This window comes from Syzygium oleosum, unplaced genomic scaffold, assembly GCF_021117445.2.
Source record: "Syzygium oleosum isolate NSW1041296 unplaced genomic scaffold, Sole_v2.1 Sole_v2.10, whole genome shotgun sequence".
NCBI classification, from domain to species: Eukaryota; Viridiplantae; Streptophyta; class Magnoliopsida; order Myrtales; family Myrtaceae; genus Syzygium; species Syzygium oleosum.
In genome coordinates, this window is record NW_026607494.1 from 4,029,332 (window position 1) to 4,090,279 (window position 60,948).

General features: G+C 43.2%; 4 protein-coding genes across 4 annotated transcripts; 1 reads left to right on the forward strand and 3 right to left on the reverse strand.

Moving 5' to 3' along the window:
* Positions 1–3,617: 3,617 nt before the first annotated feature.
* LOC115678684 (BRASSINOSTEROID INSENSITIVE 1-associated receptor kinase 1-like) lies at positions 3,618–4,854 on the reverse strand. The gene has a single exon (XM_056315546.1). It carries the CDS (start codon positions 4,744–4,746, stop codon positions 3,733–3,735), a length of 1,014 nt encoding a protein of 337 aa, XP_056171521.1. The 5' UTR covers positions 4,747–4,854; the 3' UTR covers positions 3,618–3,732.
* A 4,911-nt stretch (positions 4,855–9,765) lies between these two features.
* LOC115678539 (LRR receptor kinase BAK1-like) lies at positions 9,766–11,266 on the reverse strand. The gene has a single exon (XM_030601932.2). It carries the CDS (start codon positions 11,161–11,163, stop codon positions 10,057–10,059), a length of 1,107 nt encoding a protein of 368 aa, XP_030457792.2. The 5' UTR covers positions 11,164–11,266; the 3' UTR covers positions 9,766–10,056.
* Positions 11,267–27,972: 16,706 nt separating this feature from the next.
* LOC115678537 (receptor like protein kinase S.2-like) lies at positions 27,973–31,994 on the reverse strand. Its single transcript, XM_030601927.2, has 3 exons — positions 30,744–31,994; positions 30,119–30,269; positions 27,973–29,365 (listed from the first exon to the last, which is right to left on the reverse strand). Exons 1-3 carry the CDS (start codon positions 31,849–31,851, stop codon positions 28,456–28,458), a joined length of 2,169 nt encoding a protein of 722 aa, XP_030457787.2. The 5' UTR covers positions 31,852–31,994; the 3' UTR covers positions 27,973–28,455.
* Positions 31,995–47,306: 15,312 nt separating this feature from the next.
* LOC130139126 (BRASSINOSTEROID INSENSITIVE 1-associated receptor kinase 1-like) lies at positions 47,307–48,623 on the forward strand. Its single transcript, XM_056315503.1, has one exon. The coding sequence runs from the start codon at positions 47,445–47,447 to the stop codon at positions 48,621–48,623; it is 1,179 nt and encodes a 392-aa protein (XP_056171478.1). The 5' UTR covers positions 47,307–47,444.
* The last annotated feature ends 12,325 nt before the right edge of the window (positions 48,624–60,948 follow it).

Below are 60,948 nucleotides of genomic sequence, written 5' to 3' on the forward strand. Positions count from 1 at the left end.
CAATAACTCACGTAGTGTTTAGCCTCATAATTCCTCACGAAATAATCTCTCAATCTCGCAAAGGAATTATACATAAATCTTAACACAAGATTTAATCTTGAACACTAATTCTTCTTGGATGTAATTCACGAACGAGAATCCATGAAAACACCCACCGCCAAGCACTCACGAATGCGGCGCTTCCTTCTTCGTGCACAATAGCTTATGGTTCACTTGTACGGCATACCAAGCACTCGCATTAGGCGCTTCAAGACAGCATCTGCCACTACGTTCCTTGCAATATATATTACGTAGCAAAAGAACACACGGAGGCCGACTCAATGTAGAGAAGATAATTCACGATTCGGTCAACAAGTCCAAGTTTGGACTTTCCTATTTCGTTGCGTTGGCTGACTCCAGAAGGAATTTTATTTCCTTCTGTGTCTGACATATGTTGATCCCAGTCAAAGTCAACGATCAACTTTCCTATTCCAGTAGCCAAATTTTCCAACGCGCTTTCGGACTATTCGGAAGTTGATTTTTGTATTTCCATCTTTTGTTCGATTTTGGATAGCCGCATAATATCCAATTCAAAATATTCAGATTTTCGTTTCGGGCTCAAACTCGAGACATATTTTTAACACTACGAGTCCCCACTTCTAGCCTTTCCTGAGAAGGTGGGGAATCGAACTCCGGCAAATGGTAAATGAATCAATTGGTTTTTACAATTAATATATCGGGATCTATTTTTCTTTATGTAGATATATATTCAACCCGAACCCAAATTCACAATATAACACATTTAAACTTCGTAGTATTATATTATCTAAATAAAGCACCACATTATAAAGGAGCAATTAACTAATGAGGATGGTTTTAGTAAAAAATTAAGAAAAAAACAATTTGAATAAGTATTTTAGCTTTTAGAACGAAGAAATGTCAGTTCCAAATCTACATGTACTCTTGCGACCACTGGAGAGCACGATCGACATCGAAAATGCCTGCCTCCTGTGATTGTTGCAATGTGGCCGTTCGGATCGCCGCCGGAGGTGGCGGCAAGTGTTGCCACTCTCCTTTTATTTTCTTTTTTAAAATTTCGCTTTCTTTTTCTATGGCATCACTATTCTTTTTTCTGCATTTTGATCAATCTAGATCATAAATAAGGTAGATCCAAACCCATTGAGGTTATATTCTAGTTGGGCCTTATTGTTAGACCCATTTTAACCTATTTCATTAACAAAATCTAAATGACAAAATTCGATCAAATACAGTAATATACAAGTCAAAACATATGTTCTAACATCATTTTGCCACCTCTAAAAGTAGCGCTAACACTTCCCAGTCAGCCGTAGTTTAATACAGTATGCTCAAACTAAACAGTATGCTAAAGTACTTGGAAAGTGATAGTTTGTCAACCATCCTCCAAGCCTTGGGCCAGGCCGAGACAACATGGATAGCCCAGATAATTGTTTAGGAATGTTGTCAGCTCATGGCCCTATTACAGGGAGTGATTATAGCCCATTGCTCAAGGGATGCTAATCAGGTTGCGGATTGGGTGGTCAAAACTCATCGGAATGATTCTTTTAGCTTGAATTGGCTCACTAAGCCCCCTATCCTCTATGTTCTTTCTTATGTTTCGATTTTGAACCCTTTTGTGGTTTAAGTTCTGGTCATTAATGAAGTAATGCGCTTTGGCGACAAATAAAAAAAAACCCACATATTACATTTTTCGTCAATGCAAAGGGACGGTATATGCGTGATAATTTCCTAGAATTCCTTTTATGCATCTTAATAACAAAACACAATGTTAGAATTTTAGAAAAATGTATTTTAGGTCAGATTTGAAATGGTCCGTCAAAGATAGAGAACGAGTCCAACATAAGTTTGACACAAAGGAATGCTGGAGAAATGAATGACAATCATAATGAGATTTCTATATCAAAGTTGTATAACATTTGCAGAGTTAATTGTGAGACTCATGTAAACTACGTCGTGAACTTTTATATCAGGACAATTTTGGCCTCACTTTTTCTTTTTAAAACGATATATCTAGTAATTCTATAACAAGGAGAAAGCTCTGTTTTTATTGAAAAAAGTACTAGATTTTGCTGGACAAGAAAGTGTTGCGAAGTCATTATGGAACTAAAATGTTAAATCGGATTAAGTAACCTTTAGGATCAGCATAGTTAATTCCGGCTCGGGAGAATTTCAACTCAGGAATTGATGGTCAACTGTTTAAAACTTCACAAATTGTGTGCTAATTTTTCTAGCTCAAGGCCCCTGCTTTAGATAAAGGACACATATCTAGGTTAAATGCCCATACTTAACCGGTTTACTAGACTTTTGCACTCGTGCCCCTAAGTTATAAAGGAAACGGATCGGGAAAATGACATAAATAGCCTTGAACTTTGGTCCAGTATGCAAAGTCGTCCCTAAACTTTTCATTTGTTCAACGTGGTTCATGAACTTTTGTTCAATGTGCAATGTTGTCCCTGAATTTTTAATTTATTTAATGTAGCTCCTAAACTTTGCTCCGATGTTTAATATGTTCCATTAACTTTTAAACATTTTCATATAGTTCATGGACTACATTGAATATCTACCAATAGTTCATGTACCACATTGAACAAATTAAAAGTTTAGGGAAGATATTGCACATTGGGTCAAACTTTAGGGACCACATTGGACGGAGTAAAAGTTTAGGGATGACATTGCAAGTTGGATCAAAATTTAGTGATCAATTGTGCTATTGTCCCATTAAGAGACGAACTTACGGCTGAGTAGACGTATAGATTGAGTTGATGGCATAAGATCTGGAAACAAAAATGTCATCCATTGAGGGCCACTACGGAGGTCCTCTGCAAATACTAATTTCAAAGTCTCGTAAGGTGAAAGATCCAAGCGTTCGTACTGTTTTATGAAAATCGTAGACAACCTCAACTCACTGCCACTGGAATAACCATTAACTAGCAAGTGAGGTGAAGATGGGCTTGTTTACTAGCATCATTGTATGATTTGCTTCCCCCCTTCCTGCTTGATCCCCTCCTTGCATTTTTTCATCCACAAATACAGTCATGTCCAGTCACAAACTTAAACAACTTGAGAGCCGAGTCTCTCGAATTCGCCCCTCCGCTAAGTGTGTACATTGTCCCTCGACATTAACAACACTGACAAGTCTCGCTCTCGGTCGAGTTATCCTCCCTCGTTGTCAATCACGACGGATTCGCAAAAGTCGTGTTGTGGTCAAACTTGCATTGCCGGAAGTAAATGGAGAATAATTCAGTCATCATCGATGGAAAACAACAGAAGAACTAGTTGTCCAGGAGTACAGAGCACAAGGATCTAGTCAATTTATCCCCAAATTCACCAAAAAGTGGTTAAGTTTCGCTTAGATCCCTCACAACCATATGACATCGGGTAAAAATTTACTTGACATATCGATATACAAGTTGAGGACCCTGCGCTTTGCAGAATTTGAGAATTGACTTACTGATATTTGGTGATACTTGGTGATACTTACAAGCTTAATTTTTATGAGTAGCTCAAAGTTTCTGCAGCAAAGTTTGACATTCATTCGCAGATACTCGATAGATTAAAACGTCGCCTTTTTTTATGTCTCTTGAATCATTACTATCGATTTGGCTCGGAAGATAGCAATCCTTACATGAAACACATAATACATGTTACAACAGATTAGCAGAGACAGTGGAAGCAGAAGATGATGTTATATGAAAGAAGGTTGATCAAGATGTATTATCCCCGTGCCTGTCGTAGAGCAATTTCGGATGAAGGAGAAGAAGGGAAAGAGTAGTAAGTGGTGGAATCACTGCTTCGACTCCGACTGTGCCAACCGCTAGGATCCTGCTCCTGCACAAGCAATTCGTTTCCGAGCATTCTAACCACTTGAGACAGATGGGGTTGGACCGATGGATTAGTATCCGTACACAACAATGCCAATCGGACTAGTTGCTTTGCTTCTTCTTCCACATAGTTCCCCCACAAATTGGGATCAATCACTCTTTCGAACTTGTTCTCACTCATCATTCGGTTAATCCATTTTTCCAAACTGAGATTTTCGTCTTCTAACAGACCAAACTCCTTACTCTTCTGTCCACAGATAAGGTGGAGAAGAGTTTTGCCAAAGGCGAAAACATCGCTCTTTAGCGCGTGCCACTCAATAGTTCCCTTATCTGAATTCCTCTCGTCCTCAGTGTCCAAATTTCCCGTCTCAGCCTTAGATAGAAAATTTAGCCATATACTTGGCAGACTAAAGCGGCGATGGATGACGCTAACATTACTTTGATTGTGCAGCTGGTGCGCAAGACCTCTTGCCGCTCCCAAGGCTATACGCTTGCGAGTCATCCAATCGAGAGGTCGGGGCGACCAGTCTGGTCTCTCTCTACGACAATAAGCACGGCTATAATGGATCATCAAGGGATAGACCAGGAAAAGCTCCTTTTTGGTCCTGCAAAAGCCCCACAGACGTGGCACGTTCGGGTGTGTCGGAACCGAGCTTGCGACTTGCACTTCTCTTTTGAAAGCCTCTTCCCTCTCATGACCAATGGTGATTGCCCTTTTCACTGCCACCAGAGAACTGTCCGCTAAGCGTCCCCAGTAAACCATGCCGAATCCACCTCCCACGAAGTAGTTGTCGCGGCTAAAGTTCTGTGTCGCGGCTCGCAGCTCTTTTAGGGAGAAGCTCCTAGGACGTGTTCGATCATCTTCATCGGAATCGGTGAAACTGAAGCTTCGTAGATTGAACACCATGTTCGAAAACTTCAGTTCTTCTTCAACACAAATGAGTCGTATGAGCCTGATGATTTCTCGTGGTAGTTGCTGATTGATTCTGGAGTTCCCTTTTACGGACCACCATAGAAAGACAGTCTTCGGATACTTCAGAAGTGGTTTTTGTTTTTTGGGCCAAATTGTCAAACATGGAGAAAAGTCCACGTTGAACTCTGATAATCTAACTTGGTTTAACATGGAAAATGAGCGAACCTGATCCAGAAGACTTGGTCTCTAGAGGGAAAGTCCACGTTGAACTCTGACAATCTAACTCGGTGTTCGACTGAAGTTGGGACTTTTGTGTGGATGTCGGAATATCGTGCAAGAATCGCGAACAAACTTGTTTCCTAGTTGAGGTTGGCCACTTTCACGTTTTGTTGACACACTTACGTTCAATCTTTCCATCGGCATATGTTTCTGTCGTGTAGGGACCTTTTGTGCAGTGGTGTGCCTGCTGCGGCTTCTAGATTGTGGCCGGCAACATTCGCGAATTACCTCCCGAAGAAATCGTAAGTGTTTTGAAGAGGAATAAATCTTACGGACGAAAAGCTACAAATCTTCCCCGAAAACAGAAGGTCATGCCCCTTTTTCTGATTTATGTCTATCAAAAATCATAAAGGGTTGATTCCCGCCACGTTACACTTTCAATTGAAAGAGGTTCACTAATTCCAACGAATAGGATTCGAGAATCTATTTATTAGATTGAGAGATTGTTTTCACTATTTAGTGTAATTGGGGACTAGAAAACACTAGCAGTGTTTGGGTGACTCTAATGTGTTTGTAATACTTATTGTATCGCTCGATCTATAATGGAATCTATGTTGCTCTCTCTGTAGGTTATGTCATATCGATCGAATCACGTAAATCCGGTGGCCGAATTATTTCCTTGTTCCGTTTAGTATATTGTTACAAAGTTAGAAGAGATCTTACAAACAGAAAAGGAAGAGAGTATATAAAGTTTTCTTAAATGAGGTATCAATAGAAGGAGAAAGCCCTTAGTTGGACGAAAAACGTAAAAAAAAAAAGTGTCCATACCATTAAAAATTCCAAACCGATATCTCACGATGCATTAATAAAAAATTTAATTTTTGTCTCATTAAAAATCCCAATTGCATTAAAAAAAAAAAGGGAGAAAGTCCTTATGATACTTGGAGACTATATTCTGAGTCTCTGGTGCTGACCTTGAATAAGTAAAGGAAAGAAAGACATCCATTTTTATCTAATGTGAAGTGAAGGTATCCAAGTCAGAACTATATTCTTCAAAAAAATGGAAAGCATCATATCCTGGTCTAACAAAACGGAAATGTTTATTACAGTTGCATGGTCTTGAAAATTGACGTATTGGAATTTTCTTTGGTGACATAGTGTTCATACATTACAAGTTGTATAAAACATACATATGTCAATATACATAATAATAACAATCAGACATAAAAGCAAGTAATATTGATCTATCAAACTATGTCTTGTTTATTTCAATGTTTTTGTTGTTTAGTTTTCAATAAATACACAAATAGCAATATTCCGAATTGAAATCCTTTCATTTTGTTTCAATAGTATGTAGCTAATTGTCTGGTATGATTAAGATATGTTTCGTGCTTTGATGTAATAACGATTTTCTCAAGGCTTTTGAGTGTCCGAATAATTGAGATAGTGCAAGTAATAATTGGATCGATAAGGATTTCTAAATAATTCTTTTTATGAGGAAAAATGATGGAGACGTAACTATTTCGCGATATAAAAATTTCGATGTGACAACATAAATACATAACCACATTAATTATATACTTTGGCTACAAATTCTGTTACTTTTGCATTTCTTATTAATCATATGGCTAAAGAAGCATGACTTTATTCAATTATTTGGAAATATACAATTTCTTTGTGGTGAAATCATGCTTGTGCGTGATGGGATTTACCTTAAATAGAATCGGAACAATCACACAGATAATAGAAAAATTGACAAACGAGTTTATCTAGGTTCACCCCAAAATAGGGCTTCGTCCTGCAAAGGGATTCCACTATGATATTTAGGTTTTACAACCACAAACACTTGTTACAATGATATCTCATACGAGTACAATATATATATGACTTAAAATGGGCCTAAAGTCCAAGCCTATCCGAATCCCTTTGATCCCACAATAAACGGTTCAGCAAATCCGATGTTGTTTCGGAGGCGTTGCCCTCGAGCCCCCGTCCACTCACCAGGAAGCAAAACCCCGCCTGCTGTCCGGGCAGCGGGACTCCCGACATTCTGTGCGTAAGGGTCATATGTCGTCGGTTCATATTTCGGTTTTCTTAAACTCACGTGGGCATGCCTGCTATGAGAAACAAGGGTCCTCGAAGTATTCGCCAACTCCAACAGTGCATATATACAGTAATAGATAAATTCATGACTAGAAGAGGTAGATGTAATCCTACGCAATTTATATAACTCTGATTTCATCATTGGTAGCAATACTAGTACATATGACCAGTCCTTAAGTACGCGTTACGATTGGCGCCTTCTTTTTATTTCTTATGCAACATGATCAATTAATGACAAAATTTATACCATCAATTGGTTGTAGAAATAAAATATTGGACATTGTTTCCTTTTTTTTTTACAACTATCATGCACACCTTTCTAGAGAGCAAGCATTAAATAAACAATTTTCTAATATTTGAATGCCAGAAGAAGAAGAAGAAGAAGACCTATCCAAAATTGAGAAAGAAAATAAAGAAAAAGCATTTTAAATTTCCTCACATATAGATATAATACAAGGTTTAGAGCACGATATCCATACAAAAGTGTATCTCCACACCAGCTAGCTCCGAAGAACAACTATACCAAAAACATGTACAACATTTTATGAAAGGAAAGAAGTGGCATACCATGGCTGAGTGAGCGATACTCATCTCACTATGGGGTCGAACACCAAGTATACACATTTTATAAACATCGCTTTCGCTAAAACTATTTAAGAAACTTATAGAGCCAAACACATTTGTAGCAATAAATCCATATAGTTCACAACATTGCAGTTCAACATAAAGTACAAAAGAGGATGTCAACGTTCAAGTCCATCGACTAATCTCTCATCCATTGTCACACCCTATTACCATGTGTTATCCCCGTGGCAAGGCTCACAACCAAGTCTCCCCTGGTGGAGGTCATCCCTATGTGTAGTCTGTGCACTTTAATTAGACTTCATTTGTTTCGCCGGAAACGAGTGATTTGAAAAATATTTTCCTCAAAATGATGACTTATATCGCTTGAAATAATTAGTTAATAGAAAATATTTCCATTATTGACAATAATTTATGTCTCAATATTTTCGCGGACAATAAAAAAAATTATCGTTCATTCATTTTTATGAACGATATAAGTAGTTATTTTTGGAAAAAACATTTTCAAATCATTTATTTTTCTCGAAATAAATGGAGCCTTAATGTCCAAATCAACTTTGCTCGATCTCTCCAGAACATTTCTATTGGCAGTCAATAAGTGAGAGGAAAGGCTCGATCGCATCTCTGGTTTTGAACCCTTGGTCAAAGTGATCGGCCTTGTCCTTTTCTTATACAAGAATACTCTTTGCAAATCTGCTTAGCCGATTAAAACGAGCCGGATACTCAATAAAAAAACAGGCTCTCTTATTTTTAATTTTTCTCATCTTTGGGCGTCTCGTTTTACACGTTGAATCGCAAGCTTTACTAGATTCCGTGTTAATTCACAACAAAGTGAATCACGAGACAAACTTGTGGCTTAATAATCCGACAAGTATTGTTAACCGGATAGGGTCTAGGCGCGAAAGTTTTGTCCATAAAGGGCGACGACAGAGGTCTTCTGCCAACGTTAACGACAGATAACAAGAGGGAAGACCGAGGAAAAAGATGGATTTGAACGAGTCCATCACCTAGAAGAATTCAACATTGTGCTATTCCAGAAGAAGTAGATGATCGACAGTTATCTTTGAAACTAACCTCCATATACAATTGTCAAAGTTCAACATTCATTCACCATTAGCCACTGGAGAAAACGTGACTTCTTCGATCATTCTTTTTCGTTTGGTGGACTTTTTTTATGCTCTATTCGTTTCGCGAAAAATGTTACGTTTTTTAATAATCTTTTCCTGAAAGCCATTTACTTTGGAAAATGACATAATTTTCCGATATTCGGCTGAAATCTGAAAATGTCTCGAAAAACATTTTCCGTTGTTCGGTATGGAAAATATTTTACTCCTTGCAATACTTTTAATAAATTTTTATTTTTATTTTTATTTTCTTCTTTTTCCTTCTTCTTCTTCTCTGGCTGGTCGCCGGCCACAGGCGAGCTCGAGCCTCGCATGATTCGGCGAGGCCGAGCTCCCCCAAGGTAGCCAGATGTCGGCGAGACTTTGGCGACCTCGGGCGAGGCTCGAGCCTCGCCTAGCTCGCCGGATCTGGTGAGGCCCGAGCTCGTCGGTGAGGCGAAGCCTCCCCACAAGCCGGCGCTCGACCTCACCAACCTCGCCGGCCTGTGGCGAGGCTCGAGCTCGCCTGTGGCCGGCAACCGACCGGAGAAGAAGATAGAAAAGAGAAAGAAGAAGAAAAAATAAAAAATAAAGAAAAAATAAAGAATATAAATATAAATATAGAGGATAATTAAAAAATAAAAAATAGAATTTTTAAAAAAGAAAATAAAAATAATTATAATGAATGATGAAAGAATGAGGAGGGAAAATGCTTTCCTCTTTTCAAAAAGCGAAAAAACAGTTTCCTTACTTTTGAAGGTGTTTTGTTCGTTGAGGGAAAATGTTTTTGGCGGTTAGTTTATTTTCCGCCCTCCGAATACCGGAAGACCCAGAAAACCTGGCAAACATTTTTCGCGAAATGAATGGAGCCTTAATCTCTCTTTGATTTCTAGCTATCGCTCCCGTGATAAACTAGGACAAGTGATCCTTACACGAAGCACACGATATGTGGAAGACCTTTGGGTACTCTAGCTGTGATATGAACCATGCAAACTTTGCATAGATCCTAATGAGCTCCAATATTGCCTTTTTCTGAAATGGATGGACTGAAAAATTTGCTCCAAGAGGATCCAGTATTGGCTCAACTGAGATGTACTAAAGAAGGATCTTATAAATGGAAATGGAAATGAACATATATGAACTTAGGCACAAGAGGTAGAAGACGAACTTCATGTTGAAAGTAAAAAAGCAGACACTGATCAAGATGTAGTATCGCGAGTGCCGGTCATTGAGCAATTTCCAATGAAGGAGAAGGAGGGAAAGAGTGGTAAGGAGTCGAATCACACTCGCTTCGGCTTCAAGTACTCCCACTGCTGTGATCGTGCCCAAGCAATTGGCTTTCGAGCATTCTAACCACTTCAGACATCTCCGGTCGGACAGTTGGATCGCCATTTGCGCACAACAATGCCAGTCGGACAACCTGCTCTGCTTCTTCTTCCACATAGTTCCTCTGCAAATTGGGATCGATCAATCTTCCCAACTCGTTCTTGTTCATTAATCCACCAATCCATTCCTCCAAACTGAGATTTTCATCATACGCCAACGCATTAAGTTTTGCAGATGGCTGTCCAGAGATGAGCTCAAGAAGCACTTTCCCAAAGGCGTGAACATCATTCCTCAGTGTACACTTTCCTGTGTGCAGGTACTCGGGGGCAATAAGCTCAACTCTGCCGGCGCGATAGGTGGTGTCAACATAAACATCTTCGTAGAGATTGTCGGTTGGAGAAGCGGAATCAGAATCAGCTGAATCTTCTCCTTGGGATGAGGATGAGACACCAACGGGGTGCTTGAGTCTGGGCCATTGAATAGACCCTTCCTTCGCATTTCCGTCGTGCATGATAAGGGCACGCCAAAAGTTTCCTATCACGGCCTCAAATTGGTCATTCAGGTATATACTTGACGTGCAAATGTCGCGGTGCATGATCTTGACATTGCCTTGATTATGTAAGTGTGCAAGACCTCTAGCTGCTCCCAGGGCTATGCGCATGCGAGTCGTCCAACCGAGAGGTTGGGTGGACCCATCCGGTCTATGTTGAAGATGATATCTTAGGCTCTTGTTGATCATAAAGGGATAGACCAGAAAAAGCTCTTCCTTGGTCCTGCAAAAGCCCCTCAGGCGTAGCACATTCGAGTGCGCTGAAACTGAGCTTCCCACTTGAACTTCTGTTTCGAACTGCTCTTTGCTAAATTCAAAGACAGCGCGTGCTCTTTTTACCGCCACTGGAGAACCATCGGCTAAGTGGCCCCGGTAAAGCGTGCCGAATACACATTGGCAGAAGAAGTTGTCTCGGCTAAAGTTGCGTGTGGCGACTCGGAGCTCCTTTAGAGAGAAGCTTTTAGGAGGTGGTGGGGGACCATCCTCAGCGGAATCGGCGAAACTGAAGGATCGGAGATCGAACACCATGTTCAAGAAATCCCAATTCCTCTTTAACACTAATCGGAGGGTACCGATTGATTCCCGAAGCCGCTCGAAGGAACGCTTAGGAGTGAAAACATAGCTCTGTGATCGATTGGCATAACAACTCGTCCACCATCTTAGCCTTTTTATACACACGCCGGAAGCGATCACCGTGTGAGAAATAGACGATTTCAAATTGGAGAGAGAGTGACGGATCAAAAGAAGACTTGATCAAACCAGAGGAAGATTTCTTTTCTTTTGATTTTTCCCTTTTTGACGGATCAAAACAGAGGAACCTTCTAATGAAATTGCAATTAGCACGATTGGTCTTTCCTTGTTCGTTGATTCCTCTGATGATGAGCGCGAGAGTAATGCTCTATCTCTGCGCATTGAAAATTTCATGGAAGAGACCTAACTAGTCTTTTCTTTTATTAAAAATTGGGAGCATAATAATTATGAAGAAATATGCTCTAAATCCGTTAGATAGTCCGTCAATAATCTTTTTTTGGGCAACTATGGCGGTTGAGCTTCGCACCATCACAAGAAGATGGGGTTCAATTAGTGTGATAGATTAAGAATAAAACGCGCAAAAAATATTCTTTGAAAATTTGCTTAACTGATTAAAACGAGCTGCATACTCACTAACAACAAGCTCTCTTACTTTTAGTTTCTCTCTTTAAGCATCTTATTTTATATAATTGGATTGCAAGATTTATTAGATTCCACATTAATTCACAACAAATTGTATGGTAATACAAGCATATGGATTAATAATCCTACATACATAGTTGACTGGAGAGGGTCTAGACACAAAAATTTCATACATAAAGGGCCACGACAGCAGTCTTCTGCCAATATTAAGGACAAACAGCTAAAAGGAAGACCGAGGAAGAAGATGGATTTGAACGAGTCCATCACCAAGAAGGATTGCACATCGAGTGATTGAAGAAGAACCAGATGATGGACAGTTTCCTTGAAACTTACTTCCCTAGAAAATGGTGCGTCCTGTGAGGATATTGCGGAGTCCATCACGTACTAACTTATTAAAAGAGAATAAAAAAGTCAACTCATCCTGTAATTGAGGTCGTTGACTCACGAATGATAATTATGTCCCTAGAGTGATAAGAGGACCTCCTACTTGTTTATGAACCAAGGAATTGAGGAGAAAAATTCAAATGGTTTTCTATTCTGCGACCTACAAATTTGTTAACACTCCACTCTATTCCATGTTCCCGATGAATCATCATCGGGCTTTATCGAGTGCATGTGCATTAGCGCACCTGAACCTGTAGTTAGATGGATTCCGCATGGAAAGAGTATTGAATCGATTAACTTTGCCCAGTGCTCAAGCCACCAATTGGCCCAGCGCTAGCCATTTGAGAGGATTAGTTGCATACACAAGAGCCTTAAAGCTTGAGTTACCCACACCGTGGAATTTCACTCGAGCTATTTCCCCCTGGTAAGTCGAACTATATTCATCATTGTTCCTTGATCCAGGCGCATTGTTTTAAGGATTTGGACTTATTCCTAGACTTTGAATGGGAATACCGACATTAAACCTCCCAGGATCTTCAACTGTGGGTGAAGTTTCTAAAGCATTCGCTCTAATGTTGGATGTGTTATCATTCACAACTAGGCGGTACATGCCAGGAGATAAATCGCTTCGCTTGGAGTTAGGATCAAGAGCATAAACTCCTCTGTCATTTCAGGAACTGCTCAAGAAATTGAGTGATCTTATGAAATTGCTGTCGGGAGGTCCATCTTGTACACACTGTTTCTGTTTACTGGTGCTGCGATCGCTTTTGGGTGGTGTGAACGAAATGAGAATCGGCATATACTATGGGCCGATGCCTATTGTGGGGCTCACTCTAAAGTCTTCCCTTGATTTTTTTGAATAGCTTTGTGGAGAGAGAACGAGGGTTTTGATTGCCTTGAAGCTTCCATATTTTTTCCGCGAGAAATAAGTTATGCCCCCGTTCTACTAACCTTTTAAAGCTGCTTGCAATGTTCCAAAGGGATGATATGTGCCGAAGTATCGCTAGAACATCAATCAAGTGCCTTAAACATGAAGGGAATGCACAATCGCACAATTGAGCAGGTCATTAAAACCTCTCATGACTGCACGATCCGTTTGCATGGCACTACATTCAGCACTAAGTCTCCTCATTCCCCAACTCGCTGACATTTAGTGAGAGCTTAAGAGAGGTAGATTTGATGAGGAATCGAACTACACACTTCTTGATCGTCCGAATGAGGTTAAAGTTACAAATGTCATTGCTCTTGTCGTTGCCTCCCCACGAAACGGTGCTAATCAAGTTAATTTAGAAGGAAAGGAGATTCCTTGGGTTGAAAGTATCAGAGTCGACTCCCGACCGTGTGTGGGGCCACAGCGAGGACGCTGTGCTCGAAGGAGGGAAGAATGTAATGACCCGGTCCGACGAGGGCAGGGAGTGGTCGCCGGGGCCAAAAGGGCCTGGACAAGGAGCGGCTTCCGGCAGGCTTCTAGGATGACAAGAGGAGACATGTCTCCTGTCCCACATCGCCTAGGGAGGGAGCCTTGGGCTTGCTTATAAAGGTTTTGGAAACCTTAACTTACAAGAGGCCTTTTCTATGGGTAGTATGGGCTGCCCTCGGAGGAATAAAACCGTAAGGACTTAGTGTCCAAAGCGGACAATATCTTGCGAGTGGGACCCAGGTCATTACAGAAAGTTTGCCCAGAAGTAGTTGAATTCCACCAGGTAGGTGTGAAGTGTGGAGAGGAAGATGTGCAATCTTGTCTACCGAAAAACTTCTAGAAAGCTTCATGAGTTTACCTCACAGGAAAGAAAGTCAAAACCAACTAGTCCAACCATATCCTCCTCTGGAAGCAGAGAAACAGATATGTGGAAAATGCAGGCAGAGAATGAAAGTGCCAACAACTGGAATTTTCTTTTTATACGTTAGGATTGATGTGCCATGCCTTTGAAGAAGCGCATAATTTTCGCAAGAACAATAGAACTTTCTTAACAAACTTAAACCGTAAAATATGAGATTTGACTAAGTCAAGGGTGGAAAAGCAAAAAAAGAAAAGAAAAGAGGAGGGAAAAGCATTGAAAAGTCAACAAAACAGGGAAAGGGACGCTCGGCAGAATAAAGCAGAGAGACTGAGTGTTGGAAAAAATATGCTCATTCGAATTGTAGAAGAAAAGAAACTTCAACTTAAAACGGGATCAACAACGAATTTAGACTTTGAGGTATGATATCACTTTTTTTAAGGAATTATTTGCCCTACGAAGTTGGTAATGGTCACCGGCAAATTTCCTCCACGATACAATAAAGTCTCGATTGAGAATACCGAATAATAATTTCGGTATATCTCCAGGGTCTCTCTAGAAAAATAATTAGAAAAAATGGCTGCAGTTTTTTGAAATGAAAAAGTATCTAAAAATCCGAATGAAGAGACTTAATATTCAACCATGTAAAAACTGACTTACTAATCATACATTTTCGAACAAAGGCGTCCCTTCGTCAAAAAGATGTATAGTGAATTGATACGAAATTAAAACTTACGTTGAAAACAACGATATATGAAAATTCAGAATAAAATAATAATAAAATAAAAGAATAATATTTTTTTAATCATATTTATTTTTTAATAATTTTTATTAATCCGAATTTTATAAATTCTGAAAAATAATCTTTGAACAAATACAACCTTTCAACGTTGAAGGAGTTATGTCCGAAAAGACATAACTTTCTAAAGTTGAAGTAGTTATGTCCGAAGGGACACAATTTTTCTAAAGGTTGTAAGAACGCCTAATAACTGTTAGGCTAAATAATAAATTTCGAAATTAATTAATAAAAAAATAACCGCAACTCTATTGCGAACAGTCACATTGTTTCAATAGGATAAAATCGTTGTTTTATAATAATAAATTCGAAATTTAATAAATAAAAATAATAAACGAGGATTAGTGCTAATTATCATCCGCGAGCGTGCTAAGCGCTAAATGCTAAATGCGCCTAATAATCGACACCCCATTGTCTTCACTTTAACAAGAAAGAAGATACTCACGTGTATAAAGTGGTTCACCTTTTCAAAACTTTCCTACGTGGGACAAAGGAAAAAGAACTATTTTGTTTGTTTTACAAACAAACAATCAACACCGAGAGCTCTCGTGCGCACAGAAAAAGAAAGGGAAAGGGGGGAGAAAGAAAGAAAAGAGGAGAAGAAAATTCAAGTATTTGCGCCACCGGCACTTCGCCGAGCCGGATTTATTACGTATCACAATGCTCAGCAAGTGCTCGCGCCCCTTGTTTGTCCAATTGGAGTAGTTTTCGGATTTAGGTCATCTATTTGAAATTTTGTGAAATTCGAACTGCATAGTTCGATTTTTGAGATATTGAGCTACGAGATTTCATGGGAATGGTGGATTATGGAGTTGTGGAGCCGTGGGTTTGACAAGAGTCGTTTTGGAGCAATGATTTAGTTGGGTGAAATTTTACGATTTCGCATTTGAGTTTCATGTTGCCTTTAGGCTTAAGTAATTGTTTCGAGTGAGCAATTTGTTGTTGCGTAGGAGTAGTTTTATTAGCGTTTTAGCGTCGTTTAACCGAGCCGTAGTTGAGGTTGCGTTGTACTTGATTTTGACGTCGATTCACGTTTAATTGTTAGGATTACGAGATCGTCGGTTCAAGTGAGTATCATTGTTTGGTTTTTGGGCATTCCCAGGTGAGTGATACTATCTCTGCTTTGAGATTGTAAACTCATATTTTGAAAATGAAATGTATGAGACATATTACGTGCAAAGTGTCATTTGGCCAAAGAGGAAAAGTGATGTTTATGGCATATTTGATGCATAACTTCGGATCGAGCATTTACTACCCTATTTGTTATTTGAAATGTTTAAGAATTGTTTATGAAATGAATTGCAAAAGGTATTCTAGTGGATGAGTTGAGTTGCGAAAGATTGTATGTTTTGTTTTGTAAATCGATTTGTGATATGGATTATGGATTTTGTTTTGAGAATTGTTAAGGATGTTGTTGTGGATTAGTGCTTATAACAGCCCGAATTTCGATGTAATTTCCGGGATCAATGAAACTGATATTATTTCGCATTTCATTTTAGTAAGTCTCACCCAGAGCTGATCACTCTCGGGATACTAACCAATAGGGTATGGCTAGCTAGAAGATGGTACGTGGACCGGGGACCCTGTCGCGAAAGGGATACCGATCACGAGAGACGTTGAGGAAATATTTTGAGCCAATGTGGGCTGATCTTAGGAAAGAGTAATGGATTGGGTTTGGCCAAGGCCAACGATGTACGATTGGGACGCAGGTGATTCGCAAGACCAAAAGTGCACGTGGTCAACGATCAGGAACTTGAACCTAATGATTGTGACCTCTGGAACTAATGATAATTTCTCATTCTCTCAATGATCGAGACCATCACGATACGAATAGCCCTAGGTCGATACGCGTAATCTCTAAACTGCCGCCCGTTAGTGAGAGACTACGAAATTGAAAGTTTAGCGGGTTTTGTTCACGGAATTGGGCCCGGATTTGGTATCGATTTTCAAAGGCTTAAGAGACTATTTTTGGGAATCGACGTCATATTACGCGGCCACTCACATGTGGAGTTAGTACGAGTAAAAATTGGAATTTCGGTCAGGGGTGAAAAAATTACGATTTTGCCCCGGGATGCCGGCGTCGCTTTCGAGGCCAAATGAGGTTATTTTTCGTGGCCGATGCCATTTTGGGTGGCCACGCTTACAGGAGTCATTTTGGACAAAAATTGGAAAAATAATATTATTTTATTCCCGAAACTTTGACGTGGATTTTCGAGGGCTTGCGCGATGAATTTCGCGATTCCGACGCCATATTATGTTGGCCACGCATATATGGAACGCGTATGTGCGAAAATTGGAATTTGGTTCGGGACCGGAAAAATGACGGTTTTGCCCCTAGGCCATTTTGGTTCGAATTTTGGGAAAATTTTAAGGAAATTAATTAAATTTGGACTTATCTTAATTATGGCAATAAAGGACCTAAGTGCCCATGAATTATTGGATAAGATCTAATGTGAACCATTGGATGAGGGGTAAAATGGTCACATTGGCTTGATTTTTGACACTTGGCACCCCTAGTCTAGATGTTTGACCAAGATAAACTCTCTCTCTCTCTCCTCTCACCTTCATTCGGCCGGAACAGCTCCCTCTCCTCCGTAGCTCACTCCCCTCTTCTTTTCTCTCTTGATTTTGCCTTGCAGGAGCTTGCCGTTGGCTGCGGAGCACGCCGCCGACCGCCGTGCCTCGCCGTCGACCCCCTTGGTCCCCCCGCCACGGCTCGGCCTCGGTCCGTCCATTTCTCTCTCCCTTTCCCCCTCTTTTTCCCTCTTTTCTCTCTTTTTCTCAATTTCGTTCGTGAACGATGCCGGAACTCGATCGCCGTTCGTCGACACCCAGATTCGGCATGTCCATACGTCGCCGTTCGGCCTAGTCCGTACGATAAGCATACGATTCTTGTTCATCGTCCGTACGGTCGCTGTTCATCCATACCGTACGGCCGTCGCCGCGTGGCGGCGCTCGCCGGCCACCGTTTCCCGGCCGTCCGTACGGCGTGTCCGTACAGTGGTGTTATTCACGCCCGTCCGTACGGGGGGGGTACTGTTCACCCGTCCGTACCGCGCCGTCCGCCGGGAATTCCGCCGCCGGTTTCACTGTTCATCGGTGATCGGCCGCCATTCCCGTCGTCGTGACCCTTGTTTTGGTGAGTAAAATTCCTAAACCCGGATTAGGGATGATGTTGCGTTTTTACGGATGGTTTAGGTGTTATCGGTGCATTTTGGTGGCTTAGATAATAGCAGTGTGTAATTGAGACTGGGTTGAGAATTGATTGGTAGAAATTATTATCGGAAAAATTTAGTGGATTAATGAGAATCGTTGGGGAGGATAATAGGGGTTAATGACCAATTTAGGAGTTCATCGGTGAAATTGCCGGGTATGCCGGGTTGTCCGAATTATATTGGTGCTCGTGGTTCATTGCATTGCATAACATGGACACGCATTGCGTATGCCAAGAGTGAGGCATGTGATGAAAATTGTGCGAGAATGCGTGTCTGCCATGAGCATGTGATCACCTAAAATACGCTGAAGCGTTATACGCTGGGTTCAGATAATAATGAGCTGTGTGATCACCTAAGGACCTTCGGGTCGATACTGCGCCTCATGCACTTTGAAGCAGGCTAGACGCACCGGGGCCGTGAAAATTGATGACTCGAGTCGTAATAATAATTAATTGGGCAAGTGTGCCGGTGTGGGCCGATGGGCCAAAGAAATGTGCATGACATGTCAATGACATTTGCATGCATAAACATGCATTGAATGGCATGCGAGTGTGTGAGACTCGGTGTGTGAGCATGTGATTGGCGTACGTGTGATAATGTGTGCCACGTATGTCCGGTGATTATTACATATTGAACTATCTAACTGCGGGGTCGGAGAATTGTATGATGGTTGTGTTATGATTTTAAATGTTTGTTTCCGGTCGAGGAGATTGCATGCTAGCCTAGCCTAGGTTTAGGGGTTGAACTCACGAGATTCGTCTCACGGTTGTGTAAACCGAAACTTTTCAGACCCCCAGCGGTAGGATGCCGAGGTCACCACCTCTTTTTGGGAATACCGCCTTTTATCCAGCGATCGTCGAGCATGCACCCGGTAGGGATGGAGCAGAACGGAGAAGTGGTGTTTGGGTTATTCCCACTGTTGGTGTTTCCTTTTTGGTTGTCGTGAACACGTAAAAGAGTTTTAAAATAGTAATATAAGTATGTACATATTTTCTGCATTGATCGTTGTTTATTGGATGGCTATCCTTGGCTCATATTGTAATTGTATGCGGTTTGTTTATTTTATACTTCGCTTGTGCTTGATCTACGTATGGGCATGGGTCGGCGGCGCTTCGGGGACGTCGCAATTTATCGGCGAAGGTGGGATGCTCCCGCTTCGTGGGGTACGGGGCGTGACATCCCCGTTTGATTTGGTATCAGAGTAAGGTCAGCTCGATTCCTTTGGTCGAGGTTTGGAGTGATAAGGAGCGATGAGACCCTGGGTAGCCAGTAGGGTGACCTCGTGTGCTACATGCATCTCCTGACAGCTTGTGATTGTTTTTGAATTGTGATTGTGTGACTTGTAAGTGCAGGTGCGGCGGGATTCGAGGTGAGTACGCGAATCCCTTGGGTGATGTGTTGGATAATTGTTAGACCGCGTGCTGATTGCTTGATTGTTGTTTAATACCTGCCTAGAACTTAGACTGGGATAGATTGGTTTAAGTCTTTAATTCCTTCGTGGAATTATAGCAGGTAGTCGTAGAATCGAGTAGCCAAGATGAGTAGCAAGGGGAGAGGTATAGGAAGAATTCCCAGAAGGGGTGCAGGAAGAGGAATCCGAGGTAGAGGTCGTGCTCGAGTAGGAGCAGTAGACAATCTGGGAGTTAATGTGGGAGCTGCAGTAGACCCCCAAGTTGATGTTAGACCGGTGGAAGATCCACGTATGGAAGGGGTTCTACGGGTATTGGAAAGGATTGGGAATGTGCTGGATAGGCAGGCTCAAGGGCGAGAAAATGTGGCAGCCCAAGCCGCTGAGAATGCAGCCGCCGCTGCTGTGAATGAGAATCAAGCCAATTTGGGACAGGCTCAGCCAGCAGGGGTTCGACAAATGCCCGAGTTAGTAGAACGGTTTATGAAATTGAAGCCGCCCAAATTTCATGGTCGTGGTGACCCGAGGCTGCGCCAAGATGGATTGAGGAACCTGGAGAAAACTTTTAAAGTTCAGGGTGCACCGATGAAGAGAAAGTGACGCTACGGCTTATCGATTACTGGGACGGTGCCAATGGCGGTGGAATGCCGTGGAGAATAGAGTGTTTCCGGTAGGAACGGCCCGATTTTGTGTTTGTGGAAAACTTTTATGAAAAGTATTTCTCGGAAAATGCGCAAGAGAAGAAGTTGATGGAATTTATGCGCTTGCGTCAGGGACAAATGACCGTTGATCAGTATGAGGCCGAGTTCGCGAGATTAGCTAAGTTTGCACCGACTATGGTGGAGAATCCGAGGGATAGAGCGCGAAGATTCCGGGATGGACTGAAGCCGGATCTTCGAAGTCTGATTTTGTCTCATGATATCAAAGATTATGGAGAGATGCATAGACGGGCTCAGATCATGGAACGAGATCAGCAGGAAAGGGCAGCCGCTTCAGGATCGCGGTTTGCTCAAAATCGAGATAATCACCGTTTGGGAAAGAGGCCTATGACTGGAAATAGGCGATTTGTTCCACCAGCCAGACGGAATATCGGAAAATCGAATCCCCAGTTGGGTAGATATGGGGCGTGTTTTAAGTGCGGGAGTATGGGACATCGGATCCGCGATTGCCCACAGATGCAACCATCAGGACCGTCCAGAGTGCCGCCACCACGAGCTGGAAATCAAGCCGGACCTCCCCCACCGGCTAATCAGGGACGACCGCCAGCTCAAGGAAGAATTTATGCAATGGCGCGCAAGGAAGCTGAGAATGCGCCGGGCGTGGTCACAGGTACGATTTCTTTGTGTGATCATGCCGCGTATGCATTGTTTGATTCGGGGGCAACCCATTCGTTCGTTTCAGAGCAATTTATTGAGTTGGTTGGTATGAAACCAGTGCTGCTTGAGCATGTGCTTTGCGTGTCGACACCTATGAATGATAGGTTGCTAATTTCTTTTGGATGTCCTAACTGTAAGATAATTATTGGAGGTAAAGAAGAGAACATCGACTTGGCAATAATAGCCATGTTCGATTTTGATGTGATTATTGGAATGGATGGTTAGTCCGACGAAAGGCTGTAGTGGATTGCGGCGATAGGACGATCCAATTTAATCCGGATGGACGCCCTAGTTTTGTATTTCGGGAAACCGAGGAGGAACCTCGATCCCTTGGATTTCCTCGCTCGAGGAAAGTAAGCTGTTGGACGAAGGGTGTGAAGGATATTTGGTGAATGTTGTGGATCCAACGGTTGTTGAACCTAAGTTGGAAGATATACCGTAGTAAGCAATTTTCCGATGTGTTTCCCGAGGAATTGTCGGGTTTACCGCTGGCGAGAGGTGGAGTTTGTGATTGAATTGGCGCCGGGAACGAGCCGATTTCGAAAGCGCCATATAGGATGTCCTTATCGAATTGAAAGAATTAAAGGTCCGGATACGGGAATTGCTAGATAAAGGTTTTATTCGCCTAGTGCGTCCCCATGGGGAGCGCCAATCTGTTTGTCAAAAGAAAGATGGAACTCGAGATTGTGTATAGATTATCGCGGTTGAATCAAGTGACGAGTGAAGAATAAGTACCCACTTGCCAGAATTGATGACTGTTTGATCGGTGCAAGGAGCCTCAGTGTTTTCCAAGATAGATTTGAGGACCGGGTACCATCAGCTAAGGATCGAAATGAGGACATTCCCAAGGCCTTTCGGGACTCGGTATGGGCATTATGAATTCTGGTTATGCCCTTTGGATTAATGAATGCCCCGGCCGCTTTCATGGATTTGATGAATCGTGTGTTCAAGGAATTCTGGATCGGTTGTGATAGTTTTCATTGACGATATACTAGTGTATTCCAAGAGCCTTGAGGAACATGAGATACACTTGACCGAAGTGCTACGGACTTTGAGAGAGCATGCATTATATGCTAAGTTCGGCAAGTGTGAGTTTTGGCTCAACGCAGTAGGATTCCTTGGACATATCGTTTCTGGGGATGGGATTTCTGTGGATCCAGCTAAGATTGAAGCAGTTACCAAGTGGCCTAGACCGACATCAGTAACCGAAATCCGAAGTTTTCTAGGATTGGCTGGTTATTACAGGCGATTCGTAGAAGGATTTTCATCAATAGCCATGCCAATGACAAGGCTACTTAAGAAGGAGGTGAGGTTTGAGTGGGATGACAAGTGTGAAAGAAGCTTTCGGAGGCTGAAACAGGTTGACAAGCTCGCTCTGTATTGACCATTCCGTCGGGCCCAGGAGGATTTGAGATTTATAGCGATGCTTCGCTAAGAGGATTGGGCGTGTGCGATGCGGCATGGAAAAGTGGTAGCATATGCGTCGCGTGGTTGAGACCACACGAGATGAATTACCCGACGCATGACTTGGAATTAGCTTGCTATAGTGTTTGCACTTAAGATTTGGAGGCACTACTTATGTGGGGAGAAGTTCCAGATTTATACGGATCATTAAAGCCTCAAGTACCTATTTTCGCAGAAAGAGTTGAACATGAGGCAACGCCGATGGATGGAGCTTCTAAAGGATTATGATTGCGACATCTGTATCATCTGGGAAAGCCAATCGAGTGGCAGATGCCTTGAGTCGAAAGTCTAGTTTGGCGCATCTAATGGTCAAGGAATGGACCTTATTGGAAAGACTCAGGGATTCAGAGTTTAAGCTGGAGATGAGTCACGTATCGAATTTACTAGCCGCCTTGAGGATTGAGCCAGAGATTCAGATCAAGATTAGGGAACTACGGTCTACGGACCCAGAAATCCAAAAGATTATTGAGATGGATGCGGCTAAAGGAAACCGGACTTTCAAGTGTCGAGGATGGAGTTCCGAAGTTTAGAGGGCGACTCTGTGTACCGGATGATGTGAAACTTAAGGAAGAAATCTTGTCGGAAGCTCATAGGAGCAATTACAGTATCCACCCGGGAAGTACGAAAATGTATCAGAATTTAAGACAACACTACTGGTGGAATGGAATGAAGGTGGATGTGGCTAGGCACGTAGCTAAGTGTTTGACGTGCCAACAAGTGAAGGCACTGCATTGTAAGCCTGGAGGACTATTGAGACCGTTAGAAATCCCGAGTGGAAATGGGAACATATTACAATGGATTTCGTGTCGGATCGCTGAGAAGCCGGAGAGGACATGACTCAATTTGGGTGATAGTGGATAGGGCGGACTAAATCGGCGCACTTTCGGTGTGCGAAAGGACTTTGAGTTGGAAAGATATGCGGACTTGTATGTGAGGCGGATCGTGAGGTTGCATGGAGTACCGAACGATCACTTCGGACCGTGATCCGAGATTTACGGCCAACTTTTGGAAAAGTTTGCAAACGGCCTTAGGAACGAAGTTACTGGTTCGGCCACGGCATACCATCCACAAACAGATGGCCGGTCGAAAGGACCATTCAAACCTGGAAGATATCTTTGAGAGCTTGTGTGATAGATTTCAAGGCAAATGGGAGGAACAGTTACACTTGGTGGAGTTTGCCTATAACAATAGCTATCGCGGAGCATTCAGATGGCACCGTTTGAAGCCTTATATGGTAGGGCGTGCAGGACGCCAGTATGTTGGGATGAAGTGGATGAACGGAGTATCACGGGTCCGAATTGATCCAACAAACCGTTGAGGCGGTTGAGGTTATTCGAGACGGACTCGGGGCAGCCGTAGTCGTCGAGAAAAGTTATGCCGACGAAGACGACGACCCTTGGAGTTTCGGGTTGGAGATCACGTGTTCCTTAAGGTGTCGCCTATGAAGGGACTATCTAGATTCGGCAAGAAGGGAAAACTGAGTCCTAGGTATGTCGGGCCATTTGAGATTTTGGAAAGGATTGGAGAGATGGCCTATCGACTTGCCTTGCCGCCCAATTTGTCCCAAGTACACAATGTTTTCCACGTGTCGATGATAAGAAAGTATGAACCGGACCCGACCCATGTCTTGCGGTACGAGGAGATAGAAGTGGACGATAGAGTATCGTACGTGGAAAGACCAGTCAGGATCGAGGATAGAAAAGAACGGGTGCTGAGGAACAAAACGATCCCGATGGTCAAAGTTGTCTGGGAGCACCACGGAATAGAAGGTGCCACGTGGGAAAGCGAAGAAGCGATGAGACGTCAACACCCCCAGTTATTTGAGTAGATAAGGATAGATTGCAAATTTCGAGGACGAAATTTTGTAAGGGGGAAGATTGTAACAGCCCGAATTTCGATGTAATTTCGGGATCAATGAAAGCGATATTATTTCGCATTTCATTTTAGTAAGTCTCACCCGGAGCGATCACTCTCGGGATACTAACCAATAGGGTATGGCTAGCTAGAAGATGGTACGTGGACCGGGGACCTGTCGCGAAAGGGATACCGATCACGAGAGACGTTGAGGAAATATTTTGAGCCAATGTGGGCTGATCTTAGGAAAGAGTAATGGATTGGGTTTGGCCAAGGCCAACGATGTACGATTGGGACGCGAGGTGATTCTGCAAGACCAAAGTGCGCGTGGTCAACCGGTCCGGAACTTGAACCTAATGATTGTGACCTCGGAACTAATGATAATTTCTCATTCTCTCAATGATCGAGACCATCACGATACGAATAGCCCTAGGTCGATACGCGTAATCTCTAAGCGCCGCCCGTTAGTGAGAGACTCGAAATTGAAAGTTTAGCGGGTTTTGTTCACGGAATTGGGCCGGATTTCGGTATCGATTTTCAAAGGCTTAAGAGACTATTTTTGGGAATCGACGTCATATTACGCTGGCCACTCACATGTGGAGTTAGTACGAGTAAAATTGGAATTTCGGTCCGGGGTGAAAAATTACGATTTTGCCCCGGGATGCCAGCGTCGCTTTTGAGGCCAAATGAGGTTATTTTTCGTGGCCGATGCCATTTTTGGGTGGCCACGCTTACAGGAGTCATTTTGGACAAAATTGGAATTCGACAAAAATTGGAAAAATAATATTATTTTATTCCCGAAACTTTGACGTGGATTTTCGAGGGCTTGCGCGATGAATTTCGCGATTCCGACGCCATATTATGTTGGCCACGCATATATGGAACGCGTATGTGCGAAAATTGGAATTTCGGTTCGGGACCGGAAAAATGACGGTTTTGCCCTAGGCCATTTTTGGTTCCGAATTTTGGGAAAATTTTAAGGAAATTAATTAAATTTGGACTTATCTTAATTATGGCAATAAAGGACCTAAGTGCCCATGAATTATTGGATAAGATCTAATGTGAACCATTGGATGAGGGGTAAAATGGTCGCATTGGCTTGATTTTTGACACTTGGCACCCCTAGTCTAGATGTTTGACCAAGATAAACTCTCTCTCTCTCTCCTCTCACCCTCATTCTGGCCAGAACAGCTCCCTCTCCTCCGTAGCTCACTCCCCCTCTTCTTTTTTCTCTCTTGATTTTGCCTTGGGAGCTTGCCGTTGGCTACGGAGCACGCCGCCGACCGCCGTGCCTCGCCGTCGACCCCCTTGGTCCCCCGCCACAGCTGCTCGGCCTCGGTTCCGTCCATTTCTCTCTCCCTTTCCCCCTCTTTTTCCCTCTTTTTATCTCTTTTTCTCAATTTACGTTACGTGAACAGTACCGCCGGAACTTCGCCGGAGCTCCGATCGCCGTTCCGTCGGCACCGGCTACATTCAAAGCATGTCCATACGTCGCCGTTCAGCCCAGTCCCGTACGGTGACCGTACAGATTCTTTTGTTCATCGTCCGTACGGTCGTTGTTCATCCATACCAGTATGGCCGTCGCCGTCGTGACCGCGCCTCGCCGGCCACCGTTTCGGCCGTCCGTACGGCGTGTCCGTACGATGGTGCTGTTCACGCCGTCCGTGCGGGGGGTCTGTTCACCCCGTCCGTACAGCAGCCCGCCGTCGGCCCAGAATTCCGCCGCGGTTTCTTGTTCATCGGTGATGGCCGCCATTCCCGTCGTCGTGACCCTTGTTTTGGTGAGTAAAATTCCTAAACCCGGATTAGGAGCGATGTTGCGTTTTACGGAATTTGGTTTAGGTGTTATCGGTGCATTTTGGACTGGCTTAGATAATAGCAGTGTGTAATTGAGACCGGGTTGAGAATTGATTGGTAGAAATTATTATCGGAAAAATTTAGTGGATTAATGAAAATCGTTGGGGAGGATAATAGGGTTTAATGACCAATTTAGGAGTTCATCGGTGAAATTGCCGGGTATGCCCGGGTTGTCTCTCGAATTATATTGGTGCTCGTGGTTCATTGCATTGCATAACATGGACACGCATTGCGTATGCCAAGAGTGAGGCATGTGATGAAAATTGTGCGAGAATGCGTGTCGCCATGAGCATGTGATCACCTAAATACGCGGCGTTATACGCTGGGTTCGATAATAATGAGCTGTGTGATCACCTAAGGACCTTCGGGTCGATACCGTCCTCATGCACTTTGAAGCGGGACGATGCCCGGTACGTCCGAGGGCGATCATCCTCATGCACTTTGAAGCGGCCGGTTCGCAAGGAGAATAGTGTTGCGCCTCATGCACTTTGAAGCAGAGGCTGAGACACCGGGCCGGATCGGATCTTGCGCCTCATGCACTTTGAAGGTGCTAGACGCACCGGGCCGTGAAAAATTGATGACTCGAGTCGTAATAATAATTAATTGGGCAAGTGTGCCGGTGTGGGCCGAGTGGGCCAAAGAAATGTGCATGACATGTCAATGACATTTGCATGCATAAACATGCATTGAATGGCATGCGAGTGTGTGAGACTCGGTGTGTGAGCATGTGATTGGCGTACGTGTGATAATGTGTGCCACGTATGTCCCGTGATTATTACATATTGAACTATCTAACTGCGGCGGTCGAGAATTGTATGATGGTTGTGTTATGATTTTAAATGTTTGTTTCCGGTCGGGAGATTGCATGCTAGCCTAGCCTAGGTTTAGGGGTTGAACTCTTGAGATTCGTCTTACGGTTGTGTAAACCGAAACTTTCAGACCCCGGCAGTAGGATGCCGAGGTCACCACCTCTTTTTGGGAATACCGCCTTTTATCCAGCAGCGTCGTCGAGCATGCACCCCGGTAGGGATGGAGCAGAACGGAGAAGTGGCTGTTTGGGTTATTCCGGCTGTTGGTGTTTCCTTTTGGTTGTCGTGAACACTTTGTAAAAGAGTTTTAAAATAGTAATATAAGTATGTACATATTTTCTGCATTGATCGTTGTTTATTGGATGGCTATCCTTGGCTCATATTGTAATTGTCTGGGTTTGTTTATTTTATACTTCCGCTTGTGCTTGATCTCGTATGGGCGTGGGTCGGCGACGCTTCCTGGGACGTCGCAATTTATCGACCGAAGGTGGGATGCTCCCGCTTCGTGGGGTACGGGGCGTGACAGTGCTGATCCTTAATGTCACTGTGAGCCCATTGAGGGACTTGTGGGTATACATACCGGTTAGGTGGAGACCTTGCCAAGGGGAGAATTTTGATCGCTTTGTCACAAGGTGTTGTGTTGTGACCATGATTGATATTGAGTAATAGATTGATCAATGGATGGACCATCGACATGTGATTTTGATGAGATTGGTCAATGGACTCCACTATTGACGTTTATGATGATTTAAATGAGTATTTTCTAAATTGTATAAACTTGAAATATATATATATATATATATATATATATATATATATATATATATTCATTAAAGAATTGGATGATGAGTTTTCGGTATTGCTTTATACTTATATATATAGTGGCTGCTTGATTTGCTCAAAAAAAGATATGTACTACTCAATGAGCTATGGTTGCTCACCCATCTCTTTCCAAAATCTTTTTAAATTCCTTGATTAGTAGTCAATAGAAAGCGAGCAATATCGTAGGGACTTTTGGGAGTTGGTTTTTTTTGTTGTGTTTGAAGCTGCGTCATTCGAGTGGAAGGGAAAGACTGCCATGTCATTCCCCTATTCGGATAGGTTTTGGGGTGTGACATAAACATTCATCCACAATTAATTTTATAGATTAAAAGGTGACATTTTGAATCTATTTCTCTGTTTTTAGTTTTCAATTTGACGACAAATGTAGAAGATAGCAGTCATTGCGTAAAGGACGTGCTATATGTCTCCAAATATCGGAGAATAGAATTACAAAAAGATCATACGAATGAAACTGGAGGAATATACAGAGTTTAGGAAGAGATAAACATAGCAGCTGAATTTGTTATTGAAGGTAAAAAAAAGGCAATGGTGATGATGTAGCATTGACATGCCCGTCATGGGCTGATCCCCAAAGGAGACGAAGGAGAAGGAGGGAAAGAGTAGTATGGAGTCGAGTCACACTCACTCAGACTCCAACTACACCTTGTACTAGGATACCACCGAAAATACTGGCTTTCGAGCATTTGAACCACTTCAGACATCTCTGGTCGAACAGATGCATCCTCGTGTGCACACAACAATGCCAATCGGACTAATCGCTCTGCTTCTTCTTCCACATAGTTCCCCTGCAAATTGGGATCGATCACCCTTCCCAACTGGCCTTCATTCATATGTTTTCTAACCGAATCCTCTAACAACAAAACTTAGCCATCAGGGAGAAAGAGGCGCAGCTGCTGTCCCGAGATGAGCTCGAGAAGCATCTTCCCATATGCGAAGACATCATTCTTCAGTGTGCACTTTCCTGTGTGGAAGTACCCAGGGGAAATAAAACCAAGTTTGTCGAGGGGGGGAATGTTGACATAAACATCTTCATAGCGATGATAGGTTTGAGAATCGGAGCCAGAAACAGCTGAATTTTCTTCTACTGGTGATGAGGATGTGACCCCAGTGCCCCGCCTTGGCATGCCCATGGGCCGCTTAATAGTTCCTTCCTCTACATTTCGCTCATGCATGATCATGGCAAGCCAAAATCCTCCTATCATGGCCTCAAAATGCACATTCAGCAGTATATTTGACGCGCGGATGTCGCGATGCGCAATCTTGATGTTACCTTGATTGTGAAGGTGCGCAAGCCCCCTTGCTGCTCCCAAGGCTATTCGCCTGCGAGTAGTCCAATCGAGAGGTCGGGCAAACTGATCTGGTCTCTCTCTAAGATTGTAAGATAGGCTATTGTTGATCATCAAGGGATACACCAGTAAGAGCTCTTTCTTGGTCCGGCAAAAGCCCCTCAGGCGTAGCACATTTGGGTGTGTCGAAATCGTTCTTCCCACTTGCACTTCTGCTTCGAACTTCTTTACCCTCTCCCAATTGACAAAGCTTGCTCTCTTTACTGCCACTAGCGAACCATCGGCCAGGCGGCCCCTGTAAACCTTGTTGCACCAATTGTCCCCCATGATGTTGCCACGGCTAAAGTTGTCTGTTGCGATTCGGATCTCCTTTAGGGAGAAGCTTTTGGGAGGTGGTGTTTTTGGAGGTGTTGGATCGTCTTCATCGGACTCGGTAAAACTGAAGGTTCGGAGATTGAACACCATCCTTAAGCGGGAAAAGGAGAATCTTCTCAAGTACAAATGGATCATATAAGCTTGATGGTTTTTCTCAATTGGTAGATATTGGTTTGGGGATGCCTTCTGCATATCCAAAGAGACTTGATTGTCATAATTGATTTTGTAGGATCTTGTGACTTAAAAACTAATTATGTTCTTGTTCATCTTTTAAAAAATATTTTGTGAAGGAGCTTAGAAAGTTCGTGTCCCTAATTTATACATGTACTAGCCCAATAGCCCGTGTTATGCATGGGATCCACGCAGATTCCATTCATTGTTATTTAAATAGACTATGAAATATTCAGAGCCAAAAATGTTACCATAGCAAGGAGCCAATAGAACAGATTTGTAAAAGTATTTAAAATAGCTGTCATCTCTTTATCTAACAAAAATTAACCGAAATACGGTATCAAAAACCGAGTAAAATATACTTTTAACTAACTGCTCGACTGAACTACACTTATTTGTCGATAAAACGACTCCTAACACTGACGAATAAACTTAGTTATAGCAAACGTTTACTTTTCTCTACGCATAATTCGAACACGAAACCTTTGAAATTCGTCCCGGACAAACCATACTTCGAAATAGTTACTTGACAAACCCCACTGCTCTACAACACTATAAACCATCATTCCACACAAAATCGTAGCTTAATAATTCCTCAATCGAGCCTCGTAATTCAAAATCAATATTCCTTCAAATTTGTGCCCTAATTTCCGAAATCACTACGATTAAACGAAAAGCGGTCTCCATTACTTACCCGGCGTTGCAAAACAGTGTTGATTCGACTTGTCGAGTCGTCCGGATCGTAAGCGCACGAAGATTTTCCCTCTTCCCCCTTTTCTTCTTCTCTGCGTGCGTCCTCTTCTTTCCCTCTTGTTTTCGGTCACCAAGGGTTTGCTTCTTCAACCCTTGCGTTGAAGATAAAGGGTAAATTAATGGGCTGGGCTCTAAACAAAATAATAAGTTATTTAAGCCCATTATTACAAATAAGGTTGAAAACAAATTTGAGATCGGTAAATCTTTTTTGCATATACAAGGATTGATGTGCATGAAGAGGCATGTGCGACTGAACTGATCAATTTCTTCTAAGGATGACTTAATACTAGTTTTCAATTCGATGACAAATGTAGAAGATAGCAGTCATTGCATGAAGGACGTGCTATATGTCTAAAAAAGATCGGAGGATATTATTACAGAAATATCATACAAATGAAAGTGAAGGGGAACAAATGGAGTTTAGGAAGAGAAACATAGAAGCTAAACTTTTTGTTGAAGGTAAAAGGCAATGGTGATGATGAAGCATGGACATGCCAGTCATGGAGCAATCCCCAGAGGAGAAGGGGAAGGAGGGAAAGAGTAGCACGGAGTTGAGCCACACTCACTTCGACTCCAACTACTGCTCGTGCTAGGGTCCCGCTGAAAAAACTCGCTTTCGAGCATTCGAACCACTTCAGACATCTCTGGTCGAACAGATGGATCCTCATGTGTGCACAACAATGCCAATCGGACTAGTTGCTCTGCTTCTTTTTCCACGTAATTCCCCTTCAAATTGGGATCGATCACCCTTCCCAACTTGTTCTTGTTCATAAAATCACCAATCCATTCCTCCAAACTGAGATTTTCATTATCCGCCAAATCACCAAGTTCAGTAATTGACTGCCCCGAGATGAGCACGAGAAGCACATTCCCGTATGCAAAGACATCATTCTTCAGTGTGCACTTTCCTGTGTAGATGTACTCGGGGGCAATATACCCGTGAGTGCCACAGATGGGGGTGTAGACATAAACATCTCCATAGCGATGATAGGATTGATCGGAGTCATAATCGGCTGAATTTTCTCCTACCGGCAATGAGAAACAGACTCCTGTGCGCCGCCTTGGCATGCACGTGCGCCTCTCAATAGTCCCTTCCTCTATATTTCTCTCATGCATGATCATGGCAAGCGAAAATCCTCCTACCATGGCCTCAAAATGCACATTCAGCAGTATATTTGACGCGCAGATGTAGCGATGCATGATCTTGATGTTACCTTGATTGTGAAGGTGTGCAAGCCCCCTCGCTGCTCCCAAGGCTATTCGCTTGCGAATAGTCCAATCGAGAGGTTGGGCAAACCGATCTGGTATCTCTGTAAGATTGTAAGATAGGCTGTTGTTGAACATCAAGGGATACACGAGTAAGAGCGCTTTCTTGGTCCTGCAAAAGCCCCTCAGGCATAGCACATTTGGGTGTGTTGAAGCCGTGCTTCCCACTTGCAGTTCTGCTTTGAAATACTTTTTCCTCCACCAATTGACAAAGCTCTTTATTGCCACTAGCGAACCATCGGCCAAGCGCCCCCTGTAAACCCTGCTGTATCCATCGTCCTTCAAGACGTTTTTGCTGCTAAAGTTGTGTGTCGCTACTCGGATCTCCTTTAGGGAGAAGCTTTTCAGAGGTGTTGGATCATCTTCAACGGACTCGGTAAAACTGAAGGTTCGGAGATTGAACACCATCTTTAAGCGGGGAAAAAGTAGATTCTTCTCAAGTACAAATGGATTGTATAAGCTTGATGGTTTTTCTCTAATGGTGGTGATTGGTTTGGGAATACCTTCTGCATTTCCAAAGAGACTTTGCTTGTACACACAGCCGTCCTGTGAATGAATGAAATAGTAGGAAAAGTCGTTGGGATTGTAGGCTGACGTCAAGTGTGGGGCCATCACACTCCAAAGCCTTCCTGTGAACAGCTGCTTCGTGGAGAGAGAGAGAGAGAGAGAGAGAGAGAGAGAGAGAGGTTTCATTGCCGCAAAGCTTCCAAATTTGACAAAACGCGACACTCATATAAAGCAAATTTTGCGTTCTCCTTGTATTCTTGGATTCCTACGCGTTGAAAAATCCAAATGTGAAGAGCACTAGCCCTTCTTCTTTACTACATGGGCTGTACATCACATGAAATACCTATTAACTTTTGCGTATCATAGAATATCCATACTTCTAATCACTTGTATTTGGAACACGTGTGTTGCATGTCGATTGATCATATTGCAATTGTTATAATATATCTCGAATTTGAGTCCGCGAACAAAACCTGACCCAAGATAAATTAAAGAAAAATCTGGAAGTTGAATATCTGTAGATGTCCATCGTGGAAATCTATATTTCCTGATCAATTTTGGAGTGCAAAGCCATGTTGGAATTCTGATCGTGAAAAATAGACTTCAAAAAAGCAAAGTGGATATTTGGATTTCAACTTGCTGATTTGTTGAGTCAAACAAAAGTTCCAGTAGATTACGGAAATCAATTTCCGTGTAAACGTTGGTCAACAAAATAGGAAAGTGGACTTGGTTTCCTTCTCTAACTCAGCATGTGTCAATAAAGGAAATAACAGAAGTCCAACTTTTAGTGGGACTTGGCAAAGGGCACCATATATTGACTAATATATATATATATATATATATGCACATAATACAAGTCAGGGGATGCTTCTTCACGTAGACTCGAAGCGCCAAAGTCTTGGTGGCTGTTGTTGATGAATATGTGAAGATTCTTGAAGCGCCGTTACTAAGCGAGTGCTTGGCGAGGGTTACCTTCGTGGGTTTTTTGTTCGTGAATTACATTCAAGAAGAATTAGTGTTCAAGCGAAAATCTTGTGGTAAGATTTGTGTATAATTTTTTCGTGAGATTAAGAGATTATTTCGTAAGGAATTGTGGGGTTAAACACTACGTGAGTTATTAGGTGTAATTGGGGCTTGAGAAACACTTAAGAGTGTTTGAGTGACTCGAGTGTAGTTGTAATTTCCGTTATATCACTTAATCTATAGTAGAATTCCGTGCTGCTCTCCCCGTAGACGTATGTCACTACAACCGAACCATGTAAATCTAGTGTCGGATTTATTTTCTTGTTCTATCAAATTTATTGTTTGATCGCTTGGCTTCTGCAACAGCAATTTCAATGGAAAATTTTCTATATCAGTGGAAATACTAGTGTTAATTTTAGATCATTATTCTTTTCTCTATGTTCCATTTTAAATAGATAATCCTTGGAAACAAGACACAAGGGTATTAACAATAACTAGAAATCTTTCCTGTGATATAGTACGGATATAAAACATATAGTAAGTCAATACTGCAAATAAATAAAAATTGGGATTTATTTCTGTTAGATCTTCCTGGTGTTAGGATTCACCAAATATTGGAAGAGACAAAAGTACTTGATATGAGTTCATCTTCCTTGTAAACTACCTGCACATCCACTCTTGGCATATTGGGATTGTCATGTGACTTAAAAACTAATAATGCTCATGTACATCCTTTGAAAAAAATATTTTGTGAAGGAGCTTAGAAAGTTTGCGTCACTAATTTATACATGTACTAGTCCAATATCCCGTGCTATGCATGGGATCCATCCAGATTCCATTCATTGTTCTTTAGATAGAGTATAAAATATTCACAGCCAAAAATATTTCAATAGTAAGGTACCAAAAGAATAGTTTGTAAAAACGTATTTAAAATAGCTATCATCGCTTTATCTAAGGGATGTACACAAAAATTTTGGTATGTGCACCATTCCCCAATCTTCATTTAACAAAAAGTATCTCAAATCCATTACCCTCGTTGTTAGTGTGGAAATTGCAACATAAATTTGTCCATGGCTAAAAACTGGCTTGGGGAGAAATAAGCCAACACAGCTTCAAGTTTGGCCAATGAGAAAGGGGAAATGCTTTCTTTTTAAGAATAAATGGCCAATGAGACTCAATGGGTGACGTCATGGGAACCTTATCAAGCCGGATTTACTCCTATTCGCAAGTTAATCCGATGGGTGAGGATTCCAAAGCGTGTATGCGCGAATTCCCCTTTCTCTCTTTCTTTCATTTTTGCTTTGTGAGTTGTCTCCTCTTTTTTCTTCTTATCTCTCGGTTGTGTCCCCGTCTTTTCTCTTTTCTTCTCTTCTTCTTTCTTCACAGCTCCTGCAGAATTTGAGAGCTCGTTAGGTGGGCTGAGTTTGCGCCCATGGGCTTTGGCCCATTGTTACAGTGATAATTGTTGAGGATGATGTCTTGTATTCTGTTATATGGAAAAGCTAAATATTTTAGGCTATGTGGGCAATTTTGTAATTTGTGCCATGTAGGGTTTCGCTATATATGTTTAGGGCGAAACAGGTCTCTAAGAAGAGAAGGAGGGAGTGAGAAAGAGCGGCTGTATACTTTTCTACGTTATTAGTGAAACATATCTCATCTCCCCGTGGACGTAGGTAGGCGGAACATCTCCCCTGCTGAACCACGTAAATTCTTGTGTTGTGCGAATTTCCATTACTTTTCTTGCATCGTTGATAGGATTGAATTAGATATTCGACAATTGGTATCAGAGCTTGGTTCGGCAAGCTATCAAGATGGCAGGAAAGGGTTCGAGTGTCAAGTACGACATCGAGAGGTTTAATGGAAAGAACAACTTCACTCTCTGGCGACGAAGAATGATGGATCTTCTGATTCAGCAGGGCCTGTCGAAAGTGCTGTTGGAGAAAGGGAAGAAACCAGAACCGAGTGATGAAGATTGGGGGGAGATGGAGGAAAGGGCGGTAAGCGCCATTCGATTGAACCTATCTGATGAGGTTCTGCAGTATGTGGTGGATCTCAAGTCGGCTCTGCAGGTGTGGTCGAAACTTGAGAGCATCTATATGACCAAGTCCCTAACGAACAAACTGTTTTTGAAAAAATAGTTATACTCTCTACAGATGGAGGAAGGCTCAGATCTGTTAGAACACATCAACACGTTCAATCAGATTCTGAGTAAACTTGCAAGTCTGGAGGTTTCAATGGAAGATGAAGACAAAGCCTTATTACTGCTATCGTCGCTACCAGCATCTTATGATCATCTGGTGACGACACTCTTGTATGGAAAGGAGACGCTTGAGACAGATGAGGTCACTGCTGCCCTATTATCTAATGATACGAGAAAGAGGGTTAACAGTGCTACGGCACAAGGTGAGGGTCTCATCGGAAAAGTCAAGGAGCAGGAACGGGGAAGAACAATCCAGCGGGAATCCGGGAATAAGGGTCGATCGAAATCAAGAGGGGCTAAAACAAAACTCTCTTGTTATTATTGCAAGAAGGAAGGCCATCTGAAAAGAGACTGTTATAAGAGAAAAGAAGACTTGAAAAAGCGCGAGAAAACTTCTAATCAAGCAAGTGTGGTTGATAGCTTAGACGGTGATGATGGAGATCTTCTCTCTATATCATCAGGTAAGAATCAGTTCGCTGATTCATGGATTTTAGACTCTGGATGCTCTTATCACATGTGCCCGAATAGAGATTGGTTTGATTCATACCGGTCATACAATGGTGGATCTGTTCTAATGGGGAATGATGCGGTTTGCAAAACCATTGGAATAGGGACTATTAAAATTAGAATGTTTGATGGTATAGTCAGAACTTTAGTGGATGTAAGGCATGTTCCAGATCTAAAGAAAAATTTGATATCTTTGGGTGCGCTTGATGTGAATGGGTGCAAGTACGCAGCAGCAGGTGGAGTTCTCAAAGTCATCAAAGGAGCTATGGTTGTCATGAAAGGAGAGTTGACTGGAAGTTTATACAGGCTCATAGGGAGTACAGTAATAGGTGGAGCATCTGTGACTACAGCTGCAGAGTCCGATACAGATGACACTCATCTGTGGCATATGCGGTTAGGGCATATGGGTGAAAGGGGTATGATGGAGCTTCATAAAAGGAAGCTGTTAAAAGGTGTCAAAAGCTGCAAATTGAACTTCTGCAAATACTGCGTTTTCGGGAAACAGAGCAGGGTTAGTTTCAGAACTGTGAAGCATACGAGCAAGGATGTACTTGATTATGTACACAGCGATGTATGGGGTCCTACACCGATCAAATCAAAAGGTGGAGCCGAATATTTTGTGACCTTCATTGATGATTACTCAAGGAAAGTCTGGGTCTACTTCATGAAGCAGAAGAACGAAGTCTTCTCCAAATTCAAAGAGTGGAAGGCTGAAGTAGAAAGGCAGACAGGAAAGAAGCTAAAGTACTTGAGAACAGACAATGGAGGGGAATACAGGTACACACCATTCCTGGAACTATGTAAAGCTGAAGGGATCACACGTCATTTCACAACATCAGATACACCACAGCAAAACGGTGTAGCTGAGAGGATGAACAGGACACTTTTGGAAAGGGCTCGGAGTATGAGGCTGAATGCAGGGCTGAGTAAAAGTTTCTGGGCAGAAGCAGTTAATATGGCATGCTATCTCATTAACAGGTCTCCATCTACAGCCATTGAATGCAGAGTTCCTGAGGAGGTATGGACAGGTAATCCGATTGACTATTCTAGTTTGAGAGTATTTGGTTGTCCAGCCTATGTTCATGTACAAAGTGGACATCGTTCCAAGTTAGACTCAAAGTCTAAGCAGTGTATCTTTCTTGGCTATGAGAAAGGTGTGAAAGGATTCAAGCTATGGGATCCTAATGCACGGAAGACCGTGGTTAGCAGGGACGTTGTCTTTGATGAATCTGACATGGTGAAGGCAAATAACAGTTCACATGCAGATGGCAGAAGTGAAGAAGGATCTACGTGCGGGTGGAGTCGGGTGAACCAGAAATAGCGGGAGGAAGGGAATCATCCAAGAACTCACCGAATCACGGAGACAGAAAAGATACCTACACCATTGCAGAAGGTAGAGGAAAACGTACTCACAAAGCACCTGTGAGATATGGGTTTGAGGATATGGTTGCTTATGCCCTCACAGTAGGTACAGGCGATCCATCTTCCTATCAGGATGCGATATCTAATGCTGATAGTGATAAATGGATATCAGCTATGATGGAAGAAATGGAATCCTTACAGAAAAACAGGACTTGAAAGATTGTGGAGAAACCTAAAGGCCGAAAGATCATTGGGAGTAAATGGATCTTTCGCAAGAAAGAGGCAGTGTCTGAGAATGAGCAGGTAAGGTACAAGGCTAGACTTGTAGCTAAAGGGTATGCACAGAAGGAAGGGGTGGATTATAATGAAATATTCTCTCCAGTAGTAAAGCACACTTCCATTCGAGTTCTACTTGCCTTGGTAGCCATGTTTGATTTTGAGCTAGAGCAACTTGATGTGAAGACGGCGTTTTTTTCATGGAGACTTGGAGGAACAGATTTTCATGGAGCAACCTGACGGGTTCAAAGTGCCAGGAAAGGAAGATCACGTTTGTCTGCTTAAGAAATCACTTTATGGCCTTAAGCAATCTCCAAGACAGTGGTACAAGCGTTTTGACTCTTTTATGGTGCAAATTGGCTATTCGAGAAGTGAGTATGATTGCTGTGTTTATTTTAAAGTGTCAGATGATAATTCGATTATTCTTTTGATGCTTTATGTTGATGACATACTCATTGCTGCTAAGGATATGCATAATATTGTCTCTTTAAAGTCCTTGTTGAATAATGAGTTTGAGATGAAGGATCTTGGTGCTGCTAAGAGGATCCTTGGTATGGAAATTCATAGAGATAGAAGTGCAGGTAAACTCTGGGTATCTCAAAAGAGGTATGCTGAAAAGGTGCTTGAGCGTTTCAACATAAATAAGGCTAAATCAGTGAGGACACCATTAGCTAGCCACTTCAGGTTATCTGAACAACAATGCCCCACAAAGCATGAGGAGATTGAGGAGATGACTCGAGTTCCCTATGCTAGCGCAGTTGGGAGTCTCATGTATGCTATGGTGTGTAGCAGGCCAGATTTATCTCATGCAGTCAGTGTCGTTAGCAGATACATGAGTAATCCAGGGAAGGAGCATTGGAATGCAGTCAAGTGGATCTTTAGATATCTGAGCGGGACTGCAAACTTGGGTATTATGTTCAGTCGCGACGGAGGTTCGAAGGAGTTAGTTGGATATGTTGATTCAGACTTTGCTGGTGACCTAGACAGGAGGAGGTCTACTACAGGATATGTCTTCACATTAGCTGGTGGACCTATCTCATGGAGGGCGAATGCTCCAGTCCACAATTGCATTGTCTACTACAGAGGCAGAGTACATGGCAGTTATAGAAGCTGCTAAGGAAAGGCTCTGGTTGACTAGGTTGGTTCGTGAGTTGGGTTTAGAGCAAGGAGGTGCGGTGTAGAGGTGGCCACGGTTCGGAACCGACCGGTTCCGGTTCGGAACCGGCGGTTCCGGTTCGTGGCCAAGTGTGAACCGGAACCGGCCGGTTCCGGGCCGGTTCCTATTTTTTTTCTGTTTTTTTTCTTTTCCTTTTCCTTTTCTTCCTCCGCGGCCGGCCATAGCCGGGGCTGGCGCGGAGGTTGCCGGCCTCTAGGCGAGATGGCCCTCGCCGCGTCGGCGAGCCGGCCTCGCCAGGCCGGGCGAGCCGGCTCGCCCGGCGCCGGCGAGGTCGAGCCTCGCCCGGTTGCGGCGAGGCCGAGCCTTGCCGGCGTTGGGCGAGGCGGCCTCGCCGCCAGCGAGGGCCGGCCTCGCCGACGCCGGCGAGGTCGAGCCTCGCCGTTGCGAGGCAGAGGCGAGCCTCGCCTCGCCGGCGTCGGGCGAGGCCGGCTCGCCCGCCAGCGGCGAGGCCGAGCCTCGCCGGCGCGGCGAGGTCGAGCCTCGCCGCCGGGCGAGGCGAGCCCGCTCGCCGCGCCGGGCGAGGCCGGCCTCGCCGACGCCGGCGAGGTCGAGCCTCGCCCGGTGCGCGAGGCCGAGCCTCGCCTCGCCCGCGGGCGAGGCCGCCTCGCCCGACGCCCCAGCGAGGCCCCCTCGCCCGACGCCGGCGACCTCCGCGCCGGCCCGGCCATGGCCGGCTGCGGAGGAAGAAAAAAAAATTAAAATATAAATTATAATTTTAAAAAACAGAAACAAGGAAAAAGACAAAAGAGAAAAAGGAAAAACAGAAAAGGGAAAGGAAAAGAAAAAGAAGAAAAACAGAAATGAAAATAAAAAAAATTTAAAAAATACTATTCTTGTGATAGAACATTATTCAATATAAATTGTGATTAAAATGTAAATTGTACTTAAATTTAGGGACAAAAAGACAAGAGAGAAAGAGAGGGCTTCAACTTAATAAATTATCATTAAGCACGTTACAATTCGTTACAACGATCTTAAAAAAAAGGAGTACAATATATATACCCTAAAATTATCCCAAAACCTAAGCATTCCGTGCACAGGGGACCAGAGGTCACATATGTTCGGATTATATTTCGGTTTCCGTAAGCTCACGTGGGCGTACCCGGTATGAGAAACAAGAGTTCCCGAAATATTTGCCAACTCCAATATTTCTTTTACCCTCAATCGTCACTACCCGTTCCAGTACCGATAGTGGTAGCGGTAGTATCTCCGTCGTTAAAGAATTCGGATTCATTATTCCGATCTATCTCTTGTTGCCGGTATTGAGCCTTCGTCCAATTAGCAACACAAGCTTGCATCTCCACTGATTCTGGATCTAATCTTGAACGATGTTGGTTCAAAATATTACCTCCGGCACTGAATGCTTATTCGACCGCAACTGTGGAACAAAGGGTTGAAAAAATCTGTTTTGCAATAAGAGAAAGGATTGTGTATTGGCTTGCGTGCCTCTTCCACCAATCCAAAATAAAAAAATCTGTACCACCTTCGGCTTCAGTAAACTCAAATAAAATGGTTAGATAACTCTCTAATTCAGAAATATTTCCTATTTCTCCCTTTTGTTTTTTTTGTCTATGTAATAAAAGTTGGTACCCTCTACTAATTTTACCTGTATTGTCATTTTGTATCTCCGTAGATTGAGAAGATCTAATATCACCTAAATTATATTTAGTATAAAATTCATTATATAATTCTATTACTACGTTTTTAACCTCACGTACTATGGTTGTAACATTTGTCACATCATAATGTAAACATTGATAATACGCACGCAAAAAATCATTTAAGCCATCCAATTTGCAACGCGGATCAAAAACACAAGCAACTAAATAAATCATGGGAATTTCACTATAATAATGAAGCCATTTCATTTTTTTTGCAACTATAGTATGTTGTAATTCAACATCATTTTCATATTCATCAAAAGTTCCGACAATATTAGTACACTCTACTAAAAATAAATGTGTAGTAGGATAATAAACACCAGACAAAGTATAAGTTGCATCATTAAAAACCTTTAAAAGATCTAAAATTTTTTGGCAAATATGCCACTCTTGTGGGTATAAATTAATCTCAGGTATATTATTAGAAATGAATGCACATAATAAATCTTTATATGCTAAAGATTCACTAAGCAAGTGGAAAGTAGAATTCCAACGAGTTGGAACATCTCTTGGAAATCTTTTTGGCTTTTTGCCATTATCTCTACAAAATCTACCCCATTCTTTCATTTTTTTGGGATGTTTCCATAAAAATTGAATCGCCGTTTTTATTGGTTGAAGAAAAATATCAAGAGTTTTCAAACCATCTTGTACACATAAATTTAAAACATGACAAGCACATTTAATGTGAAAAAATTTTCCGCCAAAAGCGGGTTTACAAATATTTTCTAACTCGGCAATTGAAGCGGTATTTGCTGCGGCATTATCAAAACCAATTGAAAAAATTTTGTTAAGCAAATAATATTCTTCTAAAACTTGCCTAATTATTCTATAAATATTATTTGCCGTATGATGATCATCGAAAACTCTAAATGCAATAACTCTTTTTTGAATAGTCCACTCGTCATCTATCCAATGACATGTTATGCCCATGTAAGAATGATTTTGCCAATGATCACTCCAAATATCACTACCTGTATGCACGCATCCATTAAATTGCATAAATTTTTTTTTTAAATCATTTTTTCCATTTTTGTAAAGATCTTTAATTACTCGTTTAATTGAATTTCTAGGAACACGATTTGCTTGTGGAGCACATGCTTTTTGTACAAATTCATTAAAACTAAATCTTTCTCCAAAATTAAATGCTAAATGCTCAACGGAAATAAATTTGCCTAATTCTTCCTTATAAGTTTTTTCATTAAAACGAAATAAAGGGGAAGTGTTAGGATTGACGTACCCGGAAATTTGTTGTTGCCCGATATCGATTCCCGTTTCGGTTGGATGTTTGCTCATAAGATGTCGTTTAAATGTTCCATATCCATGTCCACCTGTATATTTATATATTTTTTCACAATATTTACAAATTAGATCATACCTTTTTTGACAGATATCAAACCTTTCCATTTTCGTGAAGTGATTCCAAATGTCAGATGTAAATTCCCGTTCCGCTTCCTTTGTTGTAGATATTTCAGCAGGAGGATGAAAACTTTCTTGCGTCGAGACGCGCTCCACATCGTGAAAAATGTTGATTTCATCATCTTGAAAATCTGCATATTCACGAGGATCAAAAGAATGATGGGATTCCGTCGCGATATTCTTACCTTTGCCAGTTGGCACTCGACTTCCACTTGCCATTTTTCGAATGGATTGAGAGAATTGAGCGGATTAATTGGGAGAATTAAGAAAGAATTGCGTGGATTGAGAAAATTGAGAGAATTTCATAGAATTTGAGAGAATTTCGAGTATTGAGAAAATTTGAGACTTGAGAGAAGAGAATTGGAGAGAATTTGAGAGAATTGTGTGTGTATTGTGAGAATTTGAGAGAATTTATAGGAAAAAAATAGAAGAAAATTTAGAATAAAAAAAAATAAAACATAACCGTTGCAAAATTGCAACGGTTATGTGTTTTTTTATTTATTAAAAAAACGCCCGTTGGGGCGTAGCCATTGCCCCAACGGGCCGCAAGGCGCAAGGTGCAAGCCCGGCCCGCAGCAAGGCCTGCACGTCTGCAGGCCCTGCTGCGGATAAATTTTTTTTTTTTTTTTTTTTGTGTTTGGCCGTTTGGCGTTGGCCCGTTGCATGGCAACGGGCTGCCGCAGGCCGCCGCAGTCACAGCATCATGGCTCGCACGCAGCCGGCTGCAAGACAGTGGCCGTGCCTGCCGCCCGCAGCTTTTTTTTTTTTTTTCTTTCTTCGAACCGGGAACAAGTGTCCGGCCGGTTCAAATTTTTCTGGAACCGGAACTTGGATCGTATGCCACGGGCCGGTTCCGGTTCCGAACCGCGGGCCCGGTCAACGGGCCGGGCCCGGGTTTGACCGGGCCGGGCCCGGGTTTGACCGGGCCGGGCCCGGTTCCAGGCCAAAACCGGCCCGTGGCCACCTCTAGTGCGGTGTTACATTGTGACAGTCATAGTGCCATACATCTCGCCAAGAATCAAGTATTTCATGCAAGAACAAAGCATATAGATGTGAAGTTTCACAAAATCAGGCAGCTTGTGTCAGATGGCAGCATTCACTTGCGGAAGATTCACACGAATAGCAATCCTGCATATTGTTTTACCAAGCCAGTCACTATTGAGAAGTTTGGGTCCTGTTTGGGCTCAATTAATATAACTCGCTGTTGAAGGTGAGGGACGCACTCAATAAATGCGGGAGTGTACCTCTTATGGAGGTACGGGGATGAAGACATCTATATTTCATATTCTTTCACAGGTGGCTTTACAGAATCCAAGCCAAGGTGGAGATTGTTGAGGATGATGTCTTGTATTCTGTTATATGGAAAAGCTAAATATTTTAGGCTATGTGGGCAATTTTGTAATTTGTGCCATGTAGGGTTTCGCTATATATGTTTAGGGCGAAACAGGTCTCTAAGAAGAGAAGGAGGGAGTGAGAAAGAGCGGCTGTATACTTTTCTACGTTATTAGTGAAACAGATCTCATCTCCCCGTGGACGTAGGTAGGCGGAACATCTCCCCTGCTGAACCACGTAAATTCTTGTGTTGTGCGAATTTCCATTACTTTTCTTGCATCGTTGATAGGATTGAATTAGATATTCGACAATAATGTCTGGTGTTGTTTCATAAACCCAAAGCGGATTAATGATTCCTAGTCACATGACAAGCATTGCTACGTCGAGTCGAATCACACTCGCTTCGGCTCCGACTACTCCTGCTGTGATCGTGCCTAAGCAATTGACTGTCAAGCAATCTAACCACTTCAGACATCTCCAGTCGGACGGATGGATCGCCATCTGCGCACAACAATGCCAGTCAGACAACCTGCTTTGCTTCTTCTTCCACATAGTTCCCCTGCAAACTGGGATCGATCAATCTTCTCAACTCATTCTTGTTCATTAATCCACCAATCCATTCCTACTGTCACACCCCAAAATCTACTAGGATAGGAGATGACACGGCCGTCCTTCCACCCGAAAGATGTAGCCTCAAACCACAAGAAATCCAACTCCCAAAAGTCTCAACGATATTGCTCTCGTTGTAAAGGCTACTAACCAAAGAACCCGAAAGATTGGGAAAAGAGAGGGGTGAGCAACCACAGCTCAGTAAGCAGTGTGTATCTCGTCTAAGCAGATCGAGCAATTACTATGCATATGTACAAAGCAATACCAAAACTTTGTAATTCAAACTCAAGGTATAAAATACATATAGATTTACATAAGAGTTGTTTCGTTTCATCAAAGCTTTGTACAAGCCACAAATACACATTTAAATCTACCATCAAATTCAAACTATCAATGGTCAAGTCCATTGATCAATCTCTATAAAAACCACATCAATGGTCCATTCCATTGACTAATCTCAAATCACACATCAATGGTCTATTCCATTGATGAATCTCATATCACATCAAACGTCGATGGTCCATTCCATCGACCAATCTATTGCTCAATATCTAACCATGGTCATGACACAAAGCCTTGTGACAAGGCTACCAAGATTCCCCCCTTGGCAAGGTCTCCACCTACAAAGCCGGTGGCTCGGCCCAGAAGGATATCATAAATCCGGTATGCATACCCCAAAATCCCTCAATAGGTTCACAGTCATATTGAGCACAAAACACGCATCCTCTAATAATCCACAATACCAAATCCATAATAAATCTCATAATCCACAATCAATATCACCAATTGATTTCAGAAAACAAAACACAATCTTTCTCAACTTCGTTCGTCAAACCAAACGCGTTTTACAAGAAATTTCTCACATCATTTCAAAATTCTTCATAAAACGATATGTATAGAGCAATGACATCGTTAGCCTTAACCTCAAATGATTAAGAGGTGCATAGTTCGGTTCTTTGCATTTACAACTCTCTCAAGCTCTCACTAACTGTCAGCGAGTTGGGGAATGAGGCTCGTGCTAAATGTCGTGTTGTGCAAACGGATCATGCACTCGTGATAGGTTTTAATGACCCGCTCAATTGCACGGTTGTCCATTTCCTTTGTATCTTAAAAAAAAAAACGCCTAAGCAGGGTATTGTGCTTCCTATTAAATTGAAGTTTATTTGCAATGAATTTAAAGATTTACCGATCTCAAATTTGTTTCAACTTTATTGATGTTCTAGCAATACTTTGGCATAAATCATCCCTTTGGCTCATTGCAACCAGCTTTAAAAGATGAGGGACATTACCAGTTTGAGATTTTTGTGAGAAGATAATTAGTTTACAGTACATGTATCATGGGTACTAATTTAGAAATTTTAATGGTATTAATCACTACAATTAATCAATTCGATATTCTTTTCATGTGGGATCCATCCAACTATAGGTTTAGGTGCACTAATGCACATGCACCCAACAAAAAATCCCATGATGATTCTTCTGGAAATGGAGTAGAGTATAATAGAAAACCATTGAATTGTTTTCCTCAATACCTTGGTTCATAAACAAGTAGGAGGTTTCTTTCTCTAGATGGAGCAAGAAATTGGTGGCCCTTTTGACTCTCTAGAGACCTATTTATCTTTTGTGGGTCAACATCTTCAATTACGAGATGAGTTGACCCTTTATTATTCTCTCTTGATAAGTTTAGTACGCGCGGTGGACTTTGCAGTTTCCTCACAGGATGCACCATTTTCTATGGAGTTAAGTTTCAAAGAACTGTCCATCATCTGCTTCTTCTTGAATCACTGTGTGGAATTCTTCTTGTGAAGGACTCGTTCATATCCATCTTCTTCCTCGGTCTTCCTTTTGTTCTTTGTCCTTGATAGTGGTAGAAAACTCCTGTCTTGGCCCTTTATGTATGAAATTTTTGTGTCCAGACCCTATTGAATCAACTCTATTTGTAGGATTATTATTCCATATGCTTGTATCGCAATACAATTTATTGTGAATTGACGTAGAATCCAATAGATCTTGCAATTCAACATATAAAATAAGATGCCCAAAGAGAGAAACTAAAAGAAAGAGAGCTTGTTGTTATCGAGTATGCAGCTCGTTTTAATCGGCTAAGCAAATTTTCAATGAACATTTTTGGGAAGAAAAAGACAAAGCCGATTACTTCGAGCAAGGGCTCCAACCAGAGAATGGCTCAAGCCTTTCTTCTCACTTGCTGACTACCTGCGAAAATGTTCTGGATAGAGCACTCAAAGTCGACCAGGCCCTTGAGTGCAGTGCACCCAGTGGACAACAGCCGAAGAAAGTGGATGAAATAATCTTAACTCTTCACGTAACGGCAACCCTCCTGAAGCAATAACCAGATCTACATACCCCGATCTTGAAATGAAGTTTTTGGATTCTAGCTACTTAAAGGAAAGAGATATTCTTACTCCGAGGAATAAGACAGTGGGTGAACTAAATCCATACATAATGGATCTCCTTCCACGTGAAGATGTGTTATGTTATGAGCAGATTCCATTTGTAAGATATATACTATATCTCTTGGAGTTTCTAAATTCATTACAATTTCTAGGACCTCCCGATCGCAAGTTGCGGCTCAAAGTAGCAATGCTTGTTATGTGACTATGAAACATTAATATGACTTTGGGTTCATGCAACAACACTAGGAAATTGTCACTGTTATAATTGGGCCAAAGCCCATGGGCCCAAACTCAGCCCACCTAATGGGCTCTCAAATTCTGCAGGAGCTGTGAAGAAAGAAGGAGAGAAGAAAAGAGAAAAGACGGAGACACAACCGAGAGATAAGAACAAGACAGAGGAGACAAAAAGTTCCTTCAGAAAGCAAAAATGAAAGAAAGAAGAGAAAAGGGAATTCGCGCGTACACGCTTTGGAATCCTTACGCATCGGATTAGGTTGAGAATCGGAGTAAATTCGGCTTGATAAGGTCCTCATGACGTGTACGCGTGAGTTTCCTTCCTCCCTTTGACCTCTCTCTTCCTCCTTCCTTCTTTCTTTAACTTTTCCCCCCCTTTCCCTTTCTGTTTCTCATGCGCTCTCGATCCCTTTTATTGCAGAATGTCCACTGTTCTGCTTGTTGACCGAGTGTGAACGCTTTCTTTTTTCTTTTTTTTTTTCGCTACGCCCTTTTTTTGACCTGGTAAAAAATCCAAATATTACAAATTTAGTACTCAAAGTGCTCATTTCTCGCATAGTTACGTCACCCATTGAGTCTCATTGGCCAAACTTGAAGCTGTGTTGGCTTATTTCTCCCTAAGCCAGTTTTTAGCCATGGACACCTTTATGCTGCAATTTCCACACTAACAACGAGGGAGATGGATTTCAGATACTTTTGTTAAATGAAGATGGGGGAATGATGCACATATCATAAATTTTGTGTACATCCCTTAAATAAAGCCATGATAGCTATTCCAAATACTTTTTTACAAACTATTCTTTTGGTACCTTACTATCGAAACATTTTTGGCTGTGAATATTTTATACTCTATTTAAAGAACAATGAATGGATTCCACATGGATCCATTGCATAGCATGGGACACTGGACTGGTACTTGTATAAATTAGTGACACGAACTTTCGAAGCTCCTTCACAAAATATTTTTTAATGGATGCGCAAGAGCATTATTAGTTTTTAAGTCACAAGATTTGACAAAATCAATTATGACAATCGCAATACACCAAGAGTAGATCTGCAAGTAGTTTACAAGGACAATCGCAGGAAGGCTTTGGAGTAAGATGGCCCCACACTTTGACATCAGCCTACAATCCAACGACTTTTCCTTACCATTTCATTCATTCACACCGACCAAAGGCAGCCGCGGGTGAGACGCGCAAGTTATAAACACTTCTGTGTACAAGCAAAGTGTCTTCGGAATTGCAGAAGGTATTCCCAACCCAATCATTACCAATCGAGAAAAATCATCAAGCTTACACGATCCATTTGTACTTGAGAAGGATCTACTTTTTCCCCGCTTAAAGATGGTGTTCAATCTCCGAACCTACAGTTTTTCTGAGTCCGTTGAAGATGATCCAACACCTCCTAAAAGCTTCTCTCTAAAGGAGCTCCGAGTCGCGACATACAACTTTAGCCGGGGCAACATCTTGGCGGAAACTGTACTCCGCAAAGTTTATCGGGGGTGCTTGGCTGATGGTTCGCTAGTGGCAGTAAAGAGAGGGCGCCATGCCGATCGGTGGACGGAAGATTGTTTCGAAGCAGAAAAGCAAGTGGGAAGCACGGTTTCGATGCACCCAAACGTGCTATGCCTGAGGGGCTTTTGCAGGACCAAGAAAGAGCTCTTACTGGTATATCCCTTGATGATCAACAACACCCTATCTTACAATCTTAGAGAGAGACCGGATCGGTTTGCCCGACCTCTCGATTGGACTACTCGCAAGCGAATAGCCTTGGGAGTAGCGAGGGGGCTTGCACACCTTCACAATCAAGGTAACATCAAGATCATGCATCGTGGCATCTGCGCATCAAATATACTGCTGAATGTGCATTTTGAGGCCATGATAGGAGGATTTTCGCATGCCATGATCATGCACGAGGGAAATGCAAAGGAAGGGACTATTAAGTGGCGGGCGTTCTCCCGAAGGCGGTTCAGGGAACTTTTTTATGAAACCTACTCTCCCGCGGTATTTCAAACCGATTATCGCTATGAAGATGTTTATGTTGACACCCGTCGCTGCGGCACTTTTGGGTTTATCGCCCCTGAGTACTTCTACACAGGAAAGTGCACACTGAAGAATGATGTCTTCGCATACGGGAGAATGCTTCTCGAGCTCATCTCGGGACAGCCAATAGAACCTGATGGGTTGGCGGATAATGAAAATCTCACTTTTGACCCATTGATTGGTGATTTTATGTACAATGATGAGTTGGAAAGGGTGATCGATCCCAATTTGCAGGGAAACTACGTGGAAGAAGAAGCAAAGGGACTACTCCAATTGGCATCGTTGTGCTCAGACGAGGATCCATCTACTCGACCGGAGATGTCTGAAGTGGTTCGAATGCTCGAAAGTCAGTTTCTTCAGCGGGACCCTAGTACAAGGAGTAGTTGGAGTCAAAGTGAGTGTGACTCAACTCCGTACTACTCTTTCCCTCCTTCTCCTTCTCCTTCTCCTTCTCCTTCTCCTCTGGGGATTGCTCCATGACTGGCATGTCAATGATACATCATCACCATTGCCTTTTACCTTCAATAACAAGTTTAGCTTCTGTGTTTTTTTTTGGTAAGGTAAGTTTAGCTTCTGTGTTTATCTCTTCCTAAACTATATATGTTCCTCTTCACTTACATTTTATGATATTTCTGTAATACTTTCCTCTGATTTTTTGAGACATATAGCACGTCCTTTTTGCAATGACTGATATCTTCGACATTTGTCATCTAATTGAAAACTAGACACTGAAATAAAAATTCAAAGTGTCACCTCTTAATCTGTCGAATTAATGGCGAATGAATGTTTTAAGTTTATTAAGAAAGTGCTATTGTTCTTGTTGCGGAAGCCAAGCGATCGAACAATAAAATTGACAGAACAAGAAAATAAATCGGATACCAGATTTACATGGTTCTATCGTAGTGATCTACGTCCACGGGGAGAGTAACACGGAATTACATTATAGATCAAGCGATACAATAGAGATTACAACCACACTCGAGTCACTCATATACTCTCGGTGTTTCCCAAGCCCTAATTAAACCCAATAACGCATGCAGTGTTTAGCTCCATAATTCCTCACGAAATAATTTTTCATTATCACGAAGGAATTATACACAAATCTTATCACAAGATTTACGCTTGATGTCACTCCCCGAACCCCATCGAGCCCGTGACATACCTCTATGGTCGAATATCGCAACGCCCCAGGAAATCGCCGACCCCACACATCAGATATAAAGCACTAGCGAAAGCCACAAACACCCGGACAATATTTAACTGGGGTAAAGGGAAGAATGTACATCCATTACCATTACAAACTGATACAATATCCGCCATTTACAAACCACATAATATACATGCACACCGAACTTCTAAATTACACACTACCGATATCAAAAAGGATCAGTAGCCTGATAAACCCTACTCCAAAAATGGAACACTTCAAAACCCTTAATTAACCCCTAAACTAACCCCTACGCCCCCGGATGGCGTCCACTCCGAGTCTGACTCTCCAAAACCCGAGTCTGAATCCCCCTGAGTTGCCTGTTCTTCTGAGGACTCAGAGTCTGCCCCGATCTCAATCGGGTTGTCCTCATCACCCGACTCTACCGGAACCTCAATTCGCTCTTCCTCATTAGACTCCTATTCCGACTCTTCCTCTGGCTCATTCTCTAGCTCATCCTCTGGTTCGTCGTCTGGGTCTTCTTCTGGCTCGTCTTCGGGTTCTTCTTCTAGTGCCTCTTCATGTTCTTCTTCAGGGTCTTCTTCTCCTGGTTCCTCCTCTGGTATTACACCTAGATCCACTTCCATAGGATCATACCCTGCCTGTGATTCCTCCGGCTCCAGATCAAGCTCAGCCACTGAAGGTTCAGGTGCTGCAGGCGCAGGCTGATGTCCGGACTGGGCAAGACTAGTATCCAGACTAGTCATCTCACCGTCAGGAGGGGGTATGGCTGACGGGTCCCAATCCCCTACTCCGTCAAACGGAACATCAAAGTCACGGACGGGGCCAAACTCATCCATCCCGTCCCTAAACATCTAGGCGGTATAGGTGTGGGCCTGCCAAAGAGGTTGCCCTATGTCTACCCAGACTACCGTAGTATGCTTGATCCAGGTCATATTCTCGTCTATCGGGTACTCTACAACATCATGGTCAGTGTGCATCGGAATCCCAAAAAGCTGTGACGGCGGCGGTGGAAGATTCATAGTTCAGGCCGGGGTTCTGAAATTCTTTGGTTGAAACAACCATGAGAACACTTCTCAGCAAGTACACACCCTAAACCCCACCTAGGCTAACACGTACCTCCAAACAAGTTCAAACATCATAACACTCAATAAACACACCACAGGCACACAATTGCACTTACCTGGGCTTTTAATGCTCGCGGTCTGCAAGTTAGTCTCAAATATAAAATTTCCAACCACATGCACATTCCAAATACATTTGATGCCTAATACACAAGTCGAACACATGGCATTTCATTTCCACATTTCACAAAATCGTTCATGTCTCACCACACTATTTTCATTCCACTTGCCAGCGACCCGCGTAACAGTACCACCTCAGGTCCACTGTCAATTCACGGTCCACATGACCATCTCATTTTCACAACACTTCTTAGCCCGCGTTATGGTACCGCCTCAGGCTATGTATCTTGCCCGCGTAATAGTACCGCCTCAGGCTCAACATCTACCACCTACGGCACAACCCGCGTTGAAGTACACACCTCAGGTTTGCAGTCTTCCGGTAATACTGGGTATCGTCCCGCGTTAATGTACCGCCTCAGGATGGCATAATTCCCCGCGTCATAGTACCTTCTCAGGGACTTTCGCGACCACACGCACAACATCTCACACAATTTCTCAGTCATGCACTCGCTCGATTTACACATCAACATGCCAAATTACCAGCCGTTCAACTTCGGCCCATGCACACATCGAACCTTACGCATTTCACATGCTCAATTAACGCCCAATCATGGCCAATTGCTAGTCAAATCAATTCAGCCCATGCGTGCATATAACGGTCCACATTTTAATCAATCAATTCACAATTCAACAAACATACAAGGCCGCCATCGGGCCCACAATCATAGCCACTATCGTGAACATAAATTCAGCATTTCCAAGTCTATTTCTAGCCATAACAATTACCACAAACCAGCCACAACACAACACACCAAACCGATACAATTAGTCCCTAAATCGAACCATATGCTCCTCATTTCACACCCCAATTTCCAGCACTCAACTCCACATCAAATCAGTCCCGAAACATCACAAATTCACCCACAATTCAGCCAATTCAAGTCCTCAAATTAGTCTACTAATATAACCCCTAAACGGCCACTAATTAACCCCTAAACCGTCACAATTTAACCCGATTCAGCCCCTAATTACGTCCGTCGGTACCCGATATCCTAAAAAAGGTTTAGGATGCTACTTACTTGGAAACCTAGGCTAGCTCGGCTGAAGGGGAGGAACGGCTGGCCGGCGGTCACCCAGCAGGCGGATGGCGACGGCGAGCGGCTCGGCGGACGGCGGTGGCTGGACGGTGGCTGATCTTCCACGGCTGGACAGAACCGAAGGGGGCTGGTGGTGGCGTTCGATGAGGGGGAAAACAGGAGAGAGAGAGAGAGAGAGAGAGAGAGAGAGAGAGAGAGAGAGAGACGGTGAGACGAGCAGCGGTGGCTTCGGCGTGCGGCTGCTCCGGCTAGGCAGGTGGATGGCGGCGGCGGCGACCGGCCTAAGCGGCTAGCCATAGTCACGGTGGGTGGGGGATAAGGTCCGACCGGGAGGGAAAGAGGGAGAGAGAAGCCGACAGAGTGAGAGAATGAGGGGTAGAGAGAGAAAATGGAATTAAATAGGCTAAAGGTCAATTATTGGTGTCTAATACACATGCCAAATGACCATCATACCCCTCTCTCTAATTTCCAATCAACGGTCAAGATTCGATCTTATCTTAAGATCGACAGTCCAGATTAATCCTTGCCAAAAATATCTAGGGGCAAAATTAAAATTTCACAAAATTCCGAAGGGAAAAATTGTCCAAAAATTTCTATTTCTAAAGCTAGTGTGAAATGACCAAAATGCCCCTCCCCCATTATACTTGGCCTTAACAAAATCCCAGGGGTAAAACGGTCATTTTTCATTTCTCGCCAAAATTCGAATTTTCTGAAGAATCCGGACAAATCTAAGGCTGACTAAGTCAATAACAACGTCGTCCAATTATCCTGTCGTGACATTCATAATTTCCGATACCTAAACTTGGTCTCTAATTAACCACTAAATTTAATTAACGTAACTTGAGCGTATCTCGAACTAACGGGTGGCTTTTGGGGAAATTCGTACATTCAACCCGTGGCCGATACTGAATCAAGTCACGTTTAAGTTCACTCGGATCGTAACGACCTCGGTTGTCACTTAATCGCGAGGATCGATTGCTAGTTCCGACGGGTACGATCGTTTGGTATAGGTTTGGGGTCATTCGTCAACTCATCTCGTGATCCAGCGGAATCACCCGCGATCCACTAATGTGACAGCGGCGAACTGATCCCTAACTATCCTTGAATCGGCCTACATTGGCTCAAAATGCCACCTCGACAATTTTTTTATGGTCGAAAGTAGGTTCACGATCGAGTTTCTTTGGTCGCGCGAATTTAAATCCTTAATTAGCCATTTCCTATCGGTTAGTATCCCAGGAGTGATCAGTTCCGGGCGAGATCTAACTACAAGCACGTCCATAAATCATCCATTTCATAAATCCCAAGTGGGTCGGATTTTCAGAATGTCACAACTCTTCCCCCCTTATAAAAATTTCGTCCTCGAAATTTACAATTCAACCTACTACTCAAACAAGTGGGGGTATTGACGTTACATTAGCTCTTCACTTTCCCACGTCGTGCCTTCTATCCCGTGATGTTCCTAAACAACTTTGACCATCATGATCGTTTTGTTCCTTAGAACTAGTTCTTTCCGATCTTCGATCCTTATTGGTCTCTCGACATACGACACCCTGTCGTCAACTTCTATCTCTTCGTAATTCAACACGTGAGTTGGGTCCGGTTCATATTTTCTCAGCATCGATACATGGAACACATTATGCACTTGCGACAAATTTGACGGGAGTGCAAGGCGATAAGCTAAGTCTCCAATCCTTTCCAAAACCTCAAAGGGTCCCACGTATCTCGGACTCAACTTTCCTTTCTTACCAAATCGGGACAATCCTCTCATGGGCGATACCTTGAGGAATACGTGATCCCCTACTTGAAATTCCAAAGGTCTTCGCCTTCTGTCTGCATAACTCTTTTGACGGCTTTGAGCTGTTTTCAGCCTTTCACGAATTACCTTAACAGCCTCAACTGACTGTTGAACTAATTATTGCCCGGTTATACTCCTTTCTCCAACTTCATCCCAACACATGGGCGTTCTACATGCTCTGCCATATAGCGCTTCAAATGGCGCCATTCCGATGCTCTACTGAAAACTATTATTATATGCGAATTCTGCTAAGGGCAATTGCTCTTCCCACTTGCCCTGAAAATCCAACACACATGCCCGAAGCATATCCTCTAGAGTCTGAATCGTCCTCTCAGACTGGTCATCCGTTTGTGGATGGTAAGCTGTACTAAACTGCAGCTTTGATCCTAATGCCGTCTGCACACTTTTCCAAAAATTGGCAGTAAACCTAGGATCACGATCTGAGGTAATCGTCACTGACACCCCATGCAAACGAACGATCTGTTGTACGTACAACTCAGCATACCGATCCAATGCGAAGTCCTTTCGCACAGCCAAGAAGTGTGCTGACTTTGTCAATCTATCGACAATCACCCAAATGGAATCATGGCCTCTTTGGCTCCTTGGTAATCCCATCACAAAATCCATAGTAATATGTTTCCATTTCCACTCTGGGATTTCCAAAGGTCGCAACAATCCTCCGGGCTTACAATGTTGCACTTTCACTTGCTGGCACGTCAGGCACTTAGCCACGTGCTTAGCTATATCTACCTTCATGCCATTCTACCAATAGTACTGTCTCAAATTATGATACATTTTCGTACTACCGGGATGGATACTATAACTACTACGATGCGCTTCCGACAAGATTTCTTCCTTAAGTTCTGCATCGCCAGGCACGCACAACCGTCCACGGAACTTCAAGATCCCATCCTCGGATACTTGGAAGTCCGGTTTTCTCTTGGTAGCATCCATTTCCAAAATCTTTTGAATTTCTTGATCCGTAGACTGTAAAGCCCTAATCTTAGCCTGGATTTCTGGTTTGATTCTTAAAGTGGCAAACAAGCTCAAGACTTGACTTACTTCGAACTTAAACTCCAAGTCTCGCACTCCTTCTAATAAAGTCCATTCCTTGACCATCAAATGTGCGATGCTTGACTTCCGACTCAATGCATCGGCTACCCGGTTGGCCTTTCCGGGGTGATATAAAATATCACAATCGTAATCCTTAAGCAATTCCATCCAACAACGCTGCCTCATATTTAACTCCTTTTGAGAAAATAGATATTTCAGACTTTGATGGTCCGTATATATCTGGAATTTCTCTCCGCATAAATAATGTCGCCAAATCTTAAGGGCGAATATGATCGCGGCTAATTCCAAATCATGCGTCGGATAATTTAATTCATGCAGCCTCAACTACCTTGATGCATAGGCTACTACTCGCCCATGTTGCATCAGCACACATCCTAATCCTTTCAACGACGCATCACTATAGATTTCGAAACCTCCAGATCCTGACGGAATAGTCAATACCGGTGCCATCGTCAATCTATGCTTTAATTCCTAAAAACTCTTTTCACACTTGTCAGTCCACTCAAACTTCGTTTCTTTCTTTAACAGACATGTCAACGGCATTGCTATAGCCGAAAATCCTTCCACAAAACATCTATAGTATCCTGCCATACCCAAGAAGCTTCGAACTTCGGTTACCGTCATCGGCCTCGGCCACTTTATCACGGCTTCAATCTTTGCCGGATCTACTGAAATTCCATCCCCCGAGATCACATGTCCAAGAAAGGCTACTCGATTAAGCCAGAACTCACACTTACTAAACTTGGCGTATAGTGCGTGTTCCCTTAAGGTCTATAAAACTTTACTCAAGTGGAACTCATGCTCTTCCGAGCTCTTCGAGTACACCAATATATCGTCTATGAAAACTATCACAAATTGATCCAAGAATTCCTTAAACACCCGATTCATTAAGTCCATAAAGGCAGCAGGGGCGTTCGTCAATCCGAACGGCATTACCGTAAATTCATAGTGTCCATATCTCGTCCTAAATGCCGTCTTCGGTATATCCTCTTTCCTAATCCTCAATTGATGATATCCCGTTCTCAAACCAATTTTAGAAAACACCGAAACCCCTTGCAACTGATCAAACAAATCATCTATCCTTAGCAGGGGATACTTATCTTTTATCGTCACTTGATTTAGCTGCCGGTAATCAATACACAGCCTTAATGACCCATCCTTCTTCCTCACAAATAAGACTGGCGCTCCCCATGGAGACGCACTTGGACGAATAAATCCTTTGTCCAATAGCTCTTGCATTTACACCTTTAACTCTTTTAACTCTGACAACGACATTCTATAAGGTGCCTTCGAGATTGGCTCAGTCCCAAGGGCCAACTCGATTACAAACTCTACTTCTCTTTCTGGTGACAATCCCGGCAATTCCTAAGGAAAGACATCAGGATAATCGCACACCACGGCCATGTCCTCTAGCCTCGGCTCCTTAGCCGTCGAATCAATCACAGCCGCTAGAAATCCTTGACACCCTTCGTTCAACAACTTAGTCATTTTTAGCGACGAAATCCATGGGATCGAGGTTCCCCCTCGATTTCCCACAAATTCAAATTTCGGATGTCCAATCGGATTAAATTGGATCACCCTGCTACTACAATCCATAACAGCCCCCTGCTTAGTCAACCAATCCATACCCACTATCACATCAAAGTCATACATCGCTAAAACCGCTAGATCAATTCTCTCTTCCCTATCACCAATTACGATCTTACAATTCGGGCACCCCAACGAGACTAGCACCTTATCATTCAAGGGAGTTGTAACACACAACACAACATCAAGTAATTGCGGTTCTATGCCAGTCAATTTAACAAACTGCTCTGATATAAATGAATGTGATGCCCCAGGGTCAAACAAAGCATACGCAGCATGATCGCACAGAGAAACCGTACCTGTGACTACTCCTGGCGCGTTCTCAATCTCTCTTCTGGCCATGGCGTACACCCATCCTTGGGCCTGTGGCCTATTCTGATTAGCTGACTGGGCAGCTCCAATTTGGTTCCCGTTCCGGGGTAGTGGCAACGCAGGCGATCTATTATGCCAGATGTTGGGGCAAAACCTTATCTGATGACCAAACCCGCCACATCCAAAACAGGCTCCATCCCTATTCGGGCAAGGTCCACTTCCATGCCTTTCTACACATATCCGACATGGACCATTCTGAAAACGGGTCGATTTCTCGATATTCCTTCTAGCAGGAGGGACGAAACGTCAATTACCCGTCATTGGCCTCTTTCCTAAGTGACGGTTGTCCCTATCCTAGGCAAATCTTGACCCAGAAGCGACGGCCCTATCCGCCAAGTCCTGCTCAATCGCTTAAGCCCGATCATAGATCTCATTATAGTCCCTCAAATTCAATGAAATCATTTGGCTGCGAAGGTCTGGCTTCAAGCCGTCTCGAAACCTCCGAGCCCTATCCAACGGGTCCTCTACCATCCTTTGGGCGAACTTAGATAATCGAGCGAATTCAGCCTCATATTGATCCACTGTCCTTTGCCCCTGACAAAGCCTCATAAACTCAGCTAATTTCTGTTCCCGAGCACTCTCGGAAAAATATTTATCATTAAAAACTTCCACAAATATCGCCCAAGTCTGGGCAATACCAGCTGGGAACACCCTTCCTCTGGTGGCTTTCCACCAATCATTTGCATTTCCTTGGAGTTGGTACACCGCCAAGGTCACTTTCTCTTCCTCTGTGCATCCTAGTACATCAAAAGCCTTTTCTAACTCCTCTACCCACAATGATGCAACCTCAAGGTCGCCCTTACCATCAAACTTAGGGGGCTTTAATTTCAAAAACTGTTCAACTAGCTGATGCATCTGCCTATTCACATTCATTTGCCCCTGCCCTTGATTTCCATTATTATTATTGGCGGCGGCCACAGCGGCCTCAGAAGCTTGGGCAATAGTGGCAGCTCGTTCCTGAGTCTACTGTCCTATCAGATTACCAATCTCTTCCAGGGTCCTCATGACCGCATCCATTCTCGGATCTCCTGCATGTCGAGCTCGTGAACTGGATGGACCCCTGGTTCCTCTACCTTTCGAACTCATCCTCATGGTTTCTATCACTCGCCTACCTGCTATAATTCCACTCAGGAATTAGAGACCTAGGCCAACTATACCAGTCTAATCCTAGGCAGCGAATTAACATAATAATTCACTCAGCAAGCAATCAATCACAACAGCACAAGGCCACAATCAATAAGGTCTGTGCACTTACCTCAGGTCCAGACGCACCTGCATTCCAATCATTATAACACTCAATTCACTCAGCAATTACAACAAACAGTCTGGAGGCACGCGTAACTCATTCCACCCTATGACTCGCTAATGTCTCCCTAGATGACCACCTCAGGGTCTCCGCTCCTTATCACTCCAAATCAAACTGGGCTGTCACACCCTGAACCCCATCGAGCCCGTGACATACCTCTATGGTCGAATATCGCAACGCCCCAAGAAGTCGCCGACCCTACACATCAGATATAAAGCACTAGCGAAAGCCACAAACACCCGGACAATATTTAACTGGGGTAAAGGGAAGAATGTACATCCATTACCATTACAAACTGATATCATATTCGCCATTTACAAACCACATAATATATGCACACCGAACTTCTAAGCAACACACCACCGATATCAAAAAGGATCAGTAGCCTGGTAAACCCTACTCCAAAAATGGGACACTTCAAAATCCTTACTTAACCCTTAAACTAACCCCTACGCCCCCTGGATGGCGTCCACTCCGAGTCTGACTCTCCAAAACCCGAGTCTGAATCCCCCTAAGTCGCATGTTCTTCTGAGGACTCAGAGTCTGCCTCGATCTCAATCGGGTTGTCCTCATCACCCGACTCTACCGGAACCTCAATCCGCTCCTCCTCATCAGACTCCACCTCTGGCTCATTCTCTGGCTCATCCTCTGGTTCGTCCTCTAGTTGCACCTCTGGGTCTACTTCGGGCTCGTCTTCGGGTTCTTCTTCCGGTGCCTCTTCAGGTTCTTCTTCAGGGTCTTCTTCTCCTGGTTCCTCCTCTGGTATTACACCTAGATCCACTTCCATAGGATCATACCCTGCCTGTGATTCCTTCGGCTCCGGATCAGGCTCAGCCACTGAAGGTTCAGGTGCTGCAGACGCAGGCTGATGTCCGGACTGGGCAAGACTAGTATCCAGACTAGTCATCTCACCGTCAGAAGGGGGTATGACTGACGGGTCCCAATCCCCTACTCCGTCAAACGGAACATCAAAGCCACGGACGGGGCCAAACTCATCCATCCCGTCCCTAAACATCCAGGCGGTATAGGTGTGGGCCTGCCAAAGAGGTTGTCCTATGTCTACCCAGACTACCGTAGTATGCTTGATCCAGGTCATATTCTCGTCTATCGGGTACTCTACAACATTATGGTCAGTGTGCATCGGAATCCCAAAACGCTGCGGCGGCGGCGGTGGAAGATTCATGGTTCAGGCCAGGGTTCTGAAATTGTTTGGTTGAAACAACCATGAGAACACTTCTCAGCAAGTACATACCCTAAACCCCACCTAGGCTAACACGTACCTCCAGACAAGTTCAAACACCATAACACTCAATAAACACACTGCAGGCACACAATTGCACTTATCTGGACTTTTAATGGGCGCGGTCTGCAAGTTAGTCTCAAATATAAAATTTCCCACCACATGCACATTCCAAATACATTTCATGCCTAACACACAAGTCGAACACATGGCATTTCATTTCCACATTTCACACACTTGTTCATGTCTCACCACACTATTTTCATTCCACTTGCCAGCGACCCGCGTAACAGTACCGCCACAGGTCCACTATCTATTCACGGTCCACATGACCATCTCATTTTCACAACACTTCTTAGCCCGCGTTATGGTACCGCCTCAGGCTATGTATCTTGCCCGCGTAATAGTACCGCCTTAGGCTCAACATCTACCACCTACGGCACAACCCGCGTTGAAGTACACACCTCAGGTTGGCAGTCTTCCGGTAATACCGGGCATCGTCCCGCATTAACGTATCGCCTCAGGACGGCACAATTCCCCACATCAAAGTACCGCCTCAGGGACTTTCGCGACCACACGCACAACATCTCACAAAATTTCTCATTCATTCACTCGCTCGATTTACACATCAACATGCCAAATTACCAGCCGATCAACTTCGGCCCATGCACACATCGAACCTCACGCATTTCACATGCTCAATTAACGCCCAATCATGGCCAATTGCCAGTCAAATCAATTCAGCCCATGCATGCATATAACGGTCTACATTTCAATCAATCAATTCACAATTCAACAAACATACAAGGCCACCATTTGGCCCACAATCACAGCCACTATCGTGAGCATAAATACAGCATTTCCAAGTCTATTTCCAGCCATAACAATTACCACAAACCAGCCACAACACAACACGCCAAACCGACACAATTAGTCCCTAAATCGGACCATATGCTCCTCATTTCACGTCCCAATTTCCAGCAATCAACTCCACATCAATTCAGTCCCGAAACATCACAAATTCACCCACAATTCAGCCAATTCAAGTCCTCAAATCAGTCTACTAATATAACCCCTAAACGGCCACTAATTAACCCCTAAACCGTCACTAATTAACCCGATTCAGCCCCCAATTACGTTCGTCGGTACCCGATATCCTAAATAAGGTTTAGGATGCTACTTACTTGGAAACCTAGGCTAGCTTGGCTGAAGGGGAGGGACGGCTGGCCGGCGGTCACCCAGCAGGCGGACGGCGACGGCGAGCGGCTCGGCGGATGGCGGTGGCTGGACGGTGGTTGATCTTCCACGACTGGACAGAACCGAAGGGGGCTGGTGGTGGCGTTCGGTGAGGGGGAAAACCGGAGAGAGAGAGAGAGAGAGAGAGAGAGAGAGAGAGAGAGAGAGAGAGAGAGAGAGAGAGAGACGGTGAGGCGAGCGGCGGTGGCTTCAGCGTGCAGCTGATCCTGCTAGGCGGGTAGATGGTGGCGGCGACCGGCCTAGGCGGTTGGCCACGGTCACGGTGGGTGGGGGATGAGGTCCGGCCGGGAGGGAGAAAGGGAGAGAGAAGCCGAGAGAGTGAGAGAATAAGGGGTAGAGAGAGAAAATGGAATTAAATAGGCTAAAGACCAATTATTGGTGTCTAATACACATGTCAAATGACCATCATACCCCTCTCTCTAATTTCCAATCAACGGCCAAGATTCGATCTTATCTTAAGATCGACGGTCCAGATTAATCATTGCCAAAAATATCCATGGGCAAAATTGGAATTTCACAAAATTTCCAAGGGCAAAATTGTCCAAAAATTTATATTTCTAAAGCTAGTGTGAAATAACCAAAATGCCCCTCCCCCATTATACTTGGCCTTAACAAAATCCCAGGGGTAAAACGGTCATTTTCCATTTCTCGTCAAAATTCGAATTTTTTGAAGAATCCGGACAAATCTGAGGATGACTAAGCCAACAACAACGTCGTCCAATTAT

Bases quoted from the DNA above. Each gene is read 5' to 3' on its own strand.
- LOC115678684 (XM_056315546.1), bottom strand. From the start codon at position 4,746: ATGGTGTTCAATCTACGAAGCTTCAGTTTCACCGATTCCGATGAAGAT.
- LOC115678539 (XM_030601932.2), bottom strand. From the start codon at position 11,163: ATGGTGTTCGATCTCCGATCCTTCAGTTTCGCCGATTCCGCTGAGGAT.
- LOC115678537 (XM_030601927.2), bottom strand. From the start codon at position 31,851: ATGGTGTTCAATCTCCGAACCTTCAGTTTTACCGAGTCCGTTGAAGAT. The intron at 30,270-30,743 runs GTGAGTGTGGCT...CTTCAACGCAAG, and splicing joins GAGCAGTAGTTGGAGTCGAA to GGTTGAAGAAGCAAACCCTT. The intron at 29,366-30,118 runs GTAAGTAATGGA...GTACTTGAGAAG, and splicing joins ACACTGTTTTGCAACGCCGG to ATTCTCCTTTTCCCGCTTAA.
- LOC130139126 (XM_056315503.1), top strand. From the start codon at position 47,445: ATGGTGTTCAATCTCCGAACCTACAGTTTTTCTGAGTCCGTTGAAGAT.